At 42.0% G+C, this 72089-nt stretch overlaps 2 protein-coding genes across 4 annotated transcripts in view; both read right to left on the bottom strand.

Moving 5' to 3' along the window:
- The window catches only part of LOC139277587 (proto-oncogene tyrosine-protein kinase Src), a 178249-nt gene extending 176574 nt beyond the window's left edge, over positions 1-1675 (bottom strand). The window contains exon 1 of the mRNA XM_070896262.1: positions 1185-1675. The gene's annotated coding sequence lies outside the window, so the exon portion shown is untranslated. The remainder of the gene's footprint in view (positions 1-1184) is intronic.
- An 18094-nt stretch (positions 1676-19769) lies between these two features.
- manbal (mannosidase beta like) lies at positions 19770-66650 on the bottom strand. 3 transcript variants are annotated; one of them, XM_070895089.1, is made up of 4 exons: positions 66562-66647; positions 55962-56047; positions 52529-52763; positions 19770-22852 (listed from the first exon to the last, which is right to left on the bottom strand). In XM_070895089.1, exons 3-4 carry the CDS (start codon positions 52676-52678, stop codon positions 22745-22747), a joined length of 258 nt encoding a protein of 85 aa, XP_070751190.1. In that variant the 5' UTR covers positions 52679-52763; positions 55962-56047; positions 66562-66647; the 3' UTR covers positions 19770-22744. The 3 variants fall into 3 exon arrangements, with proteins under 3 accessions (XP_070751190.1, XP_070751188.1, XP_070751191.1); XM_070895087.1 differs by lacking the exon at positions 55962-56047 and having other exon boundaries at positions 66562-66650; XM_070895090.1 differs by lacking the exon at positions 55962-56047 and having other exon boundaries at positions 66586-66644.
- Positions 66651-72089: the final 5439 nt, after the last annotated feature.

Here is a 72089-nt window from a genome sequence, read left to right as displayed (position 1 = left end):
TCCTAAACGGTGCTATATAAATGCAAGTCTTTCTTTTAATCCAGCCTCAATTATCCACGTATGAGTAAATGTGATTTCTTAACAAGCAGTCAACCTCGTCCAGAGAAACCACTTCAAAAGCCAACTGATTATTAGTGAGTGTCTGACCTCACAGGATGACGAAATTCATCCCCTTTAATTTAGAGGCTATCTACAATTGTTTGAACAAACATTTCTACAATACTTAAGCATGAATCATGTGCAGATGATCTTCCATATGGAACCACTGAGGTAGACTGGTTTATCTTTGTTGCTGTGTACATTGGATACAGCCCGTCGCGCTGGGATACTGGGAGTGCCTGTCCATATACGTCATTGCTTCGACGGTGCAAATGTGTTTCTCCAAAATGAACCAGAGTCATTAAACTGGATTATATTGATTTGCCCCTTTCTGGCTATAGTATGTGTGTGTGTGTCTGTATATATACATATTTCTCTGTGCCATTGCTGCTACGAGTAATAAATACCATTTAAAGTCAAGATTACAAGCAGGCAGTACCGGAGCGTGCATTTCATAAATACACACGCACGTTGCAACATATCTTCACAATAGTGTTAACTAAAAGATAAATTCGGGAATATTGCTGAAAGTTGACAGTTCAAGTGGGAGATCTGGGTGTTTAAGGGCTCCTGTCCTAATACCTTGCGATGCAATGTCTTCCCTCCAGTCACCTCTGTGAGCCTACTTTATTAACTGTAGAGGCTCGGTTACTTGGGAGTGAGCAAAACCGGCAGTTTTGTTTTTACAGCCGGGAAATAAAAGGGGACCCGACAGAAGGGGATGTCGGCCCGGCCTCTTTCGTTTTCAGTCGAACGACATTCTGATGCAGCCAAACGAAAGTCCAAAATGCAAGAAATGAAGGAAACTTTACAGCTCCCCGACATGTTGAAAAGAAACAAAACACGTTCTGCTTTTGCTAGGATCGAAACAGATTAGCAACCTTAAAAAAAAGGAAGGGAGGGTAAATGAAAACGGGGTTTATTTCCCTTGACTTTAAATTCAATCAGGCAGAAAGACATTCATTGCGATTCACAGGCTGAGCGGTGCCCCGCGGGTCTGTCCAGCCGATCAGTTTCACCGCCAGTGGCTGTGATTTTGGTGGGTTTCAAGTCCTGATCAATTTCAACCGGCACAATGGGCTTACCTTTGCCTCTGCCCCTAAAAGCTGCTCTCTTTACACGTGTCGCCACTCCAAGCCACTGACCGAAACGCTCATTGAGACAGCCAGGAGGTTAGGATGGGTTCACAAATCAGTCGCCATGCTCCCCCCTGGGTGGGGGTGAGAACCCTCTCGGCAAACGCTCCTTCCAATCCTCAGCCGCTTGTCAGTCCACAACCGCTGCCCCGGTTACACCACAATCCTCACTTTTAACGACTGATTGTTCTTGGGCACCCGGCGTCAATAAATGCCGGATCTGCGCGACGGCATGGCAGTCACCACCACCTGAAAACTACTCTTGTACAGCGCCAGCATTTGCAAGTCTGTCGATCCGGGGGGAGGGAGGGTGCAGTAATTGGCGAGTGTTGCTCCGGAAACGCTTTAGAGCAGAAACCACCTTTTTGATGCTGGAAATTAAAGCAAACAGCTCCACTCGTGGCTGAGACGAAATCCACTAGAATTCGGGACATGGTAAAAGCGTCATAACCATATCGTAAAGCACGGAGACAATGTGTGGGTTGTTTTCTTTGTGCCTTGGTCTGATTCCTTCTGTATCCATTTTTGGTCAGGTTCCCTCTATTGCATTGGTTACCGCTTGCTACGTGTGCCCCATTCCTATGCACACTTTTTCCCCTTCTTAGTTTATCCCTTCCGTTCTTTCCCCCTTTTTTGCTATATAAGTCCCCCTTTCCTTATTTGTTCCTTAATTTCTTACACTGCCTTTATTTCCTCCTATTTTCCATATCGCTGTATTATCTCCGTTTTCCTCATTCCAAACATTCCTCATTCAATAAAAGGCCAGATTGTAATGTTCCACGGTTACATTTCATCAATGCACATCTCGGATTTGAAGTCAACTGTGTAAAAAAATACCGATTGTTATTTGGTATGTAGTTATTCAAGCCAACACCGTGAAGATTTAAATGAGCACTGTAAATGTTACATGCTAACAAGGCAGAAAACAAAGACATGACTTGGATCTATATAACGCCTTTCATGACCCCAGGACGTCCCAAAGCACTTTACCAACAATGAAGTACTTTTGTAACTGTATTTATTGTTGAAATGTAAGGGAAATCTGCACACAGCAAGCTCCCACAAACAGCAATGAGATAATGGTGTTTGAGTGATGTTGGAGGAGTGATAAATATTGACCAGGACAATGGGGAGAACACCCCTATTCTTCTTCGAAATAGTGCCATAGGGTCATTTACATCCACCTGAGAGGGCTGGCTGGGCCTCAAAAGAAAGAATGACTTGCATTTATATAGCACCTTTCATGACCACTGTACATCCCAAATTGCCTTACAACCAATGAAGTACTTTTTGAAGTGTAGTCACCATTGTAATGTACTTACGTTGTAATGTAATTTAATGTCTCAGCCTAAAATCAGCATCTCTGACAGTGCAGCATTCCCTCAGTATTGCACTGGACGGTCAGCCTAGATTATGCGTTCAAGTCCCTGGAGTGGAGCTTGAACCTACAACCTTCTGACTCAGGCGAGAGTGCCACTGAGCCCCGACTGACATTAGATCAATGCTCTTTGACCCTGTATTCTGGCTATTAATTACCAGGTACCCAAGAGTAAAGAAGAGATGTCAACTGCATCATGACGCCAGTCACACACTCCTGAAATTGACCCCTCTCTGACAATATTTTATTCTGGATGTTTTTGATCATCTGTAACAGGTGGCCCATACAGGCACTTTTCGGAAAGAATGTGAATACTGAGCAGTACCAATAGAATAGCATACAAATTATGTTCTACTCCGAACAATATAGGCTTTCAGTAATAATCATATTTAGTAAACAGAGGGTATTCCAGTCATCAATCTGGTGGTTAACATATTAGCACAGTGATTTTTTTTTTAACAGCTTAATACACAATGGAATAATATAAAATTATTAGGCCACTAAGTCCAAACTAGCCTATCCCTTTATCGTACAACAGCCTCATCTACCTACCTCTTCATCATAGTCACTCAATCCCGTCTCTCTCCCTCTCTCAAAATGCTTCCAATGAACTCTTCAGCCTGACTGCTTTAATGGCTTTCTAGAAGTCTGTTATTCTCTGGGTGAAAACATTCTACCTGACTTCTCTTACTCATAACTCCTCATTTTTAACTTCTGTCCCAAGTTAGTACAAGAGTCCTCATCAAATCTGTGGATTCTGAAGTTAACAACAGATGATTGCAGATAGTGGGTGAAACCATCTTGAAGAAATTGGACAATACAAAAGGAAAGAGATCTGGAAATAATGAGGTCCAAAGTAATTCCCGTATGATTGAACATACTGAAAATATAAATATTGATAGAGAGTAGATGCTGAATATACACGATTCATTACTTTTATGTCTTTTTCCCATCCTCGGTGCTGCATAAAAATTCTTTCAGGCATTTCACGATCACTTCCTTAGTTTTTTAGTAGACTTCAGTCTTACTGTTGACTCATTATCTGTTTTAACAGACTTCCAACGTATAATAGCATTCCTTTGTGAAGAGATTTCAATTGATGATAAATAACCTTGATATGTTATCTTATTATAACTGTACTGCTGGATATAGTCTTCATATTAGTGTCAGTGATTACTGGTCCTAGATATGATATTGATAAATGTATGTTGCATCATCTCATGGAATCAATTTTAATAATTGTCACCATTTTAGTTTCTAAGCGTGTTCTGAGTTCTGATTTGGACTTTAAATGGTTTTCTGTCTCTAATTCTCTTAAGGGAAGTTCTAGTCTTAATCGTCAATATATTGCCAAGACAGTCATTAGACGAGTACAATATACAAACAGTTTTTCCAATATAAATAGACTTTGAATTAAGATTTGAAATTTTAGCACACTACATGATATAATTTGTTCTTTACATAGTATATAACACTTAAGAAAAATATCACTATATTTATTGCATCATATAATGTGGAAAATGTAATTCTAAAATACTTCATTGTTTTATAGCAGGGTATCAATATTGGATACTTTCAACAAAGATACCCTGCTGTCCTTTCTAAAGAGATTGTGGCCATCAGACAATATATAGTTATTGTCCCAAAGCATACCAGCTATTTTAAATGGTTATGCAAGAACAATGTATTAATAAACAGTGTTATTTTTCATGCTTTCAAACTCAATAGAAGTTTAATCTAGCACAAAGTGCAGTTAAATAAAATGAAACCATAATATTGCATGAGCTTACAAAACACTCATTGACAAGCAAATTCTTCCTTTGTCAGTGCTGAAGTTCCATTAATGCCTGCTTAACTCTAATAAGATGATGTTCTGATAAAAAAAATTACTTTGTTGATGCCCAGGAGTTATTATTAAGATTGACTATCCTATTCTGCACTAAAAAATAATTACATTTTAAAATACAAAATGTGCCAGGAAATCTAACACCTTAGCAGAAAAGTAATACAAAACTTTTGAGACAATAACTATATATTGTCTGATGTCCAGGATCTCTTTAGACTAGAATTTCCTATGGCTTACCGCCCGGTTTCTGGGCAGTATTGGCCATTGTGGGCGGTAATCAGGTGGGCGAGAATTTCCTTACCTGAGTTACGCGGCAGTTTCAAGGTATCACTGGGGAACGGACCATCCTCAGATCGCCCTGGTGCGATATTTGGCTGAGGCTGTAGGTAAATTTTAAAAAACTGTCCACGAGGATCAGCGGAGCTGGGCAGTAGGTGAGTAGCTCTTCAAGAAAAAGGATAGTACCGGTAATTGTTTTTTTACTAATTATTTTTAAAATGTGTTGTGGTGATTTCATTTTAAAGTGTCTTGGGAATGTTTCTTTGATTTGTTTAGTTGATGTTTTTTGAAAATTATTTTTTATTATTTTTCGAGTGTTTGGCCCAACCCGCAGCCAATAAATTTTTATTGATTTTTTTTATTTTTCGCCCATTTTGTTTACGAACTGCCCAATCGACCCTAAATTACACTTTTTCGCCCAGAAGGGAGTACAAGGCCCATATTTTTCGCGTGGTGGATTTTTTTATTTTTGGAGGGGAGGTGTGGGGGGGAGGGGGGTAGAAGTTTTCGCCGGCGATAAGCTTCCCAATCTTAGTGGTCTTTTGGGCAGCGATCAGGCACTGGCAGGTTGATAGGAAATTCATAATTAAATAAACGAGCTTTGACAAGTGACGCATTAATGAAGGGTCGAGCAAGACTCTATATGCAGCCATAAAGTGACCTGGGTTAGCTAATACTATCCTATTCAATAATCTGCCACTACATTTCGCCATTATAATGTGCATGTTGGGAAGTAATATCAATGTGCATTACTAATACACCTTCAATATGTGAAAAGCAATTTAAAAACATTTTGTGATATGAAGTTGGCCTGAATTTATGAAGAAATCTGATTTGATTGAGAACAGCTTGAAGATCTGAAATACTATCTCATCCGTCCATTTTCCAAAAATCACATTTGTTGTCACATGACATTTACTATTAACATTAATGTTATAAAGTGGAAAGACATTAAGCATTATAAGGAGCTGTGGGATATGATTTACAGCTTGAGTACGTTGATTGTCTGGATAACTCACCAGTGAAGACATTTTGAATGAGTTATGGGAAGTATCATGAATAATATATAGCTCCTCATCTGTGATTTGCGTATGCCATGTGTTAAGTAAATACTCATAATAAAAAACGAAGATGTAAATTTTCATTTCAAATCATAGAATGATACAGCACAGAAATAAGGCCATTCAGTCCATCATGCCTGTGCCAGCTCTTTGAAAGAGCTATCTATTTAGTCCCACTTCCCTGCCCTTTTCCCATCGCACTGCAAAATTTTCCCTTTCAAGCATTTATCCAATTCTCTTTTGAAAGTTACTATTTTATCTGCCTCCACCACCTTTTCAGGCAATAAATTGCATCCCAATTGATACAGACTGTGAAGTAAATTCTCCAATGCCACTTGGGAGATATTTTTCCACAGTGCTATTTAATTGCCATCTATATGAAATTAAACAAATATATAATGGAGGAGGCATCATCAGGTTGGTACAATGTATGAAACTTCATCACATTGGTGCATTCACACTGCAAGTTTAGCATTGGCATATACCATTGATTTCAATGGAACGAAAATCAGGCAGGTTCTATAAAGGGCATGCAACCTGCCCTGTCAGATCAGTGCCCAGGCAGTGAAGATCTGTGGAGCGTAAATTGGCTGTCAAGGCCTTGCCTGACTCTGAAGGGAAGTGAAGTGAAATAAGATTATCTCTTCTGGTGGGAGTGCAGTGGAAAAGCCGCAAATTAAGGACCCGAGTACACAGGGTCGTGACCTTCCAGGGGAGTATCTCTCTGCACCAAACGAGGCCAGTGACATGGTGGGTGGTGTGGCATGTGGCAGTGACTCCTGGGCCAAGAGTTACCGTGTCCCGCCTGACTGGACAGCAACAGGTCGGTACTCCAGGTGGAATCAGGCAAAGCAGTCCATCCAGTGTTGAAAGGAAGCCCACCTGGATGCCTGAAGATTTTTTTGGACCCCCCTTTAGAAAGGGGACACTTGTGTATTTTTTTCTGGAAGCATCCCCTCTGGATCTCACTGGAATATTTAAATTGGGTAACTTCCACTGACCCTGACAATTTGGCAAGGTTAATGCCGGGCATGTTCCAGAACATTATGCAGCGATCTGGGGCCATTGATGTTTGGCCTCAGTATCTATGTGTAGAAATGCAGCCAATGTCATCAAAAGGTTCACACTAAATAACGTGTTCTTTAAGAAAAGTGCGAGGAAGAATAATAGAATATACTGCTTATGTCATCATTAAGCCCTTTTAATCTACCAGTAAATCAAGTAACCGATTATTTTACATTATATATTCTGTTTGCATGTAAGTAAATCACAGTAATGACTGGGATCTAAATTGAGATTCAATCCAATTGCTATGGATTCACACTAAAACTGATGCTCATAGAATCCTACAGCACAGAAGGAGGTCATTAACAACTTGCTGGGTAAGGCCATTTCTTCTCCTCTCCCCTCTTGTTCTTTTGCCAATTATCTTAAATCTGTGCCTACTGGTTACCGACCGTCCTGCCTATTTATTCTATTAAAACCCTTCATAATTTTGAACACTTCTATTAAATCTCCCCTTAACCTTCTCTGCCCCAAGTAGAACAACCTCAGCATCTCTGCACAAAACTGAGTATTTTCATGGTCAATAAATAACTGATAAAAAATTGTAACAGTTCTTCCTCAAATTATTTTATGAGATATGCAGGATTTTGTACATTTGCATTTAAAAATAAAAGCACCATAAACAGACTTTTCTAATCTAAGAAATAACACAAGGAGACCATTACACATACATTTAAAGACTTTTGTAAAGCATTGCATCATATTAATTTATTGATTCATTTGAGTTACAATTTTAGTTTCCATTGGTGCAATCCCAGATACAATGACAGCTCAAAAAGCTTCTGTACCAATGGAAGCAGCAGGGGTGATTGGCATGTTTATCCAGCTTTTTTCCTTACGATTCATTTTTGCAGACAGAGAAAACAAATATTTTATTAAGTTTATTTACGCAGGTAGGATAGAGTGCTATTTCCTGTGTGGTGCTGGCTATTTTGAAAGTCCACTTCACAATTGGACAAACCTATCAAATGGTAATTCCAATATATATATTGTTGAAGGTTGGGATTAAGTGGATTCCACAGAGATAACAGTCAATTTATGCTTGCTTCTGTATTTTTTTGATTGGCTGTAATGATAACCTGCTTCTTGGGGCTTCAAATCCACAAGAAGCAAATACAGCCGCTGTAAGTCAACATCGCAGAAATAAACACAATTAAGAAAACCTTTGAAATGCTGACCTTCAGTTAAAACACTCACAAGCAGCTGTCATGTTTGCTTCTCACTACAGAGAGTATTTTAGTATGAACAGTCTGGCTTCCCAGAGGTTGTTTCAGAAGTCCCATAGTAAATTACCAATCCACCCAGGAATCTATTACTGTATTACCTTCCATGCCACCTGGGGCCAAAAATGTGAACATCCCTTTCACGTTACAAACACCTAAGAGAAAGATACCAGTTGCACGATTAAACATAAGAAATAGGAGCAGGAGTAAGCCATACGGCCCCTCGAGCCTGCTCTGCCATTTAATGCGATCATGGCTGATCCGATCATGGACTCGGGTCCACTTCCCTGCCTGCTCCCCATAACCCCTTATTCCCTTATCAGTTAAGAAACTCTCTATCTCTGTCTTCAATTTATTCAATGACCCAGCTTCCACAGCTCTCTGAGGCAGCGAATTCCACAGATTTACAACCCCCTGAGAGAAGACATTCCTCATCATCTCAGTTTTAAATGGGTGGCCCCTTATAGTATAGTAGAGATTGAGTTTCAGATGCAGCTATAAACAGACACCGTCTTCCTCCCTTTTGACAAGTGCCAGATGAATCATGTGCTGTTTACATTCTGTTGATTGTTACATTTTGGAGTTGTTTCTGCCGTCTCACTCCAGGGGTTGATTTTAACTGTACCCACCAAATGGGAAACGGGCACAATGGGTCGTCTGCATGTTTTACACCCCTTGCAATTTTCCTCATCACAATGGAAAGGAAGATTGGGTGAGGTGTAAAATGTCCAACTGACCTGCTTCCACCCATTTCCCGCCAGTGGAAACAGTTAAAATGAACCTCTATAATTATATGAGATGATTCTGCCATTCATACTCTATCTAGACTAACATTTTCTAACTTCTGCCATTACCATCTCAAGTTGGCCCATCATCCCCTTTGTCTCTCATATCTCTCCTGTTTTCCACCCTATCACAGACCTTCCCTTTTGTTCTTTCCTCCTCTCCCCCTTTCAGTGCTCCTTTAAAATCTATTCAATTCAAACATTCGCCAGTTCTGACGAAGGGTCATCGACCTGAAACGTTAACTCTGTTTCTCTCTCCACAGATGCTGCCTGACCCGCTGAGACTTCCAGCATTTCTGTTTTTATTTCAGATTCCAGCATCCGCAGTATTTTGCTTTTGTAAAATTAACCTCTAAATGTTTTTAATTCTGTATTTTAGATTGTTACAGATTTGGGAAGCAGCCGACCGGGATTTCTGGACCAATCTGTTTTGAGTGATGTTCGTGAGGGAAAAATATTGACCAGGACTCCGGAAGAACTCCCCAGCTCTTCTTCGAATACATCCATATGATTTTTATATGTCCACCTCAGTTTAACATCTCATCCATAAGATGGCACCTCTGACATTGCAGCACTCCTTCAGTACTGCACTGAGGTGCCAGCCTAGATTATAGGATAAATGGTTCATTCTCGGGTTGGCAATCAGTAACTAGTGGGGTGCAGCAGGAATCAGTGCTGGGACCCCAACTATTTACAATCTTCTTAACGACTTGGAAGAAGGGACTGAGTGTAACGTAGCCGAGTTTGCTGACGATACAAAGATGGGAGGAAAAGCAGTGTGTGAGGAGGACACAAAAAATCTGCAAAAGGACATAGACAGGCCAAATGAGTGGGCAAAAATTTGGCAGATGGAGTATAATGTTGGAAAGTGTGAGGTCATGCACTTTGGCAGAAAAAAAATCAAAGAGCAAGTTATTATTTAAATGGAGAAAGATTGCAAAGTGCCGCAGTACAGCGGGACCTGGGGGTACTTGTGCATGAAACACAAAAGGATAGTATGCAGGTATAGTAAGTGATCAGGAAGGCCAATGGTATCTTGGCCTTTATTGCAAAGGGGATGGAGTATAAAAGCAGGGAATTCTTGCTACAGCTATACAAGGTATTGGTGAGGCCACACCTGGAATACTGCGTGCAGTTTTGGTTTCCATATTTATAAAAGGATATAGTTGCTTTGGAGGCAGTTCAGAGAAGTTTCACTAGGTTGATTCCCGGGATGAGGGGGTTGACTTATGAGGAAAGGTTGAGTAGGTTGGGCCTCTACTCATCGGAGTTCAGAAGAATGAGAGGTGATCTTATTGAAACGTATAAGATTATGAGGGGGCTTGACAAGGTGGATGCAGAGAAGATGTTTCCACTGATGGGGGAGACTAGAACTAGGGGGCATGATCTTAGAATAAGGGGCCGCCCATTTAAAACAAAGATGAGGAGGAATTTCTTCTCTCAGAGGGTTGTAAATCTGTGGAATTCGCTGCCTCAGAGAGCTGTGGAAGCTGGGACATTGAATAAATTTAAGACAGAAACAGACAGTTTCTTAAACGATAAGGGGATAAGGGATTATGGGAAGCGGGCAGGTAAATGGAGCTGACCCATTGATCAGATCAGCCATTGATCTTACTGAATGACGGAGCAGGCTCGAGGGGCCGTATGGCCTACTCCTGTTCCTATTTCTTATGTTCATATTATGTGCTTAAGTCTCTGGAGTGGGGACTTGAACCCATGATCTTCTGGCTCAGAGGTAAGAGCATTAACACTGAGGATAATAAACAGAACAAACTTTCCATTAATTATTTTAGCTAATGGAACTATTTTGTGCCTCTGCAAGATCTCGCTTCAATCTTCAATAAATGGTAAAGCATCAGACCTTGTTAAGTGAATTTAATTAACCAAAGATGAATAAATGAATAAAGACAGTAATGTATAATCAGAGAAATCCAATCTAGCTCAAAATGAAAGCAATAACTTGCATTTATATCGTGCCTTTAATGTAGTAAAACATCCACAGGTGTTTCACAGGAGTGTTATCTAACAAAATTTGACATGGAGCCACATAACGAGATAGAAGGTGACCAAAAGCTAGGTCAAAGAGGTAGGCTTTGAGGAGCATTTTAAAGGAGAGAGATAGGCAGAGAGGTGGAGAGGTATACCGAAGGAATTCTAGAGCTTAGGATCCAGACTGAAGGCATGGGCACCGAGAGTGGAGCGATTAAAATCAGGGATGTGCACGAGGCCAGAATTGGAGGAGTGCAGAGAGCTCGGAGGGTTGTAGGACTGAAGGAGATTATTGAGATAGGGAGGGGTGAGGCAATGGAGGGATTTGAAAACAAGGATGAGAATTTTAAAATTGAGGCGTTGCTGGACTGGGAACCAATGTAGGTCAGCGAGCACAGGAGTGATAGGCGAGCGAGACTTGGTGCGAGTTAGGACAAAGGCAGCGGCATTTTGGACGAGCTCAAGTTTAGAGGGTGCAAGGCTAGCCGTGTGAAGATTGGAATTTACAAGTGTAGAGGTAATAAAGGCATTGATGAGAGTTCCAGCAGCAGGTGAGTTAAGGCAGGGGTGGAGATGCGCAATGTTACAGAGGTGGAAGTAGGCGGTATTGATGATGGAGCAGATATGTGGTCGGAAGCTCATCTCGGGATCAATTAGGACAAGGTTGCAAATGGTCTGGTTCAGCATCAGAGAGTTGCCAGGGAGTGGGTTGGAGTTTGTGTTGGAGACCGAAGCCAATTACTTTGGTCTTCCAAATAGTTAGTTGGATTAAAGTTCTGCTCAGTCAATTCTTGATGTCAGACGTGCAGCGTATCAAATCAGAGATAATGGAGGAGATGAGAGTGGTGATAATGAGGTAGAGCTGGGTGTTGTCAGCGTACATGTGGAACCTGATGCGTTTTCTAATTATATCGCAGAGGGGCAACACGCAAATGAGAAAAAGGAGGGGGCCAAGGATAGGGCCCGGGGGGACACCAAAGGTTGTGGAGCGAAAGCGGGAAGAGAAGCCATTGCAGATGATTTTCTGGCTACGACTGGGTAGATAAGAATGGAATGATGTGAAGGTAGTCCCACCCAGCTAGGATGCTGGAGGAGGATGGTATGGTCAACCATGTCAAACGTAGCAGATGGGTCAAGAAGGGATAGCTTACCACTGTCAAAGGATGTCATAAAATGTCACAAACTAATGCTAAGTTAGTCTTTTGTAATACCTTTTAAAAAAGGCAGCATTTCCTTTTTGTCTTGGATTTCTTACTCGTGTGAAATTTGCGCTAGTATGAACTATATCTCTTGGAAGTTCCAAATAACTATTCCTTTACTATTCTCACAAACAGTTCCTGAGACTTCTTAGGTTCCAATAACTGCCAACCATATCCAAAAACAACTGAACAAGTCAGAGTCTGTATCTGCACAAACATAGTGAGGCTCCTCCCTCAAACGTTGCAACCGAAGAAACCTGGAACATTCGCAACAAGTTAAAGTTGGGACATGATTCTTACAGTAGCCAGTTTTTTATATATAGATATAATATATAAACTCCTTATAACCAATGATTGAATTAAAAAAATCTCTGCAAAGCTAAAAAAGTTCAGATCATCTTCTTCTTTTGTCAAAATTACCTCCCACGTCTGAAGGAGTGTACTGCACAACTTGCAGATTCCTGCACCTTGATTATATTGGTGGGCAAGAATCAGGGGTGCGAAGGGAAATGTGGGCTGGAATCTCCAGAAATTGAAGATTAATCCCCAGGACACTGCTGCGAGCAAACCCTGGAGAATAATCACAGGGGCATTAAAAAAAAAGTTGCCCTTTTTAATTTTTTTTTGAAGACTTATTTATTTGTCATAAAAATATTGGAGATGGGAAGAAAAGCAGTTTGACTAACGTCAAGAATCATCCAATCAGGCAATGAAGAATCTGTTCACTTTCCAATTGATGTGGGAAGGCTGTGTGCCGCGAGGATGGACGTGTTGGTCGACCAATGGGGACGTGGCGGTTGTAGGCAGGAATACGTCCAACATGCAGTGAACCCTTGCAGGCCCCGACACCCGCCTGGGAGTGAAGTCACCGCTGGTAGATGGGAGTCAAAATCCGTGCCTGGTCAGGCCGCCACTGAGGACTCTTGCTCCTTCCGGTCCACAAGGAACCTTTAAAAAGTTTTTTAAAACCCGTACTTACTTTCTTTGCCTCCTGTGGTCAGGATCCTGGCTTTAGCTGATGGGTTTGAGGCCGTGCGGGCCTTAATCTGGCCTGCAGTTAAAATGGCGTGCACGTCCCGATGACTTAATCGGGACACGACTTCACCATTGCAATTAGGCCCCCTGTCCTCTGAGGAGGACAGCCTTCCTGTGCTAATTAAAATGGTGGGCCGGGGGAGGGGGTGGGTGAGTGTTTGTTAAAATGCACCCCCAATCCGCCATTACAACATTCCCCCCAAGGGGGGGTTTAAATACCTGCTCTGGTTTCTAGAGCCCTGTGCCACACCAAGTGATGCATTCATCAGCAGAGCTGATCTGACTCATTCTTTTCATAATGGTCAGTCATAAGATGAAACTAATATTCCAGGACACAGTACAGTTTAATGTAGCTACTATCAGATTATAAATTAGAGACAAGAGTCGTAATTTAGGAGTAAAATATCCAGTACAAATGTTGAGCAGCAATTCCACCAGCAACACTGTGTATCCATATAGGGAAGTTGGTGAGAAAGCAAATAAAGACCCTCTGCTCAAAAGATTGAGGTGCCAGCAGGTTCTGATGGCAAAGTGCCTTTTACAAAGGGAACGCCTGTGTATTGCAAGCTGTGAACTGATTTAGTGCTTTCGGTACCTGGATCTGACAGTTGGAATATTTGGGAAGTGGCTGGTGTCAAAAAAGATGGAGGCTACAATTACCAGGAGCTCTTAACATCTACAAACAATTATTATCAATTTCATGGGCTTTTGATGCTTGGATTAATCTACAACAATATCAGCCTGAATTTCTATTGCTGCAGCACTATTATGAATTAAAACGGTTTGCAAAATAAAAGAGAATGATTCAACAGACTCATTGTTATCACAAATGCTCAGAACCCTAAGAAACAAAGGAAGTTACTTCAACCAAAAATAACTGAGCTACCAGGAGTTAATGCAGCTGTGAATCATTTATTTCCACAGTTCGCGGAAATGTTGGTAACATAAAAGCTGAACAGATGCAGGTGGACTGATGTGCAGAGAAAGAAACAGCATTTGACTCTAGCGGTAGGAAAAAGGTCACATATTTAGAAGGCAGCACTAACAATAGGTACAATGCCCAGCAAAAGGTAAGAGCCTTTAAAAATCATTGGCGCAAAATTAATTAAGAATAATATATAACCTTAGTTGAGGGGGTGGAGGGAGCCAGTATATTCATTTTACAGGCTATCATAACAATGATTATATATTTAATCAAATCATGGTGTGCAGTTATCAAGAATGCTTGCCTCGTTCATAAATATTGCTACAGGCGCATTGGTTTAATTTACTGTCAAACAAAAACAAGTTTTTCATCACACAATAGGAGATGTCTTAAACTTAGAATGACCAGTTAGTGTGCAGGATTGATGAGCAGTCAAGGCAGAATGGAATACAAAGACAGATGTTTGGTATTATCATGATATACAACCAATATACCTTTACAGTTCTCACAAATGATCAAATGAAAAATTGAAAATACTGGTTAAACCTATTTGGCCACAGCAAGAAACTGACCATTGATCGTAGATAGCAAGAGGAGTGGACTCAAATGAAAGATAAGCTTGCAATTGCCTGAGAGACGAATTATAATGTCATTTCCCAGACGGGAAGAGAACAGTTTTTCTGGAGATGGAGGGAAAAGTACCTGACTGCAAAGTAAAGTAATGGAAACAGTGGCCAAATGTCAACAGCAAATTGAAAACTCTCCAAGCTCCATAAGAATCAATTTGGGCTGAATTTTCTTGAGCTTTTAGGCCTTCTCAATTTATCAACTGAGGGTTAGTTCAGACCACCCTAATCACACAAAGGCGAGTGTAGAACCTATGCTTCTGCCCTGGCTATTATCAACTAAATTAGCACCCACCAACGAATGTTCTGGTATGTATGCCTCAGTAACACAGAGTTCAGTGCATTTATCCAACAAATTAATTGGGGGAGCTCTTAAAATATTCTGATGGAGACTCACCGTGTTTTCTGATTGTTATTTTTAAAGCTTAATCTCAAGAGTTGCTTTTGGGAAAACTAGAATTCTTCGACGGCATCTGCGGAGTCTGATCATTCAAGCCTCTATCACATTTTCAGTAGCGGGGGCATCGACAGAGGACTGCAGCAGCAATTTGATCATGAGCAATGCTATATATGTTACAAAATATCTTATCCCTGACAGAGCGAAGGGTGTGGAGCAATAGCCATAGCAATCTGGATAGTTCGCTTGTTTTTTAGTTATTCATTCATAGCATTTTGGCGTCACTGGCAAGACCAGCATTTATTGCTCATATCTAATTTCCCTTGAAAAGGTGGTGGTGAGTTGCCTTCTTGAATCGCTCCAGTTCGTGTGGTGAAGGTACTCCCACAGTGCTGTTAGGGAGGGAGTTCCAAGATTTTGACCCAGCGACAATAAAGGAATGGGGATATATTTCCAAGTCAGGATGGTGTGTAACTTGGAGGGAAACTTGCAGGTGATGGTGTTCCCATGCATCTGGTGCCTTTGTCCTTCTAGATGGTAGAGGTCGTGGGTTTGGGAGGTGCTGCCGAAGAAGCCTTGGCGAGTTGCTGCAGTGCATCTTGTAGATGGTACACACTGCACTCATGGTGCACCGGTGGTGGAGGGAGTGGATGGGGTGCCAATCAAGCGGGCTGCTTTGTCCTGAATGGTTTTGAGCTTCTTGAGTGTTGTTGGAGCTGCACTCATCCAGGCAAATGGAGTATTCCATCACACTCCTGACTTGTAGATGGTAGAAACTCAGTGCACCTAAAAATAGATGCATCAAAATTTAGCAAAATGTCTTGCAAATACTCACTTCCCCAAGTATCCCAAATGTTTAGATTCCTTTTTAAGAAAAATTGAAGATTTGCACAAATAGTGAAGGTAATTACTTCACCTGATGCTGAAACACTTTTGCCGAGGCTACAGGTGAGAACTGTTGAAGCAGCTGGAGTATTAGAAACTAGAGATATTTGAAAAAACATATGGTTATGCGACTAAACCTGTGACACAAAGAATGCTGTGTTTACATGATTGTGTTAGAATTGGAGACAAAAGTCTCCTCAGACTTAGAAGTGCAAATGTTTTGGTTTCCTACAGATGGTATAGCATTCTGTACTATATACAATCTTCCCATTACTAAGCGATTATCTGTTGTTTTTAAGTTAAGACTTAAACCTTGTTTATGTATTTTATGTATACTGCTAAGGTAGGGACTGAAGTTAGTTTAACAGAACTGCTTGTGAAGTAAACACAATTTCAGAATGAATCAGTTTCTGAGGTCATAAAGACAGGTTAGAAACGATTGAAGTGTTACATAGTTCTGGCCTGGGCCTCATGATTGAAAGGGTACAGGGCTAGGCCTTGTATTAATGGTACCCATGAGGATAGGGACCAGGGAGATTCCAAAGGACTCTGAGAAAGTATAAACAGAAAAGACATAGGGACAAGATCATAAGTCATCTTTAGGGAGGACTTTGACACAAGAATCAAGACAAAAAACTTGACGAACCTCAAAAGCTAAAAAATCTTGTCAATATCCCATTTCAGGCCCACCCCTAAAAATTGAATAAAAGTAACCTCCGAAGAGCTTGTCCTCAGATGGAGGAGGAGAGAGCGATAGGCTCTAGATGAAAGGAAGAGAAGCCTCTCAGAGAACTGCTCACATTGGCCAACCATCTGTCCAATCAGATTGGTATAAGCTTCTTGTCACAGTCAAATGTTTTTGCTGTAAAACAACTGTTATATATTCCATCTTAAACTCTGATTAAACATAATATATCCACCATATTGGTTTGCACTCGAACTGGATTAATTAAACTGACCAGAGATAACCGCAAATAGGTTATTTCTAACAGGAGAAACTGTGGCAGCTATTTAACAAAATTAATCATATTTTGCAAGAGGCTCTGCGTAGCCAAAGACATGCCAATGAAGGCATCCTGTAAAAGACACTTGCTTGACCAATGGCTTGCTCCTTCTTTAGTGGCAAGGATTATTTTGTCCTGTTGCGCATTCGGCTCAGTATTGCCGAGAATTGGCACTTCTGCCAAGCCCAAGGAACCTGCCTCAAAAGCCACTGGAGCACCAGTCAGATATGTCAGTGGCCTGATCAGTTGTGCAGAACAGGTGTCTGGCAGATGTCGGACAAATCCAGAACCAGCAGGCAGAGCAGACTTGTGGCTATTGATGGTGGCTGCAAGAGCTCTGGTGGACTTCTTCCAAACTCTTTGCTCTGTCAAGTGCAGAATGCTACTCCACACAAGCATTTTATTGGAACACTCCTGAGAATTCTTCTTGATGGACTCAATTCCTTGTCTGGTCTGTGGAGGTGCTCCTGTACCTTCTGTACACCAATATACATTTAAACAATGGAAGCAAATATTTTTTTCTGGAATTTATAGGACTGCTGCTACTAATGAAATAACCAAACAAAAGGTATGGCTTAAAACAGTTAGAGAAGGGTAGAGTACTTCAGCAATAGTACAGTGGTGGATAATGGACAGAAAATCTAGCTTCATATCCCCAGGTGATTATTTTTTGTCGCTTAGTAAGTTGACACAAAATACAGTAACTGCACTTGCAGGGTGAATAAAATATAACTTTTCCATTTAATGTCATTCATTCCAGTAGTTTATTTTACATAATTGAAACCAGATGGGAAACAAACTAGCAAAATAAAAATGCTGAAATCATTCCTTGCAATGTTAATTCATTGCTTGGTAACATTTAATTTGAGCACAACCTTTCTTCAACTTTATCTAGTCAAGAGGAGACAAGATCACGTTTTAAAAATAAGTTCCCATACGATATTTTGTATTTCCAAAGATTTAATATTTTGTTACAAAATACTAAATTCAAGTCAGCCTGCTACCATTCATACCATGCAACATCTCATTATTTCATACAGATTCATCAATTAACTTATTTGCAAATGCATCTTTCAGCTTCTCTATTGACAACTTGAAAGGAGAAAGCCAAGAGTAATAAAATAAAGCATGATGAAAATGTAATTAAAAATCTATCCTGAAGCATGTATTTCTCAAAATATAGCATAAGTATGTATTTTATGGTGCAGATTTACTACCACTTTTGCATAGATATGAAACAATTTTGAGTGTGCATCAATGCAAAAGTGGAAGTATAGCTTGGGAGTCAGATCAGGACCCAACTACCAAGTGCACTAAAGCCTTTCCAGCGGGCCAATTAACACAGGCTTGAATTTGTGCCAGGTGCAATATAATCTCAGCTGTTGTTTTATAAACTTATTTTCATTTGGAGAAAGAAATCATTTTGCCTGTTTTCACAGAACTTCTCGACTCCTGTGTGGCCCGCAGTCTGCAATATTACTTAGATCTGCAGATTAAGTACCACGGTGCATAGATACCAATTTGAGACTGCTAGCTACAATATAACTGCAACCTTAAGCTCCTGGTCCAAATGCTCTAGATGGGATGGGAAACATTCTCATACAATTCATATTAATTTTCATATATAGTTACATTTGGCTATTGTTGTCTGCAATAAAGCACATTTTGTACCTCAAATAGCTTTGTGCAACATTTTAAGCTAAATTCTAGCAACACAAACCAAATGTTTCCATTATTAATATAAAGAGAATATCCTATAATAAAGAAGACTTACATTTATATAGCGCCTTTCACGACCACCGGATGTCCCAAAGTACTTTACAGCCAATGAAGTAATTTTGAAGTGTAGTCACTGTTGCGCACAGCAAGCTCCCACATTCAGCATTGTGACAATGACCAAAAAAAGTCTGTTTTAGTGATAAATATTGGCTAGGACACTGGGTATAACTTCCCTGCTCTTCTTCGAAATAGTGCAAGGGGATCTTTTACATCCACCTAAGAGAGCAGATGGGGCCTCGGTTTAACGTCTCATCCGAAAGACGGCACCTCCGACAGTGCAGTGCAGTGCTTCCTCAGTGCTGCACTGGAGTGTCAGCTCAGATTTTTGTGCTCAAGTCTCTGGAGTGGGACTTGAACCCACAACCTTTTGCCTCAGAGGCGAGAGTGTTACCCACTGAGCCACTGGCTGACACTGGCAATGTTGAATGAAAACTGCAGTAAAATTTGGACTGACATTTCAGAAGTCTGTATAATGTGCTGGTGACAATGACAAATAATGGGGCTAAAATTGCGGCCTCGCCGGATCTGTATGAAGTGCGCAGGGGTCTGGTGAGGTCTCACAAAAGCCGGTTCTCGGGGCGCAAAGCGCATGCGCCGAAAACCAGCTTTTCCGATCTGTCAAAATTTCTCTAGACAGATCCCCCACATCTACCACAGAAAGTTGTTGAGGCCAATTCACTAAATATATTCAAAAAGGAGTTAGATGTAGTCCTTAGGGGGATCAAGGGGTATGGCGAGAAAGCAGGAATGGGGTACTGAAGTTGCATGTTCAGCCATGAACTCATTGAATGGCGGTGCAGGCTCGAAGGGCTGAATGGCCTACTCCTGCACCTATTTTCTATGTTTCTATGTTTCTATCCCCGGAGAAAGACATTCACACAGCCGACATTGGGCTATTTGCCCAACACATGCCCAGCGATGTCCCTCAAACTTTTATGCCTGGTAAAAGCAGGCGCATAGCTTACTTTTACCAGCATAAGAGTTTAAAAACATATAAAAATTAAATTTAAATACTGTTGCGTGAATGTTTTCTCAGAGGAATCACTCAACGCTCAGAGTCGGTTCCAACGCCAATGCGGCCTTTATTTTCGCATGCGGGGAGGAAGCCTCAGGACTGGATCCAGGCACTTCTCTCCAACGAATAAAGAAACTCATCGATATTTATATGTTTTACAATAGTTCTTTACAGTTACTCAGCCCACTTCGGCTGGACACAATCCAATCATATCAATTATAGATTACATATAGGTTTCTTTAACCCAATAGAATTCTCCTGATATCTCAGGGGCTGTATGTTCGTTTTTTGTCAGCTCGGGCTGATTAATGACCTCGTTATGTGAGGCAGGTTCCCCCCTTATCTCTGTTCCTCGGGGCTCAGCTGTGTGAAGTCACTGATTATACCAGTGTACTATAATGGTTCGTTATAATTATCTTGTATCCAAGGCATTCCTGGCAGTGGGCCTCACTAGGTCATTGCTCAGTCAGCCTCAGTCAGTAGTTCATTACTTGACTAACTGAGTACCCATCATGCTTGGGCAGCCATTTTATATGTGGCCACTTTAAACCTATATGAGTTTAGATATATTCAGCAGGTGCCTAATGCCTAGTGTTTTGATGTATTCAGCAGGTGCCTAATGCCTACAACAAATACATGTTTTTATAGCAAATACTCTGTTCAATAAGATAAGTTTATTTTTAACACAACAGGTGTGACGTCCAAAATCCAGAAACCTCGGGACCGAGGCCATTCTGGATTTCTGAACGTCTTTGCCTGGACCTAGGAAGGCAGGTAGGGGAGGTCGGTTGGGCCGCCGGAGGTCGGGTCGGTCGGGCCGGGGATTGTTGGTTGGGCTGAGGCTGGGGGAAGTCGGTCGGGTCGAGGATGGGGGAGATCAGGCGGGCTAAGGCTGGGGAAGGTCGGGCGGCCGGAGGTCAGGCTGAGGCCGGGTGGCCGGAGGTCGGGCCGAGGCGGGGACGGGCGGCCAGATCGATGTGAGGTCGGGTGGCTGGAGGTTGGGTCGAGGCCGGGGGAGGTAGGGCAGCCAGAGATCGGGTCGAGGCCGGGGGAGGTCGGTCGAGCCGAGCCGAGGGAGGTTGTGCCGGATGAAGGCGAGGTCGGGTGGCTGGAGGTCGGGCTGAGGCGAGGTCGGGTGGCCAGAGGTCAGGCCGAGGCCGGAGGAGGTCGGGCCAAGGAGAGGTCGGGCGAGTCCAGATTTCAGAACATTTTCCGGTTTCCGGATGACCCCGCCACGGATCGGCTCAGTGTCCGGATTCCGGAACTCTGGATTTTGGATGTCGCACTTGTACTAAAATACATTAAAAAAATTCCAAAATATATTTCTTCTAAAACATTTAATTTTAAATGTGAGGTGTTTTACATATTTATTATGTTGTGTTTGGGTGTTTTACTCATCGATAGTAATGAGAACACACACAAATGGAGTTTCCATTATTATCAATGAGAATACTACTTTGTGATTTGTTGTCCAGGGCCACGTGACTCCAGCTTGGACTTGCGTACCTCGAAGACAGGTCCCCATGCACTGCGCAGCGAATCGAGGCCTCCAACCGGGATCCTACGTTTCTCCGGGATAACGGGTAGATTCGTAGATTTGTTTCGGGTCGGAGGCGTTTGTACAAAGGAAGCCTCCGACCGCAATTTTAGGCCCATTAGTTACAATACACTGAATTGCTGGAAATAATATTTTTTATTCCAAAAGCAACCATGTGTCTTCATATAATGAATGAACCAGTTCATTAGATCAGTAAATTAATTCCACTGCAAATAGAGTAAACATTAGAGACAGAGAAATTCTTCATTTTATTAGTTTCCAGAAAATGCAAAGAAAAGCTCTCCAGTTGCATTGTGATGACATCTGAAAATTTCCATACAGAATGTGTTTGAAGCAGTTATAATTTATGATCTTAATATGAACAATTGTGCAATGTACTTCTGCCAAAAAATAAATGGGAAATTTCAAACACAATATGAAAATGTAAATGCAACAAGAAACAAAGTATCCAATAGGTTTCTGCCTTTAAAGGCTTAGTCAGGAGGCTTTTTTTTTAAAAAGGGGGAAGGAAAGAGTGATATTTCAACCGATTTAGTTTTATAGATCAAAACAGAAAACACAGAATATGTTAGCAGGATGGAAGATTCTGGTAGATAAAGTTCAGCCAATATATTTTTCTTCTCCTTCTGAACACGGGTCTCAAATGCTGCTGGGCTGCTTAATGCATGTTTGCAAACTAATTTCAAGGCATTTTATGCTACGGTAGCACAACTAACTCCAGACATGTCAGTCTCACTCAGCCAGAGGCACCACAAGATAAAATTCTCAATTCTACTAGCAGCAGAGACCCAGGCCCTGAATCCCCAGAAAAAAAATGGCCATTTGCATTGCTTCCCGGGAGGTGGGGGTGGGGAGGTTCTATGTGTCGCCTAAAGTTACACAGGAGATCGAGAGCCCCCATGGAATTTCATGGTCCCAGTTTCTTGAGCCTCCATGCCTTCATAATAAAAATGCTGAGTTATATCTAGTGCATTCGGGCGCACGGTGCCATGATGTGCTCTTTGATCCCTGAATATAGTGGAAGACATAACATTGATAGACACACATGCGCAGTGGCTAAAAAGTGTTACAGCCACTTCTGCCTATTTACTATTCAGGAAGCGTTTAAAACAAAGAGCAGCTCCACTGTAGTCTGTAAGAGCTGCATGTAAGTTGCTCTCCTGAGACCAGAGTCCACAGCAATATAAAAGAACTGTTAGTTGTACTCAAAGAATCATGTATAGCTATTTTCAGTGAAGTGTAGGCATGAAGTGACTAAGCTGGTTACAAATTGGTAACCTTTCAAATTTCTAGAGGAAACACGAGAGATGGGGCAGCAACATTAAGGCTGTAGTTTAGTGAAAGACCATTGTACAAATCATACACATAAACAGCATTGAATAAAAAAAAGTAACACATTTTCCGGAACAATGAATACAAAACCAGAACCACCACAGGAACATCCACGTTCTTCCAGTCGCTTATCTCTTTTTCTTGCTCTCTTTCTTTGCTTTCTTGCCTGATGAAGGAGTCGTAGGTTTCTGCTTCTTCGTGATGTCTGAAGGCTTCGACTCAGATTGGTCCCATTCCTGATGAGGTTAAAGTTTGGATGAAAACAAAAGTATTTTGAGAAGTAATGTAAAAATGACCGTTCTTAGTTTCAACTTTCTAATATTTGGCATATTCTAATACTGGGAAAACTATCAGCATAAGCATTTAAGAGGGGCCCAATGCAAAGACCTTTTATGCACATCAGCAATTATTAACAATAATGCAAGCACATGGAGAACAGATACCATTTTCCAATTTTTAAAGCAATACTCCATGCTCACACTTTATAAAAAGTACCTCACTACAAGTGCATTCTGTACCCTTTTTTTTTACAACTTTAAGATCCATTTTGCTGATGGTCTCCTCACTGGGGCATTTTCAGAAATCAGACTGACCACTGGATCTCAAAAGCAAGAGGCACAGTGAAAACTGTAGCACTTTGTACTTTCTATTTCCCTTGCTCCCCTCACACACACTGTACAGCAGAACTCTACCAAATAAATGTGTAGGTGCAGTATTTATGGGTTCAAATTTGGCCCCTGCTGTTTTTCGGCGCACTCACCCTACTTGCTCTGCTTTTCTAGGAGAAGTGCGCTGGAAAAAAATCCTCCCGACTTTGCATGCTGTCCGGCCTCTCCCAGGTCCTCGCATAGTGTGGCCAGTCGATTCGGGGGCAGAGCTGGGGCCCAGCACCAAACATAGTGCCAGCAGCTCTCCACATACGCATTGGAGTGTGCGCGCATGCGCAGTAGCTCCTCGCTCCTCGCCCCCCCCACCCCCAGTGTCTGTGTGCATCCTGCCTCTAGCCCAGGCCCAAGTGGCCTCCCGCACAGGCCGGCCAGCTGCCTTCCCGGGCTGAAGATTGACAGTCTGGCTTCAGGTTGGGGCGGGGGGGGGGGGGGGGGGGGGGCGGGGGGGGAACCACACAGGCTGAATAGAAGACCACAACAAGCAGGTTGGTGCGGGGCCCAAGCCGAGGTGGCGGGGATGGGGGTGGGGGGGAAATTCCAAACCGCAGGGTGGGTTCGATCACTGACCCCATGGGGGTAGGGGGTTCTGATCCCGTGGGCAGTCCGATCGCCGACCTCTAGGGAAGATCTGATCCCCAGACATGTCCGATCTTTGACCCCAGGTGTTGTTCTGATCCTGGAAGGTCTGATCCCCGACCCCGGAGGTAGGGTTGTTTGTACGGGGTGGACTGATGGTGGATGAACTTAGGCAGCTGGGAGAACATAAGAACATAAGAATTACGAGCAGGAGGTACTTCTATTTTTTATTTGGATATTTTGAAAAAATTATGTAAATATGTTTTGTCTCTTTATTTCTTTTATTTTTGTAGTTTAAGCTTCCATGAATGCTTTTGTTGTATATAAATTAACTTTGCGAAGTTTGTCATATGATGTCCTGTATAGTTGTTTGATCCTATTCACATTCTTTAGTCAAATCATTAAGTTCTGCTGGCCTCCGATGTACCTACCTGCGCTGATTTCTTAACTCTCCGCAAGAGTTTTCACAAGTAGCCACATATGCTGGCCTAAGTTAGCTTGGAGTAACTATTAGCTGGCCAAAATGGCCTAAATGGCCAAAATGGGCGTAGGTGGCTGGTAACGCCACTTTTTGAAAAAAAAACTAAACTACAAAAATCCTAACTCACTTGCACTGGCGCAAATTGAATGTGAAAAATGTGGATTTTTAAGATACTCCAGAAAAATCAAGTTGCTCCAAAAAATACGGAGCAACTCCTGGCCAACTTTGAGCCCTATATACCCTTTTCATGTTTATACTTCAAATCTGCTATAGGAATTAAGTAAAGTGGTACCCAACTATATTTCTTTATGTAGTTAAAATTGCCCTCTATTTTCCAGAATGGTTATAGTTTCATGAACTAGAACTAGCGTAAAATGACAATACCAAAATATGTTCATTTTGAACACAAAGATTGAACTTACATTTATATAGCACCTCCGTAGTGTGTCTTTATGTCGTAATACTTTATGTCCAATGAGCTACTTTTGAAGTGTAGTTACCGTTCTGTCGGCAAATACAAGCAGCCAGTGCGAGGTTCGGCAATATTAGTGGCAGGAACAAAAAACAATTTTGCTGGCCCCACAGAGGATGTTAATGCTCGATTCTAAATCAGATGAATTTCAAGGCATGCTGCCACCCATAGAATAGCACCCCCCATTCCCATGAGGCATCGTATTTGTCATGTATCCAGACATGTTTACTGCTTGTACTATTACATATATAGGTCACCAGAGGGCACTACTATGGGAAACTTGTACACCAGCTGTATGGTCACTTGGGTCTTCCACCAGAGGACACTGCAGTGGGAGATTTGTAGGTTACCTGTACAGGTGTGCCAGGCCTAGTATAAAAGACAGGCCCACCATGTGTGATCATCACTCTGGAATTATATTAAATGGACTAAGGACACTACAGTTCAAGTGCAATATTTTGCCTCGTGGAGTCATTATCAGAGCATCTAAAGACATAACAGTATTCAGGGCAGGAAATGTGATTACGGAACATAGGAATTGCTTGGCAAAAAAAGACCAAGATCATCTAGTTCACCTTCTACCATCCTAGTAGTTGCATGATAAACAATAATGGAGTTGTTGACCAATTGTGGTGGTCAATCTCTGTCAATTAGTCTGTAACAGACTCGGACATGAGGCGAGGAAAAGCCCCAGTGGGGAGAGCTTTGGGAACCACAGTTCCAAAGTCACCTGCTCCTCCTGAGCACGCTTCACGTACCACATGCCATGTCTCAAATTACACGCATACTACATCCCAAAATATTATTTTCAGAAAGAATTCTACCTAATTTACATTTGAATGAATCAACACTATCTGCTTCCACAGTGCCCCAAACGAGCTTGTTCTGTAGATTTACCCCTCACTCATGTTTCCCCAGATTAGTTTGGAATTTCATCATCATCATAGGCAGTCCCTCAAATGAGGATGACTTGCTTCCATGAGTTTACAAGTGTTTCAATGAAAGATCTGATGTTCCAGTCCTGAACTCCAATTGAGAGGGTGGAAGATGCCTGTGCGTGAATTTTTTTAACATGTGGTGACCGTTGCACGCCAGCCAGCACACGGGCTTGACAAGAGCCAGGCCTTTATCCAGAATCAAGACAACTGGAGACCTGGCTCTGCTGCATGGATCTAGTAAGCACACATCTCACAGTGTTTTGGAATTTACCCCCGCATTCAAGCGCAGGTTGTGTCCTTTGATTCCGGACAAGGTGAAATAGATGGTCTACATTATCTAGTCCCTTGCGATTCCTAACAGCAGAAGTAAATCACCTCGCAACTTCTGAGATCTCGTCACATTTACATAATCACTCATCATAATCCAATCAGTTCATCCCCTCAAATCATTGTGATTACCCTCTTCCATACCCTTCCAGTAGCTGCAATATCCTTTTTTGCACTGCAGTGACCAGAACTCCACACAGTATTCTAAGTGCAGTTGCATCAATGATTTATAAAGTGGCAGGATTACCATAATATGTTGCCTTAATATTGACCTTTCCATACACCAAACATCTGATTTGCTTTACTCACTGCCACTGAGCATTATTGCCATAGCTTCAATTTATCAATCATGACCCCCAGATCATTTTCATTTTCCACGCACATTATTTTCTTTCCATTTAAGTAATAGCCCCTCCTGGATTTTTTGTCCCCCCTCTCCTCCCTTATTTAGCCCTTTTGCAGCCTGTATCACATCAGCTGTCAACCCCTCCCCCACACCAATCCCACTTTCAGTGGCCCACTCCAGCCCTCATTCTTCTTTTTCTCTTACTAGAACAAAAAGCTTTTTAAAAAAAATTATCCTCCACTTCTCTTGGCATATTCAATTAAAAAAAAATGCTATTCTGATGTGTTTTTTTTTTACACACCTGGCATACCTTTTGGTACTGAATCTGTAATTTAATGCTACTTTCCTTCATGGCTTTAAATTCCTTTTCTTCTTCGAGTTGCTTGACCAAGCAGGTGAGCCTTTAAGCTTGGTACTGCAAGGTACACATTGGTCCATTGCATTCGGAATCACCTCCTTGAAGGGACTTCATAGTTCATCCACTCCCCTAGCCATATTCAAACCTGCCATTCTGACCAAGACTTCTCAAGTGCAGAAAGTTGGTCCTCTTAAAATCTAACTTTTGTTTGTGTTTTTAGAACCTATCCAATCCTTCCAATGTCAAATATGATCACATTATCATTTATACTTAAAGTCTCACCCACTTTTGTGTTGAAGATTTGATCATCCCTATTACTAACCAAATCCAGGATGTTTTATCCACTCACTGGCTCTTAGGCCATAAAGCAATCTTCCATTAACTAGAAGTTCCTCCCTTGTATTAAAGTCCCTTACTAGTGGCCTTCCTCATTTCATTCCAGAGTTTCCAATCAAGGCTTTCATCCTAGCTTGGGTGTCTATAGCATACCCCCAGTACCGCGGAGATAGTGGACAAAATATTTAAAAGGTGTAAGGTTACAGGACATGAAACATTAACTGACGAGATGAAATATTTGGCTTTTTTCATCATACTGTTTTGAATACAGTTTTCTTGCCAGTAATAGGTTTCTTGCATTAAATCAAAGAGCTAGAAAGTAAAGTTTGTATTTTTGGATTACAATTAAAAAGGACCAGAATTACTTGGGACACCTGCTTTAACTAGTTGTCGTATTTTGCTCCAAACTAATAAAGCTCATATGACATTTTTTAAACAGAACTATTGCTTATAATATTTTCAAATTGAGAAGCTGTAATAACATAGAGTGACTCCTGCCAAAGAACTGTAATACTTAATATCATGCAACTGTTCCCCTGGATACAAGATCAGAAGCTCTACCATAAAAAAGGGAAATAAAACACAACTACATTTTGATGAGGAATCTTACATAAACAATGACTTTATACTTTTCTGTGGTAGGTTGTAAGCGCAGAAAAAATTGACATCATCATGAACCGAGTAGGAATATAACAAGCCCAATCGATTATATTCTAGACAATTCGAGGAATTTTATAAAACTCAAACGATTTTGTTCTCTTAATACATTTAAGCTCAGAAAGTACTGTGAGATATTAATAGGAAAAACACTTAACATGTTTGTATGATATTCCCCTGTCTGTTGCTTTAATGGAAACGTTAACCTATTAAAATATCTACACTAAAGTAACAGAGGATCATACGAGTGCATTATGCATTCATCCATTAATATTGTCAGTAGCAATTTCTAGTATTTACATTTTTCACCTACATGCTTAAAAATTGATTTAGAATCAATTTAGAGGATCAATTGTGTGCCATTCGATAAGACAACATACATTAGACTATAGTTTAAAAAAACAAAAAATACTTGAAACAATCAGGTCAGGGAGCATCAGTAGAGAGAGAAAAATGTAGGGTTAACATTTCAGGTCAATGACCTTTTCTCAGAACACATTAGACTTTGTTGAATGATATTAGGATGGAAATAAATCTAGAGTTCTGCTCAACCGGTTAAGATTTAAAACCAAGGAAATGTTCCACTATCTAACTTCATAAATTCAACAGATGACATATTTGACGAGCATAATAAAATATATTTTGTATAAAAAGCAGAAGGGTCGCTGTAATTAATGGACAGGAGCTGATGTAGGGGCTAAGTGGTAAAACCAAAATCTTTTTATTGATCCTTTTTCATGAGACCATGTACTCTTTGTAATGTATGCACTTGTGAGTATGCACACAGGTTTGTGGAGCTGTTGCATTGTGAGTGGCTTAGCTAATCATGTGATGTTCACAAGACTCAATAAAACCCCAGTCAGTTGGGTCTCGGTCATCCACGATGAGGTATGCAATTGCGAGCCTAGTGGATGAATTGGTAATGTGTAGTGTAATTGTTAATAAACCAACTAGTTCTTGATAGCAATGTGTTGCTATGAATTCTTAAGCAAAGAACCCATGAAGCAAATACATTACAACTTTGATTTATGATTTGGGCAATAGAAGTTTCCTTGAAGAGTGCAACATTTTGGGACTTTTACCAATATGCCTGGGAGGAAATGTGCTTTAACTTGTTACAATATTGCTACGAAGTTAGATTCAGCATCCACTCTAAATGGCTTGTGTACTTCTGGGCTGGTTCCCAGGACAAGATACCAGGCAGTACAGATATCAAAATGTTTACTTTCATAGGTCATATTACTTTTGAGACAATGGAGTTCATTAATTTCTTGCCATTATCAAGTGGGGGAAGGAGGTCATTACATTCCAAGTTGGTAACTTTGATTGGAAGCTTGGCAAAACAATCATTGACACAGAGAGCTCATGGAGGGTCAGAGCAATAGCTTGACTTCTCTCTCACTCTTTCTCTCCCCCATTGATTGTGTCTTTGCCTTTCTCAGACTTTCAAAGAGATTCCTCTTTCTAATCATGGAGTGTGAAACTCCAGGCTGGGACATGAGCGTACGTAGCCCATCATAGAAGTAAAATAACAATCACGTTAATTATTTAATAATGTGAGGAGTGGTAGGGAATGGATTAAATCTCATTCTGAAAATTGTATTTTGTTCATTCATATATTAATGTAAAATAAGCAACGGTTTTCAATCAGCCTCATCTCACTAGAGTATTTTTCACTCTACCTTCTGAAAAGAGAGAACACACATGGTAGCATATATGAGTCGTCGTATTGAGTGCAGACAAAGTACTTGACCGAGGGGTCACAGGATCTGCTTACAGGGCTGACCAGTGACACTGAACCGAAGAGAATATCTATTTTAAACTCACAAAATTTTTAACACATTGCTTTTGTTGTGCAGCATGAAAATAAGGCAATTGTGATATTCAACATTATTTTCTTGTCCTCACCTGGAGTATTTGCCAAAGCAAAAAAAACTCAGCAGCTATTAAAGTAACTCAAGTACAAGGCATTCCTTATGCGAACTGCCACATCAGGTTCCCCTTTAATACTGGTCATGTGGAGAAGTTCAGAAAACTGATCCCTTGAAAACACAATTTGTTTTGACAAAGTGATAAACAGGTGCTAGTCTGTGTTAACAGGTTCTTTTCACAGTAGGGTGAGTGAAAGGAATTAGTTTGCTCATTCTTTTGGCTTTCTCCTGTTCATACTTTGCATGTCCTTGCTGGCCCCCAGTGTATAGGTTTGCATATCCTCACCTTCACAATCAAATCCCTCCATGGTGTCATAGGTTTATGTCCCTGCCTGCACAGCCCACACTTCCAGTTGTAGATTATCACTTATTCCTGCAATCTGTGCTCCAACATCAGAGGGTGATCGTTCAACAATTTGCACATCCAGCAATTTTATAGTGAACACTGCAAGATACTTAACATAGAAGACAGATGCAGGGGTTGCTGTAGTTAGTAGGGATGACTAGAAGCATAACTGAAAAGATATATTTGACTGTTACACAAATGCAAGATGCAGCAGACATAAGTGACTTTTCTCCTGGGCATTTTTGTAATTTTACTGGAAAGCACTAGAAAACAATGAAGACTTTATATTTGGTTATATGATGACCACTGGATGAGATATGAGAGAGGAGCTAATGTGGAGCAGAAGATCAGAAAGGAGCCAACACCTTCCAGAGGAGAGGGGAGAAGCATTACATACGAAAATTGACAAGAAAAACAAACTGTATATCGAAACGGTCAAATTTCAAAATGTACGTGGAAGATTTGCATCATGATTTATGCAATAAATTAACAGCACGTTTATGTGGAAAGTTGAACAAATGAGCCTAATCTCTTAATTCTGGAGCCTAAAAGTAGAGGATAACAGTGGCTAGATGCTCATGAATGTCCATCAGTTGCAATGCATTTTTAAGAGGAAAACCAAAATATATCCATTACCATGTTCAATGTTGAGGAAAAAATGATATAAATAAGGGCAGCCATTGTGGAAATCGTATTGCAGGTTTATAAATTACCTCAGACTCATCACTATTTCTTCAACAGTTTACAAATATAATAATTTTGCCTCATTATTATTCACTGTCTCAATGTTTTATTTCTTTTACTCCCTTCCACTCCTGAGACTTTCGACTCTGATTGGCTGTAAAGCGCTTTGAGACGTCCGGTGGTCGTGAAAGACGCGAAATAAATCTAAGTCTTTCATTTTATTATTGTCAAGAATAAAATAAATAATCTTTTTTCTGCTCAAACACATCCAAATCATAACTGGATTGGAATGAAAAGCAGCCGGAAAGCTTCAAGTTGGTTTTCACTCCTCCACCTTCGTCATAACGACACAGTCTGCCAAAAAACTGACAAATTTTTCTTCACAAGTCAGCTGTAACTGGAAATGGTTTCTCAGCTGGACATGTTGTACTTCTATCTCTGTGATCACAGCACATGGAGAGAAATATTTAACAAAAATAAACTTTAATCTTATTGCAACTCCATTTTAATAAACTAATCACGGCTTGGTAAGTGGCCATCAGCTGTAACTAGTACTTAAGGTGGAATTAGAGGAAATCAATCTTAAATGGGAAACTTTGTTCAAACAAAACAGAACTTCTCTCTCACAGCCCGACTAGAAAAGGCCAAGAATCAGATTTTCATTTTGGTGTACGAGGTGGCATAATAACCAATTGAACAGAAGAAACATAAGAAATAGGAGCAGAATTAGGCCATTTGGCCCCTCGAGCCTGCTCCGCCATTCAATATGATGGCTGATCTGATCATGGACTCAGCTCCACTTCCCTGCCCGCTCCCCATAGCCCTTTATTCCCTTATCGCACAAAAATCTATTTCCACCTTAAATATATTCAATGACCCAGCCTCCACAGCTCTCTGGGGCAGAGAATTCCATAGATTTTCAACCGTCTAAGAGAATAAATTTCTCCTCATCTCAGCTTTAAATGGGCAATCCCTTATTCTAAAAATCTGTCTCCTAGTTTTAGTTTCCCCGATGAATGGAAATATCCTTTCTGCATCCACCTTGTCGAGCCCCCTCATTATCTTATAAGTTTCAATAAGATCACATCTCATTCTTCTGAACGCCAATGTGTATAGGCCCAACCTACTCAACCTATCCTCATAAGTCAACCCCCTCATCTCCGGAATCAACCTAGTGAACCTTCTCTGAACAGCCTCCAATCCTTCCTTAAATATGGAGACCAAAACTGTACGCAGTACTCCATGTGTGGCCTCACTAATACCCTGTACAGTTGTAGCAGGATTTCTCTGCTTTTATACTCTATCCCCCTTGCAATAAAGTGCAACTGCAGATAACTGTAACAAGGACAAATGGTTCAGGAAATTGACTGCCGAGGTTACAGAAAGCACAGGGAAACTTGAATAAATTATTCTTGGGCACTAAATTCCGCACAGCCTAATGCATGTTCCAGCAACTTTAATTCAGGCAGTAATAATTAACTCTGTTCTTATATTCTCGTAGACAAGGGGGAAAGAGTTCCTGGTAATGTCAGTAAATGGAGTTTGACAAGCTGCTAAAGTGTTGTCTGAAGCTTTGACAGTTGCAATTTATGCAAACCTTTTGGATTGTTTAGATGCAGCCTTTGCTTCGGAAAAAGACATGTAGATTTAGATAAAATGCAGTTACATTATGATACAAGGCAACAACAATTTGTATTTATATAGCGCCTTTAATGTAGTAAAACGTTCCACGGCGCTTCATAGAAATGTGATAAGTCAAAAAATTTGACACCGAACCACAAAAGAAGAAATTACTGCAAATGACCAAAAGCTTGGTCAAAAAAGTAGGTTTTAAAGAGGAGAGAGGTTTAAGGAGGGAGTATCAGAGCTTAGGGCCTAGGCAGCTGAATGCACAGGCACCAATTGTTGAGCGATTATATTCATGGATGCTCAAAGGTTCAGAATTTGAGGAGTGCAAATATCTCCAGGGGTGGGGGGGGGGGGCCGTTGTGAGGCTTAAGGAGATTACAGAGATAGGGAGGGGCGAGGCTATGGAGCGATTTGTAAACAAGGATGAGAATTTTGAAATTGAGGAATTGAGGCATGGCTTAACCGGGAGCCAATTTAGGTCAGCAGGCACAGGGGCGATGGATAAGCGGGACTTGATGCGAGTTAGGACATGGACAGCCGAGTTTTGGATTACCTCTAGTTTACGTAGGTTCAGTCCAACATTCTGGGGAGGGTGGACTTTGGCACGGATTAGATTCAGCTCATTAATTCCCTTGGTCTGCCTTTGGACTGAACTAAACCCAGGAGCAACAAGTGAACTTTCCCTTCATCATGACGAACAATACTGTATGGAAAATAAAATTCTTGTAAAACATTAACTTTGCTGACAGCGATAAGTAATTCCTCGCTTTAATAATGATGTGCACCCTCCTAGCATCTTCTACTGGTGGCTTTGCCCAGGGAAGGGATTATGCGAACTCTGCAGGCCCTTTGAAGGCCTCCACTGGGCCAGCAGGGCTAAGGGGTGCCATGGCTCAACTATTCACTGAAACGGAGTGCCGGGCTCCATTATCACAGCCCAGAAAGTAGCGACGAACGGCTCGACTGGTAAAAAGGGGGAGGGAATAAAAGATGGCGGGTTCGAGACTTGAGGCTGGTGCAGGCATTGCCCATGGCGGCCTCACGGGACGCAGCGGGGTGGAAAGGGGTCGCTGTGCACGGTGATTAAGTCATCGCCGGAGGTTTGGCGGCCCGGGGCGCTACCAGCGGGGACACGGCGTTAATGCACTGGCGCCTCCGGTAACTTCTGCGCAATTCCGCGGGAGCCGGTAGTGCCCACCCGGGCGGAAACATTTTCGTGCCCCGTTAGCGCACCTCCCCTCCCCTCCCCCCCACCCCAGAGGTACACAACAGGGGAATTTCAGCCCCCAAATGTTTGCAACTGACGAGACCTTACATGTACTCTAACTGGATTGCTCTGCAAAAGAGCTGGCGGAATGGCTTTGTTCTGTGTTGTACTATTCTATGATTTATGGAGTGGAGGTGGGTGGGCAACATTGCAATCCTCTCTCAGTGGCATTTTCTTCTCAGTGCTGAGGTTACAGAAGAAACACAAACAGACATTGAAAATCTGGAGATGAAGGGACAAGCACATGCTTTCTACTTAGAAGTAGGTGAGTGATTTTGTTTTCCAGTTTACTAAAGCTAGAAAGAAGTGGAATTCTCCAGGAGAATTGGTGCTGCTTCTGATGACAGTCAAACTTTACACCAACAAGAATAGTAAAAATTAACAGCAGGTATTCAACCTTTCTTGTTTTGAATGAGGTTTGGTGGTAGCTCTCTAGAATTATGATCTAAGATAGTTGACAGGCCAGTGTACAAAGTGATGAAGAACACAAATGATTGATTCATATACATGCCTGTACCAGAATTGGGAGCGAGGTGGAGAAAGAATGCCTGCGAGCGCTGGTCTGACTCTCAGCACATTAACTCAGGATCTTTCCTGGACACCTCTGGGTTATGGCAAGAGTAGAAAAGCCCAGCTCTCATTGAGACAAGAATCCACCCTTGTGCTTTGACGATTATTGGTGCACAAATCAAAGAAAATTGGGTCAATTGTTAAATACATTGACCAGAATGAAACTGAGCCAAGTTGCAGATTTGATCTTTGATAAGCTAAGTGTCAGCGAGGGCTGCAGTGGAAAAGGCATTAAACGGGGCTATGAAATGGAGGGGGGAAATGAAACAACATTCCCAGTACTCATTGGATCCACTGATCCCTACTGGAAGATTCCTGTGCAGAGACCAGATCAGATCTAGCTGTGATGCTCTTTATCGTTGAATAGTCTCCTGAGTCTTAGTCATGTGAAAAATGAACATCGGAAGACAAGCCACATTTCAAGTCAGGAAGGAAGGGGGGCCGGGGGGTGCAGTGAGAAGTGGACAGAGCAAAGATAAGAGAGAATAAAATTGGGGCAAAGTGATACGTGCGACATATTAATTGATTAAGGAACACAAGATAGCTGCCACACTACAAACTCAGTGGGCAGAAACTAAATATTTAGAGCATCACAACCAGCATTATCCCTGTCTGGAGAAAACTACAAGTAGGATCTAACACACCACTGATATCCTACACACCAGTGAGGTGCAGATTTGTAGATTTAAAATGCACATGACCTGCAGTATGCATTAATGCAGATAATTCATTCGGTCAAGTGAAAGGTTCAGATTTAGGTCAAGTGAAAAATTCAAATTTATGACTCACCATACAAGTACTGCATGGTCATTGCAGGAATCACAAATTGCTGCAATCATTTTTTTTTTATCCACAACACATCTGACTAACTTCGTACGGCAACCATATAATAACGATGCCCATTTTCTGACTACTTTGTGTTCTTTCATTAACTTTGCTGTCAGAATTGCAATAACATTTCTACATGGTAATAATAAAGACTTACTTTTTAAACTTATTCCAATTCTGTGAATGAAGAATGATTCGATTCCATGCCTTTTAAAAAATCTTTCTTTGTGTTAAACATCAGACAGTGTAGTTATTTTTTGCATATCTGGGCAATTCTAAATATGTTTAAGATGATTAGTAGCCACCTGGTTAAACCATTATTGCAAAAACAGTGCTGAAATGGTTTTGCATGGACAGTTAAATAGCTCCCCACTGAGGAGGGGAGGTACACATGGGGTAAACATAGAAACATAGAAAATAGGTGCAGGAGGAGGCCATTCGGCCTTTCAAGCCTGCACCACCATTCAATATGATCATGGCTGATCATGCAACTTCAGTACCCCACTCCTGCCTTTTCTCCATGCCCCCTGATCCCTTTAGCCATAAGGGCCACATCTAACTCCCTTTTGAATATATCCAATGAACTGGCCTCAACAACTTTCTGTGGTAGAGAATTCCACAGGTTCACAATTGTCTGGGTGAAAAAGTTTCTCCTCATCTCAGTCCTATATGGCTTATCCCTTATCCTTAGACTCTGACCCCTGGTTCTGGACTTCCCCAACATCGGGAACATTCTTCCTGCATCTAACCTGTCTAATCCCGTCAGAATTGTATATGCTTCTATGAGGTCCCCTCTCATTCTTCTAAATTCCAGTGAATATAAGCCTAGTCAATCCAGTCTTTCTTCATATGTCAGTCCTGCCATCCTGGGAATTAGTCTGGTGAACCTTTGCTGCACTCCCTCAATAGCAAGAATATCCTTCCTCAGATTAGGAGACCAAAACTGCACACAATACTCAAAGTGTGGTCTCACCAAGGCCCTGTACAACTGCAGCAAGACCACCCTGCTCCTATACTCAAATCCTCTCGCTATGAAGGCCAACATGCCATTTGCTTTCTTAACTGCCTGCTGTACCTACATGCCAACCTTCAATGACTGATGTACCATGACACTCAGGTCTCGTTGTACCTCCCCTTTTACTAATCTGTCACCATTCAGATAATATTCTGCCTTCCTGTTTTTGCCACCAAAGTGGATAACCTCACACTTATCCACATTATACTGCATCTGCCATGCATTTGCCCACTCACCTAACCTGTCCAAGTCCCCCTGCAGCCTCCTAGCATCCTCCTCACAGCTCACGCTGCCACCCAGCTTAGTGTCATCTGCAAACTTGGAGATATTACATTCAATTCCTTCGTCTAAATCATTAATATATATTGTACAAAGCTGTTACAACATGAGGGAAATTTCTATGCAGTTGAATGGAAACTGTAATAAACTGTAAGAAAGGACCATTCCATTTTATGAACAGGTTTATGCATAAAAGCATCCTATTGATTGCCAGCATTTCCCTCGACGTTACGCAGCCTGCCTTCACTGGATCACAATTTAATATGGAAGACTCTACTGCACCCTGGTGTCACAGTAGGAAAATGCAGCTGCAAGGCATTCAAATGAATGCTACAGAATTCAGACACATGAATCAATGGGATGCAGCTGCAGTCATCGTCTGGATGCTAACTGCAGAACTTTAATGAAAAGCACAGCCTTCTCTATTCAGAACTATTACGTGCCAATGATTATTAATCCATGGAAGCACGTCTCTTCTAGTTACAGCAGTTCACAAATGAATGGCAATGATGAATAGCTGTGAAGAAAGACATGATTCATCACATTGCAACGCAGCTCTTCATATGCTTTGCATTGAGTGGAAGCCCCCAACAAAACCAATGGCACCGAGTGCACTCAAATACTTTTACTGCCCAATACAAAGCGATTCATCAAAAGTAAAAAAAATGACACTTAATGTGGCGGACTGGATTTTCCAGTTAATGTCTCTGCAGTGTTATTGCCAATATTACTGAGCATTTTGATGCATGGGTAGCTGTATAACAAAGCTACCACAGGTCTTCTGTTTCTTCCAGTCCTTGGTGCCAAGCGCAGTTTTGAACTATTTATAAGCCGACGGGCCGGTTGCGCGAGAGCGCCAGAGCATTGAGCGGCTGTGCAGCCTAAAGGGAACATCGAATAGCATCTGTTTCAGCTGTTTGAGGGGTAAATGGTGCCCAGGACACTGGAGAGAACTCCGCTGCTTATCTAAAAATCGCCTCGGTTTAACGCCTCATCCGAAAGAAGTGGAAGATTTTTGATACAAATGCAGTTGGTAAGCAGCCATCCTCCTCCAACCATTCCTCGGAAATACATCCATCAACCTCTGACCTGCACTGCTGAACAGAAATGTTTGCAGAGATGGAGTTCTGCACTAAATTTAAGTCCCTCTTGGAGAAGATTTTTCAGTCATGTTGCTTTTCGGCCTTACATTAATCCCATTATCCTGTTTTCTCTCCACACTTTTTTATATTCTTAAGTGTCTATCCAGCACCTATTGAATATTGTAATTAATTTAACATTGATCATCACTTGTGATAAAGCCTCTGTGTGTCAAGGAATTTAATTTTACCCTTTATGTAGAGACCGTGGCCTCTTGACTTGAATTGACTGCTGATGGAAATAATCTACTTTTACCTGGCCTATTCCTTTGGTCATTTTGAACACCTCTATGAAATCCACCCTTGATCTCCACTGTGAGAATAAAGCATTAGTTGCTCTAGTTTCCGCCTATAATTCATAACCCTCACCTCAGGACACTTACATCCCTCGTAAAGTGTGGACCCTACTGCAAAAGTTTTCCAAATATGACCTAACCATCATTTTCTAGTCATTATACTTATGTAGTCAATCCCGCAGATAGAAAAGTTGCATGTTTCTTTTATTGGCTTTTTAAAAAAAATAACCTGTCCACATACCACTTAAGGATTTGCACAAATAAATAATTTTGCTTCTCCATTGCTTTGAGGAATTTACTATTTCTATTCTGCATTTTTGTTCTCACATTTTTCTACATTAATCCACATCTGGAACTTATCTCTCCATTTCCGTAACTTGGATTCTGTAGTCTCCTGCATTCTTCCTGGTAGTTTGCTATTCTTTCCAGTTTGGTATCATCAGCAAACTTTCCACCATTTCCAACATTTTCTTTATGCCTTGATCCAACGCAAATCCAATAAAGGTTACAAGAGAAAGAAGAAAAAAAAAAGAAACACACAAAAGTAACTCAAGTACCATTACGCCAGGTGCTACCATCGACCAATCTGAAAAAATCCATTTACCATAACCCTTTGTCATCTTTCATCTATACCACCATTTGTCCTTTTATGTCACGGGCCCTAATCAAAGGTGCAGAATAAGTATATTCCATTGAAAAAGGAAACTACTAATAGTTTTAGGATAATAAAAACAGAAAATGCTGAAAATACTCAACAGGTCAGGCAGCATCTGTGGAGAGAGAAACAGAGTTAATGTTTCAGGTCGATGACCCTTCGTCAGAACTTATTTCAGATTCCAGCATCCGCAGTATTTTGCTTTTGCATTACCTGTAGTAGTTTTAAGATGCATGGATAAACCAAGACAGCCTATAATGACCATAACAAGAGATTCACTTGGATGCTTCCTGACATATGAGGAAATACAAATATAAAGGGCCAGATTTTCGCCTGGTTTGCGACCGGGTTTTTGCCGCGATTTGACCCTCTGCAGTGGAAACCCGGTCGCCGGGATCCTCAGGCACCTGTTTACGGTGGCGGTTCCAAGTACCGCCGGGGAGAGGCGCGCCGACGTGCAATGATGCAGATTGCGTTTGACTCGGACTTTCGGCACTCTCCCGACCCATACGCCGTGCCCAGAATACCGACAGGTCAAACCTTTCGGTGCAGCCCTGCCAGCAGCGGGAAGTATAAAAACCTGCAAAAAAGGCAAGTTAAAGTTTTTATTTTTAAATTATTTTTCAGCGCTATGGTAGCTAAGGGTTTTGTGAATGTTTTTTGGAATTTTTTCCCCCCCTCCCAAGGTCGCTCTCGCAATGCTCCTAGCCCCGGTCTAAAGTTGCTGAAACGCGCGGTTTGTGCCATGAATCGTCATACAACGCCTCTTTTGCCACCTGGCGCAGACGCAAAGGCCGAAAGTACGGCCTAAAAATGGTAGCACCGTGAAAACTGTAATTTTGGCGTAAAACTACCATTTTCGCCTAGCCCTGACTTGAAAAATTGGGTCCTTTTTCATTAGAATAATGCCGAATGAAGAAACTCTTGGATTTATATAGCGCCTTTCACGACCATCTCAAAGTGCTTTACAGCCAAAGTACCTTTTGCAGTGTAGTCACTGTTGTAATGCAGATTACGAGACAATATAATAGAAGTTTTTCAACAACATGACGGGATAGATAGAAGCAGATGGCTTCCTGTAGTTGAGGGATCAAGAATGAGGGGCTACGAATACAAGATTAAAGGAATGAGACTTAGAGCAGAGGTTAGGAGAGAGGAGCCACTGGAATTCACTTCCAGGGCTAGTGATTGAGGCAGAAACAATGTCAACATTCAAAACTACACTGGATAGGTAGATGAAGGAAAATGGGTTGAAGGAATATGAGAACGGGGTTGGTAAATGGGATTAAAACTATTTGCTCATCCAGAGGATAAATGCCGACATATACTGGTTTCTGTGTTGTAATTTCTACATAATCCTCTGAACCAATTTATTATCTGACACTAGATCAAATGCTTTCTGAAAGATCATATAAACTGTTTCATATTTGATTGGCTCGGGATTGTAAAGGTTCACTATTGGTTATCACCATCATCATAGGCAGTCCCTCGAAATCAAAGAAGACTTGCTTCTACTATAAAAATGGGTTCTTGGGTGACTGAACAGTCCAGTACGAGAATTGCAGTCTCTATCACAGGTGGGACAGACAATCGTTGAGGGAAAGGGTGGGTGGGACTGGTTTGTCGCACGCTCCTTCCGCTTGGTTTCTGCATGTTCTTGGCGATGAGACTCGAGGTGCTCAGCGCCCTCCCGGATGCTCTTCCTCCACTTAGGGCGGTCTTTGGCCAGGGACTCCCAGGTGTCAGTGGGGATGTTGCATAATGGAGCTTGTATCAACAGCCCCCCAAGTTAATTTTACAATAATTCAATTCCCCTCCCTCAATCACACACCTCTGAAAACTTTATTACCATCACATTCTCTGAAGTTATGTCTGATGGGAAGGGAGCAAATTTATATGTATTTGCAAAATAAACCATTCAAAGGATGCGAAAAGAGGCTTTAAGTACATTTTCTGTAGGACAGCAACTGAGATACGAATTGTTACGGAGGAAAAATGGATCAAGAATGGGTTCGGTGGCTTTGATATGTGCCAGTGAATACAGAGGATAATCACATGTCTTTCACAACATTAATGAGAGTCAGATACAAGTCCCTCGAGGGCGGATGCAAGTTCCAATTGAATTTATTATGGCATACTGCTCCTTTAAAGCACGCTGCAGTGTCAGACAAAAGGGCTCAGTGGAACAACTAGATAAGCTAGGGTTCTTCAGCTTCATCCGGATATATCACACGGGGGAACCATATAAAATAATGAGATAGAGAAAGTAAACCCAGGACAATACTTTCCGACATGCTAAGACAGCAGGGCAAGTTCATGGTTGTGAAAGGGAAATTTTGGACAGATGTCAGAAATATTTTTAATTTTTTATACAGGAGGGTGAACCACAATTGCAACAGTGTGCCAGGGCACTTTAAGCAACAACTTGATTCTGTAATGTGAAAACAGTATGGTTGGTATTCTGCAAGGATGGGTTGAAAGACCTTCTTAATCTAAACCTACCTTTAAAGCAGTGGTGTCATCGAAACAGTATTTGAGGGCATATGAATTGTTTTGAACAACGTGAAGCCATTTTTCTTCCTCTCTTCTCTCTGCCGTGCCGTGCGGCCCCCCCCTCCCCCCTCAGTGTGCGTCTCTGTTCTCTTTGGCTAACCCGTACAGGATTTACCAAATCTTCCTGCCTTAGAGAGGGAAATGCAGTCGACCATGAAGGCGGGGGGGAGGGGGGGGGGGGGAGGGGAACAAAGAGGGAGGGTGGAGGGGGATATAACTATTGCTCAACACGTATTTACTTTGTCCAGTAAATTAAATCAAATGTAGCCTCCTATTACATTGTTGTCTACACTGCAAGATTACAAACACTGCACAAAGCATCATGGATAACAATTAATGTGGTGAATAAAAAAAATCCACTTAACACAAAGGAACATCAGATCACAGAATTATTTTACTGCACAGGAGGCTCCTCAGTCCCTCACTCCGGCACGGGCTGTCAAACAGCTATCTATTTAGTCATCTTGACCTGCTCTTTCCCCATACACTTTAATTGTTTCCCTTTTTATTTAAAGAAATTACCTACATCCCTTTTAAAAGCAATTATGGATACTGCTGCCACCACTGTTTCTAGGAGGGCATTCTATGTCCTGCATAAATGTTTTTATTTCCAACTTGCTCTTCTTCTGGTGATAAATTTATGTCCTACAGTTATCGACTCACCAGCCAGGTTTACCTTATCAAAACGCCACCACTTTAAACATCTTTGTCAGTTCTCCAGTGAAAAGAGTTCCAGTTTCAGCAATCTATCTCATAATTTAAAGCCCCTCATTCCAGGTAACGGCTGAGTAAATCTCTTCTGCACACACTCAATGTCACTGATAACCATCCATCCTAAGGTAGGATACTCATAATGTTCTAACTGTGATCTACACCATTATTTGCAGAAGTTTAGCATTAACTCTTTGCTCTAGGATCCAGTTTGCTGGAGTTAAACCGAGAAAAGAAATCAGAGGCTGACAAAAATGGAACAATGGGAAATGAGAGCTGTTCTTTTATGGAATGGTAGAGAATGTGTACTAACAATAGCCGCAACTGAATCTTGTGATTTAATTCATTGGGAAAATACTTCCCAGCTCAGTAATTCCAGCAGGTAAGACATAAGAACATAAGAAATAGGAGCAGGAGTAGGCCATTCGGCCCATCAAGCCTGCTCCGCCATTCAATAAAATCATGGCTAATCTTCTACCTCAACTCCACTTTCCTGCAGTATCCCCATATCCCTTGATTCCCTTAATATCCAAAAATCCATCGATCTCTGTCTTGAATATACTCAATGACTGAGCCACCACAGCCCTCTGGGGTAGAGAATTCCAAAGATTCATCACCCTCCGAGTAAAGACATTTCTCCTCATCTCAGTCCTAAATGGCCGGCCAGGACATGTATAACATGCTAAAAACTTAGCTGAAAGGCACATACTTGTGTGAAAAAAAACCCAACTTGAATCACAGCTGTGAGCATATGTTTCAACAGACAGAAATACAAGTTAAAACAGACGGACACATATACTGATCTGCTGTGGACTACTTGGAAACCAATTATATCCTACGGAAGTGACATGCCATTATGGTTTTGTTATAACATGCCTATTACTGTGTGCTGTTGGTCAATTAAGTGAGAAGTTTCAGTGAATTTGCTGCTGCAACGCTCAATATAAATGTGCGGTACCGTCAATTAGTCCAGATTTAAATGCCCCTCTAATTTCCCAAGCTATCTAATGTCGCTTGTGAGTAAGAATCTATTTTAACCCATTTTTACCATAAATTCGCAATTAATTTTGAAGTTATGAGATGGCTGAAAATCAATTTCTTCCCAAATTTGAAGGAAGTATCCTTTCAAAGATACATCACATCGAAGACGCACCACAGTCCATTCGGGACAAAGTGAAGAAGTTTTGCCTGACAGGATTCTTCCCGTCTGAATCCATATTGGCTTCTATTTAATGTTATCGGACAGGTAATCCTCGTGTTTACTCCTGATAATTGATTCCATTAGTTTACCAGGTATTGAAGTAAGACCAGTAGGTCTTTAGTTGCTTTTTGAAAATGGGCATCAGGATAGCAATCTACTGGTAGCTCACCAGCATTCATCGACTCCCTCATAATGACAGGCAATGCTTTACAAATCTCCTCTCTTGGTCCTCTCTTATACCAGCAGGCCAGATTTGAAATATTTGGATTTAACAATTTAATTCTTTAGTTAAACAATCAAAAATGCTTTATCTGGCATCTTCGATCACTGGCAAGGGAGAGAAAAAATAATCAACGAATTCTCTGAGGGACTTCGAGCTGTTGAAACACTTGAGGCAGGTACTCTTCAGAGATACACTGTACAACAGAATGATGGCACTTAGAGCTTACCTGCTAACCTTTCATGCAGCACTTGATGAGATACCTCGATCAGAAAAGTGTTTAGATAAGTTTCCCTACATAGAAAATATCCTTCTCTTAAAGCAATGAGACAAAGAGGGAAAGCTAACTGGTACCAATAGTGCTTAAAGTGGAATGGGTTAGGAGAGGGTACTTTCCCCCATGTGTTCTCCTTCTTAGGCAGTCCCTCGGAGTCGAGGATGACTTGCTTCCACACTAAAAATGAGTTCTCATGTGACTGATGAGACCAATGCGGGACCAATATTATCTGTCATAGGTGGGAGTTGTGTACAGACCTCCAAACAGTAGTAGTGATGTTGGGGAGGGCATCAAACAGGAAATTAGGGGTGCATGCAATAAAGGTGCAGCAGTTATCATGGGTGACTTTAATATGCATATAGATTGGGCTAACCAAACTGGAAACAATACGGTGGAGGAGGATTTCCTGGAGTGCATAAGGGATGGTTTTCTAGACCAATATGTCGGGGAACCAACTGGGGGGAGGCCATCTTAGACTGGGTGTTGTGTAATGAGAGAGGATTAATTAGCAATCTCGCTGTGCGAGGCCCCTTGGGGAAGAGTGACCATAATATGGTGGAATTCTACATTAGGATGGGGAATGAAACAGTTAATTCAGAAACCATGGTCCAGAACTTAAAGAAGGGTAACTTTGAAGGTATGAGGCGTGAATTGGCTAGGATAGATTGGTGAATGATACTTAAGGGGTTGACAGTGGATGGGCAATGGCAGACATTTAGAGACCGCATGGATGAACTACAACAATTGTACATCCCTGTCTGGCGTAAAAATAAAAGAAGGAAGGTGGCTCAACCGTGGCTATCAAGGGAAATCAGGGATAGTATTAAAGCCAAGGAAGTGCCATACAAATTGACCAGAAATAGCAGCGAACCCAGGGACTGGGAGAAATTTAGAACTCAGCAGAGGAGGACAAAGGGTTTGATTAGGGCAGGGAAAATGGAGTACGAGAAGAAGCTTGCAGGGAACATTAAGGCGGACTGCAAAAGCTTCTATAGCTATGTAAAGAGAAAAAGACTTGTAAAGACAAATGTAGGTCCCCTGCAGTCAGAATCAGGGGAAGTCATAACTGAGAACAAAGAAATGGCAGACCAATTGAACAAGTACTTTGGTTCAGTATTCACTAAGGAGGACACAAATAACCTTCCGGATATAAAAGGGGTCAAAGGGTCTAGTAAGAAGGAGGAACTGAGGGAAATCCTTATTAGTCGAGAAATTGTGTTGGGGAAATTGATGGGATTGAAGGCCGATAAATCCCCAGGGCCTGATGGACTGCATCCCAGAGTACTTAAGGAGGTGGCCTTGGAAATAGCGGATGCATTGACAGTCATTTTCCAACATTCCATAGACTCTGGATCAGTTCCTATGGAGTGGAGGGTAGCCAATGTAACCCCACTTTTTAAAAAAGGAGGGAGAGAGAAAACAGGGAATTATAGACCAGTCAGCCTGACATCGGTAGTGGGCAAAATGATGGAATCAATTATTAAGGATGCCATAGCAGGGCATTTGGAAAGAGGTGACATGATAGGTCCAAGTCAGCATGGATTTGTGAAAGGGAAATCATGCTTGACAAATCTTCTGGAATTTTTTGAGGATGTTTCCAGTAGAGTGGACAAGGGGGAACCAGCTGATGTGGTGTATTTAGACTTTCAGAAGGCTTTCGACAAGGTCCCACACAAGAGATTAATGTGCAAAGTTAAAGCACATGAGATTGGGGGTAGTGTGCTGACGTGGATTGAGAATTGGTTGGCAGACAGGAAGCAAAGAGTAGGAGTAAATGGGTACTTTTCAGAATGGCAGGCGGTGACTAGTGGGGTACCGCAAGGTTCTGTGCTGGGGCCCCAGCTGTTTACATTGTACATTAATGATTTGGACAAGGGGATTAAATATAGTATCTCCAAATTTGCGGATGACACTAGGTTGGGTGGCAGTGTGAGCTGCGAGGAGGATGCTATGAGGCTGCAGAGTGACTTGGATAGGTTAGATGAGTGGGCAAATGCATGGCAGATGAAGTATAATGTGGATAAATGTGAGGTTATCCACTTTGGTGGTAAAAACAGAGAGACAGACTATTATCTGAATGGTGACAGATTAGGAAAAGGGGAGGTGCAATGAGACCTGGGTGTCATGGTACATCAGTCATTGAAGGTTGGCATGCAGTTACAGCAGGCGGTTAAGAAAGCAAATGGCATGTTGGCCTTCATAGTGAGGGGATTTGAGTACAGGGGCAGGGAGGTGTTGCTACAGTTGTACAGGGCCTTGGTGAGGCCACACCTGGAGTATTGTGTACAGTTTTGGTCTCCTAACTTGAGGAAGGACATTCTTGCTATTGAGGAAGTGCAGCGAAGGTTCACCAGACTGATTCCCAGGATGGTGGGACTGACCTATCAAGAAAGACTGGATCAACTGGGCTTGTATTCACTGGAGTTCAGAAGAATGAGAGGGGACCTCATAGAAACGTTTAAAATTCTGACGGGTTTAGACAGGTTAGATGCAGGAAGAATGTTCCCAATGTTGGAGAAGTCCAGAACCAGGGGTCACAGTCTAAGGATAAGGGGTAAGCCATTTAGGACCGAGATGAGGAGAAACTTCTTCACCCAGAGAGTGGTGAACCTGTGGAATTCTCTACCACAGAAAGTTATTGAGACCAATTCACTAAATATATTCAAAAGGGAGTTAGCTGAAGTCCTTACTACTCGGGGGATCAAGGGGTATGGCGAGAAAGCAGGAAGGGAGTACTGAAGTTGCATGTTCAGCCATGAATTCATTGAATGGCGGTGCAGGCTCGAAGGGCCGAATGGCCTACTCCTACACCTATTTTCTATGTTTCTATGTAGCGCAGACCCTTCTGATTCACTCTTATGTAAAAAGATAATGAGTAACAAGTAACAAGGGATAAAGCAGTCAAGGGATATTACAAGCCATCACTATCTGATGTACTAAATTACCCAATATTGTATTCAACAGAACTGAAATATCCTCAATCTTCAAATACTCTAGTATAAACGTTGACATAAAAACTTTTATGACACTGCAAATATCTGTTTGGCAAATAGATTTTGTAACTTAGTTCTGTCCCAAACACAAGCAAATATTGAATTCAGGTATCATATTCATAAAACAAAGTACGATTTTTTTTTGTCAATATTCAATTTGAAATATTTATCTTTCCTTACAATATCAGGTACAGGGGAGATGCACTAATTTAAAACCATTCAATTCACATGTGTGGAATGCATCCACAGTATCTCATCTAGTTTGTGGTGAGTTAGTTCATTATAGCCAGGACAGCAACATGGGCACTACAATTAACTTCAGTGTTCCTGGGCGAAAAAGTGAAGAGATAAAATGGCAAAGAAACTGCTCCTGATCACTACTCAGTGACCAATGCTGGATGTGCATATGTACAGAATCAGAGGAGGACAAGAGCAGACCCAATTGTGACAGCCTGCTCGGTTGAGTATCCAATGACACTTAGCAGTTAGCATTGCGTGTGAAAGATAGCCACTTGAGTAATGCATCAGTGTGCTGCAGCCACTCGTGGAACTGAACCAAACATAACTCACTGCTGTTAAGTGAGGAGAGGCAAGGGTGAAACAAAGAGGAACATTTAAAATGAATGAGGATTTTGGAATGTATTAGCAGTAAAATGCAGTGTGCATTTTATAAATTCATATGGGCTTTTATAATCTGCACATTTGACCAATATCCTGAAATTTATGTTGCATTACCTTTTTTCATGAGGTACAGTCGCCACCATTTACACTGTGTACGCTGATGGTGGGCAGCTGCCTATATCGGGTCTTGCTATTTACACTGACATCAATTACAAAGGCGCCTCTTATAACACATTTAAAAACCCTGGCTATTTTGGGCAATTCAAAGTGCGATTAAGTATCGTCGTCTATTCACCTGAGGAGCGGAGTGCCTCAGCACTGCAGTGTCAACTCTTTGTATCTGGGTTTAATTGCCCATCTGAGACTTTTGCCAGCGGCACAGCACCAATGATTAGCAGTCGTTCTCTCTGGCGCTCAGAGGCCTTCTATAGGAACTAGGTCAGACGTTAGGTCGCTCTCTGTGGTCAGCCTGTTTCAGTCTAACTTACAGCAGCTTACCAGCGGTGTCCTTTAATCTATTGGCGGACAAAGTAATGAACCTAGACCAGATTTAGGTTCAAAAAGTAAATCTCTTTTAAACGTTTAGACAGTTTATTTTGACACTTCGCACTTTTAACATCCGCTACTTAGTGAGTAAGTCGAGCTCACGTTAATGTAGCCGCTATAAGCAGTGGGGACTATTTAATTATAGGACTGGATATGGAAATAATGTGCTGTGGTCATTTTAATGCAGCAGCACAAGGTTTTCTCTCGGTGCACATGTAAATTTCTTTGCCTGGTGTTCCATTTCTCCCATTTTCATTTTTGCTCTCCAGGCAATGAAGGCACTGATCCTCGCTGGGATACAGCTTCACAATGCCTGCCATCAATGGGTACCTCACACAAATGCCATTGTTCATGTAAGAATCCAGATAATGAGCGCTGCAGACAATTTGACTGCTGCGCACTAATCCTGCCCTCACTCAGTGTCCTCAGTTACGCAGTCACTGAATAGCAATCGAACAGTCCAATTTTCACCTCCTTACCTGTGGCGTGAGATCAACAGAGCTGGGATTTCATCTGTATGGTTTAGCTACTTACTGACTCTGTCCGTTGATTAAAATGAAGAACTTTCTAACCATTTACCAGTTCTAGAAAATTCTGCTCCGAGACTAGCCAGGATATATCGGAGCTCACTCAAATTGACTGGCAAGGTGTAAACTCGAATCATAGAATGGTTGCAGCACAAGAAGCGGCCATTCGGCCCATCGAGCCCACGCCAGTTCTCTGCAAGAGCACTTCAGCTAATGCCACTCCTTCGCCCTTTCCCCATAGTCCTGCAATTTTTTTCCCATGTACTTATCTAAATCCCTTTTGAAAGCCACGATTGAGTCTGCCTCCACCACCCCTTCAGACAGTGCATTCCAGATCCTAACCACTCGCTGCGTAAAAAGGTTTTCCTGATGTCGCTTTTCGTTCTTTTGCCAATGGCCTTAAATCTGTATCCTCTGGTTCTCCACCCTTCTGCCAATGGGGACAGTTTCTCTCTGTCTAGACACCTCATGATTTTGAACAACTCTATCAAATCTCCTCTCAACCTTCTCTGCTCCAAGGAGAACAATCTCAGCTTCTCCAGTCTATCCACGCAACTGAAGTCCCTCAACCCTGGAACTATTCTTGTAAATCTTTTCTACCTTCTCGAAAGTCTTCACATCCTTCCTAAGGTGCAGTTGTGGCCAAACCAGTGTTTTATACAGATTTATCTTAACTTCCTTGCTTATGTACTCTATACCTCTATTCATGAACCCGTACACTTTTTTTTTTTAAACTGCTTTCTCAATCTGCCCTGCCACCTTCAACGATTTGTGCACATTTATCCCCAGGTCTCTCCGTCCATGCGCCCCCTTTAGGATTGTACCCTTTAGTTTATAAAATAATTTACCTACATGCAAGTAATACACATTTATTTTTATTTACCTCAATCTGACTATTTTGAGGTTTCTTTCCTACTGTGTGTCATCCTTTGAAGCTTGTTACTCTCCCCTGCTGCATTCATTAACTTCTCCCTTGTTTGAACAATTCACCATATTCCTTTCTAGGTTTAATTTCCTCAGATTCATCATTAACTTTTAGGCCAACTATTTTTTTAAATTCTACTCACAAAGCAGGAAGCCATTTTATTAAAAAAATGTTTCTCCTGCATCACCAATTCTATGGATCCTGCTTTTTGTGGAACGGTTGATAAATAGGGTTTGAATGTTTCCACGTGTAATAAGACTCCTTGCTCAGTTGCAAATAGATGTACTTGACACAGGACAAGGGCCCATTTTTCCTCACGGACAAACTTTTTCTCAATGCAGAAATGCATCCTACCAAGTGGCTTAGCAGAGAATTGATTTTTCTCGTCATGTGCATGGCTGGTAGATTTAATTACAAGTTACTAAACGGATGCTTGAAAAGGGGCCTGTGATCACAGGGGTCCAAGTACATTTATGTTCGCGTACAATATTCTAAGAACTGAAAGTGGAATGTTTCTTAACTGGCAGTCAGCAAAATGAATTCATTACTTTCATCTCCAGCTGTTACTATGTGGAAACTCAAACTGTTTTCATCATGCCCAGATGATTATTGGTTGAGAAGAACTCAATCTTATTCAAATACATACTGAAAATAACACTTTTGGTAAATGTGTGCCAAATTGTAAGTAAATGGTTTAAACGTTTTTGAATATACCACAGGAGGAAACGCCTTCCTTAAATATTCTCTAAAGAATTGTTGCGTTCATCCAACATTTTATTGCCAGAAACACTACTCCAAAAGCTGTCCTGATTGGTTTGGTTTGTTTCTCTGCCTTCGGGCCCACTAAAGCACAGAATGGAATAAGTTGCCTCCCACGATTCTGCTTTCCCCCAGTGAACAGTTCAGGTACAGCCCTCTTCCCAGGCCTATGTATGACTGACCACTAATCATGAAAGCAGGCCACAGAGACACTTCCTCCTTACCGGGGAAGCAGAGTGGAGAGTTTCCGCTGGATTACCACCCAAAAACAAGTTGTCTTGAGGAAGAGAATCAAAGAGAATGGGGAAGGAAGACCTTCTGATGAATCCCTGCCCCTACAAATCGATTGCCAAAATCGTCCTCTGTCCCCATTAATGCTTGGCCCACAGCGTGAAAGGGTGGGGGGCTCAGGACTCCAGACGATTTTCTTCCATTGCTGATGGAGGGGAGGACAAGAAAAAAGGAGGGCATAGTCGGACTGCAGCACCAAAAGGAGGAAGGATTATTATGGCTGGGAGCTAAGACAGTTGGGCAACACTCCTTCTTCCAACCCCTCCAAGTGCCTGTCGCTTGACTACTAGGCTAATTCGGGGCCAACTTAAAATCTCTTGCTGAGTCATTTAAGGGGCTTCTGTCCCCTTTAAGATGGGCCCTGTCCACTTCACATACTGCAGTGAAGTATTAGTCGGGAAATTGTGTTGGGGAAATTGATGGGATTGAAGGCCGATAAATCCCCAGGGCCTGATGGACTGCATCCCAGAGTACTTAAGGAGGTGGCCTTGGAAATAGCGGATGCATTGACAGTCATTTTCCAACATTCCATTGACTCTGGATCAGTTCCTATCGAGTGGAGGGTTGCCAATGTAACCCTACTTTTTAAAAAAGGAGGGAGAGAGAAAACAGGGAATTATAGACCGGTCAGTCTGACATCAGTAGTGGGTAAGATGATGGAATCAATTACTAAGGATGTCATAGCAGCGCATTTGGAAAGAGGTGACATGATAGGTCCAAGTCAGCATGGATTTGTGAAAGGGAAATCATGCTTGACAAATCTTCTGGAATTTTTTGAGGATGTTTCCAGTAGAGTGGACAAGGGAGAACCAGTTGATGTGGTATATTTGGACTTTCAGGAGGCTTTCAGCAAGGTTCCACACAAGAGATTAATGTGCAAAGTTAAAGCACATGGGATTGGGGGTAGTGTGCTGACATGGATTGAGAACTGGTTGTCAGACAGGAAGCAAAGAGTAGGAGTAAATGGGTACTTTTCAGAATGGCAGGCGGTGACTAGTGGGGTACCGCAAGGTTCTGTGCTGGGGCCCCAGCTGTTTACATTGTACATTAATGATTTAGACGAGGGGATTAAATGTAGTATCTCCAAATTTGCGGATGACACTAAGTTGGGTGGCAGTGTGAGCTGCGAGGAGGATGCTATGAGGCTGCAGAGCGACTTGGATAGGTTAGGTGAGTGGGCAAATGCATGGCAGATGAAGTATAATTTGGATAAATGTGAGGTTATCCACTTTGGTGGTAAAAACAGAGAGACAGATTATCTGAATGGTGACAGATTAGGAAAAGGGGAGGTGCAACGAGACCTGGGTGTCATGGTACATCAGTCATTGAAGGTTGGCATGCAGGTACAGCAGGCGGTTAAGAAAGCAAATGGCACGTTGGCCTTCATAGCGAGGGGATTTGAGTACAGGGGCAGGGAGGTGTTGCTACAGTTGTACAGGGCCTTGGTGAGGCCACACATGGAGTATTGTGTACAGTTCTGGTCTCCTAACCTGAGGAAGGACATTCTTGCTATTGAGGGAGTGCAGCGAAGGTTCACCAGACTGATTCCCAGGATGACGGGACTGACCTATCAAAAAAGACTGGATCAACTGGGCTTGTATTCACTGGAGTTCAGAAGAATGAGAGGGGACCTCATAGAAACGTTTAAAATTCTGATGGGTTTAGACAGGTTGCATGCAGGAAGAATGTTGCCAATGTTGGGGAAGTCCAGAACCAGGGGTCACAGTCTAAGGATAAGGGGTAAGCCATTTAGGACCGAGATGAGGAGAAACTTCTTCACCCAGAGAGTGGTGAACCTGTGGAATTCTCTACCACAGAAAGTTGTTGAGGCCAATTCACTAAATATATTGAAAAAGGAGTTAGATGTAGTTCTTACTACTCAGGGGATCAAGGGATATGGCGAGAAAGCAGGAATGGGGTACTGAAGTTGCATGTTCAGCCATGAACTCATTGAATGGCAGTGCAGGTTAGAAGGGCCGAATGGCCTAATCCTGCACCTATTTTCTATGTTTCTATAAATGCCTCACTCCAGCACCACACTACAGCAGTGGTGGGCTCCCACTGAAGAATGGAAATACCACTGGCACTCTGCTCTACCTTCCCAGGAAAATTGATCACGGTCACAGAAGGGTTAGACCGGCGGGCAGATAACCCACCATGACTTACTTCTGGCAGCACCCCACCCTTAAGGAAACTATTCAACCCTCTGTCACCTTCTCACAATGACACTGATGAAATCTACTTGATCCCCATGTGGTAAATCAGGAATGGGTATGTTGGACATTTAAAGTTATAGGGATTTTTAAATTGAAGACACAAGATAAGAAAACTTCATGGTAAAGCCATTGCGTGAATCTCGATCCAGAGTATTGCAGCAACAAGTACAGACAATAATGCAGACAATAATGGCTCCCTCCCTCCCTCCCTCCCTCCAAATCAGGAGCATCGTCTTTTTCAGATGAGAAACAAAGTGAGTGAGTGAGTTCTTACTGGCTCTGATGATTTTGATGAAGGCAACAAGATAGACAATATGCAGACAATCTGGAAAATTGCCCCCAGGAACAAGCCATAACGCAGGACGTTGTCAAAAAAGGTTGGTTCTGGTATTTCTGGAGGAGACAGATCAAACTCTGTAGCCATTCTTCTGCTGTAGTTGCTGAATTACAGCCTGGACACCCGTCAAGAGTTTTCCAATATTTTGGTCTTATTCTGTCACGATACGTATCTACGGGGGGAAAGTCAGAAAATAGATAGCTAATTGATAAATGGCTAATAAATGTGATCCAACATTATTTATAGAATCTACAATTAATCAGTATTCATTTAAAATTAAATGATTCAGTCTCCTCAGAGTCAGAAGGTTTTGGATTTAAGTCCCACTCCAAGGACTTGAGCACAAAATCTAGACTGACACTCTAGTGCAGTGCTGAGGGAGTGCTGCGCTGTCGGAGGTGCCATCTTTCAGATGAGACGTTAAACCGAGTCCACGTTGCCTTCCCAGGTGGACGTACAAGATCCCATGGTACTCTTTCGAAGAAGAGCAGGGGAGTTATCCCCGGTGTCCTGGCCAATATTTATCCCTCAATCAACATAGCAAAAACAGAATATCTGGTACTTATAACATTGCTGTTTGTGGGAGCTTGCTTGTGTGCAAATTGGCTGCCACATTTCCTACATTACAACAGTGACTACACTCCAAAAGTACATCACTGGCTGTAAAGCACTTTGCGACGTCTGGTGGTCGTGATAGGCGCTATATAAATTCAAGTCTTTTTTTATATACTGCTCTCAGTCAGTGTATACATTTTCAAACTGGGATCGCTGGACCTCAATGGAGTTCCAAGTTCAATCGACTTCTGAGTGCCTGTCACCAGATTCAATTTTTTTCCTATCATCTTACTAGCACATTATTTTTGCTACTCTATGTTAATAAAACACATTTTATGCAATTACACTAATCTCCTTAAATCGACATTGACTTTTAAATCTTAGGACAGGGGTATATGGGAGTGCATAAATATTCACAGGGAATCCCCAAGAGTGTGGTAATGTTTACAAAAAAATAAACAGTATTAATTTCAAGATTTCTTTCTCATCAATGTCCATGGATACGTTAGGGGTATCTGTCTAAATGGACAGAGAAGCATTGGTAGCACACGTCCATCTTTCCGATATGGACTCCAATCTGGCAGTGTGCATTCAGAAAATCACCCATCTTGTTTACTGTACTTTGATATCTGAGAAAACACATCATCGTTTGATTCAAACAGAAAACTCCAATACAACAAACTTTTTTCTGTCATAGAAAATCCTTCATCCATCTGGAAATGTTTCAAAACTCAAGAGTGCAGTTAAGTAATGAGCCCTGCAGGTCAGTCATTTTTTTGTACACCAAGAACTTGTACGAGAACATGTTTGGAGAAGTTGTTTTGCATTAGCTTTAGTAGCAACTTTAATGGTCAGTTGACGCACAAGTAGAATTGGAAAAATGTTAATAGGTCCTTATTCAAACATTACATTCTTTAACAAACTGCATCAGACTGAACACCAAGGCAAATTGACCTAAATGTAATTATTTGGGGTTTATTCAGAAAGACCTGAAATGGCTCAACGACTGAGCATCCACAGCCTTCTGGGGTAGAGAATTCCAAAGATTCACAAACCTCGAGTGATGAAATTTCTTCTCATCTCAATCCAAATGGCTGGCCCTTTTTCCTGAGACTATGCTCTCCTAGTTCTAGACTCTCCAGCCAGGGGAAACGGCCACTCAGCATCTACCCTGTCAAGCCCTTAAATGCATCTATACTATTCACCTCAACTACTCCCTATGGTAGTGAGTTCCACATTCTCACCACTCTCTGGGTAAAGAAGTTTCTTCTGAATTCCCTATTTGACTTCTTGGTGGCTATCTTATATTGATGGCCTCTAGTTTTGCTCTTCCCCACAAGTGGAAACATTCTTTCGGTGTCTGCGCTATCAAAACCTTTCAGAATTTTAAAGCCCTCTATTAGATCATCCCTCAGCTTTCTTTTTTCAACAGAAGAGAGACCTAGCTTGTTTATCCTTTCCTGATAGGTATAACCTTACAGTTCTGATATCATCCTTGTGAATCTTTTCTCTGTCCTCGTCAGTCCCTCTATATCCTTTTTATAATATGGCAACCAGAAATGTACACAGTACCCCATGTGTGGTCTAACCAAGTTTAATACAAGTTTAGCATTACTTCTCTACTTTTCAATTCTATACCTCTAGAAATAAACCAGTGTTTGGTTTCCTTTGTTATGGCCTGACAGTTATTAACCTGCATCGCTACTTTTAGTGAATTGTGTATTTTTATTTCCCGATCCCTTTGCTCATCTACCCCATTTAGATTCCTATTTTCCAATAATATGTGACCTTATTTTTCTTACCAAAATGTAATAGTTCACACTTATCTGTGTTGAAATTCATTTGTCAATTATATGCCCATCCTGTAAGTTAATTAATGTCTTGTAATTTGTTACAGTCCTCCTCCGTATTGACTATTGCCCCCCCCACCCCAAATTAGTGTCATCTGCAAATTTAGAAATTGTGCTTTTGATTTGAAAGTCTAAATCATGAACGTAACTTGTGAACAACAGTGGTCCCAGCACGGATCCTCGTGGGACCCCCCCCCCACCGCCTCTGTGAATAGTTACCCATTACCCCCACTCTCTGCTTTCTGTCTTGCTGCCAGCCAATGATCCATTCTGCTACTTGGCCCCTGGGATTACTCCAAACCCATTTTGATGCTCTCCCACACCCATTAATATTTTTCCTCTTCAACTATTTAATCTAATTTCTTCTTAAAATGTCACAATTGATTCAATGATTAATAGCTAATAGCCACTTCAAACACACACTTTATAATGTGGTATCCAAAACTGCACACAGTTTTCCAATGCTGCCAAACCAACAGTTCATTACTCTGTATTCACTGGCCTACATATAGAAATCCAATTTTTCCTATTTTGTTTTTTTCCATCTGCAGTCTTGCTTTTAAAGAGCTGTGTAACTGCTCTGATAGATCGCTCTGTTCTTGCTTTCTGTTCTGTTCTCAGTACCCGTAAAGTGAACTATCGGAACTATTCTTGAAGTGATGTTTTACAAACTAATGGAACCTATTATACAGGAACCTAGAGATTCGAGGGCAACTCTGAACTGGCAAATGCCCATTCCCTGCCCTTCCTATACAATCGGTCAGAAGTTGGTGACCTGACACACCTGGGTCAGTCTTGCATTGTATGAGTCCGTTTCATTTTTCCATAAAAAGTCACACCCATGCAGTAATATGGCAAGTTAAATTCTAAAGTTTGGATGAATTATATATCAAAAGCTTGCTGCATGATGCACAGCATTGTACACTGAAGGGTTTTATGATTAATCTTGAAATAATATTACACACCTATTAGCTTCCAGGTTTTAAAATCATAATTGTTTTACACGTGTGCCAAAAGAAACTAACTTCCTGTGCGTCAATTTGTCTGTCACCTGGGTAAAAAAAAAACAAAGGTTTGGTGACATTAGACACATCAAAATTAAAGATCTTGGGCCCGAGTTTGGTGAACCACAAATTCTGCCCGTTTTTCAACGGCCCCCGGGCAGTGCATCATTTTTTACCGCCCGGTACCGCTGGGGCCAAGTGGGCAGGAGTTTCATCCCACTTTTCTTGGCAGTAGCGAGAGCGGAGTGCAGCGGTCGGGGGCTGAGTGCAGTGGGCAAGGGCTGGTGGACCAGGCCTTCCGACTCGGGAATCTTCGGCACTCGAGCTGCGAGCACACCCGCGCGACTGTCAAGCTCCGACCCCCGAGAGGCACCAACTAGGTCAGAGATCGCTGTGGAGGGGGAGGGGGGGGTTGGAGAGAGGGGAGAGGAGGAGAGGGGTAAGAGGGGGAGGGGGGTGAGAGAGGCCGGGGGGGGGGGGGGTGAGAGAGGCCGGGGGAGGGGGGGTGGGGGGCAGGTGAGAAAGACCGGGGGAGGGATGAGAGAGGCCGGGAGGGGGGAGGGGGTGAGAGAAGCGGGGGGGGGCAGGTGAGAAAGACCGGGGGAGGGATGAGAGAGGCCGGGAGGGGGGAGGGGGTGAGAGAGGCCGGGGGGGGGCGTGGGGGGCAGGTGAGAAAGACCGGGGGAGGGATGAGAGAGGCCGGGAGGGGGGAGGGGGTGAGAGAGGCCGGGGGGGGGCGTGGGGGGCAGGTGAGAAAGACCGGGGGAGGGATGAGAGAGGCCGGGAGGGGGTGAGAGAAGCGGGGGGGGGGGGGGGGGGGGAAGCCAGAGGGTGAGGGAAGCTAATAAAATGATTATATTTCATTAACAAAGGAGAAAATAAGGCTTTATTAGAGCATTATATTATTGCCTAAAACTAGAAAATACGACAGTCCATTTAAAAATACATTAAACTGTGGAGAACTATAAAGATCTGTGTAAATATCAAACAAATCGGTCAGCTCTGTGTACATACCGCCCACTTAAGATCCACTTAAAACCACCTTCTCCAGGATGGTATGCAGTTCTGGCACTATGTCGGCGATATTTCATGAAACTTGCACTTTTGGGCGGTATTTGGGAGGTCTACATGGGCGGGCAGTGTGCATACCGCCCGGTGGTATGTCACTCATGAAACTTCCGCCGGGCAGTATGTCGACGATATTTGGACTTTCAAAAGGCTTTTGACAAGGTCCCACACAGGACATTAGTGGGCAAAATTAAGGCACACGGTATTGGGGATAATGTATTGACGTGGATAGAGAACTGGTTGGCAGACAGGAAGCAAAGAGTGGGAATAAATGGGTCCTTTTCAGTATGGCAGGCAGTGACTAGTGGGGTGCCGCAGGGTTCAGTGCTGGGACCCCAGCTATTTACAATATACATTAATGATTCAGACGAAGGAATTGAATGTAATATCTCCAAGTTTGCAGATGACACTAAGCTGTGTGGCAGCGCGAGCTGCGAGGAGGATGCTAGGAGGCTGCAGGGGGACTTGGACAGGTTAGTTGAATATACTGCATCTGTCATGCATTTGCCCAATGTGGATAAGTGTGAGGTTATCCACTTTGGTGGCAAAAACAGGAAGGCAGATTATCTGAATGGTGACAGATTAGTAAAAGGGGAGGTGCAGAGAGACCTGGGTGTCATGGTACATCAGTCATTGAAGGTAGGCATGCAGGTACAGCAGGCGGTGAAGAAAGCAAATGGCATGCTGGCCTTTATAGCGAGGGGATTTGAGTACAGGGGCAGGGAGGTCTTACTGAAGTTGTACAGGGCCTTGGTGAGACCATACCTCGAGTATTGTGTGCAGTTTTGGTCTCCTAATCTGAGGAAGGACATTCTTGCTATTGAGGGAGTGCAGCGAAGGTTCACCAGACTGATTCCCGGGATGGCAGGACTGACATATGAAGAAAGACTGGATCGACTAGGCTTATATTCACTGGAATTTAGAAGAATGAGAGGGGATCTCATAGTAACATATAAAATTCTGACGGGATTGGACAGGTTAGATGCAGGAAAAATGTTCCCGATGTTGGGGGAAGTCCAGAACCAAGGGTCACAGTCTAAGGATAAAGGATAAGCCATTTAGGACCATGATGAGGAGAAACTTCTTCACTCAGAGAATTGTGAACCTGTGGAATTCTCTACCACAGAAAGTTGTTGAGGCCAGTTCGTTAGATATATTCAAAAGGGAGTTAGATGTGGCTAAAGGGATCAAGGGGTTTTGGAGAGAAAGCAGGAATGGGGTTCTGAGGTTGCATGATCAGCCATGATCATATTGAATAGTGGTGCAGGCTCGAAGGGTCGAATGGCCTACCCCTGCATCTATTTTCTATGTTTCTTTGTACCTGTTTTTTGACGAAACTTGTATTTTTGGGCAGTAAGCGGGCAGTCGTAGGCAGTATGTGGATGAAATTCAGGCCCCTTATCTGATCTAGAAGAGAGCCACTTCCATATTTCTGGGTAGGCTGATGTTGACATTTGCATTAAAAAACGAGAAAATCAGCCAGTTTCCTGGTCCTGATTGCTACTTAGTGATTCTGCTCTCCACTTCTACCTTGCTAGAAAGTGCTCCACTCGTCAATTTTGACACGTTTAAACACGTTTATCACAGCGTATTATCCTGTTCTGGAGTGGTCAAAAGACAGGTTACCTCAGCTTTGGCATTGTATTTCTTAGTCTATAACTGATTTTAAGAACTTTTCCCCCTTCTCCTCCTGAAACTGCCAACGGCTCAAATACCATTCTGCAGCAATCTGGGCCCTCCAATTCCTTGCCACGTAGCCATTCTTTATTCACGAACCCAAATAGCATCAGCAGGCTAAGCTGAGCAAGTTCAGCATCATAGCCAAGCTGTTCTCAGCCAACACCCACACACTTTCTAGCATTACACCAGAGTCTAATCAGGAAGGGGAACGCTGACTGACTTTTCCTCTCCCTAGCCACTACAATTGGAGTGCTCTAACTTTGCCCTGACCGAGATTAGCCAACTCAACAGAGAGTAAGGATTGAACTAGGGCTTTCTGGCCTGTACTGCTTAGTGCATCAGCAGGCAATGCCATTCTGTGACTGAAGTTTCATCGATTATTATATGAGTGAAAATCACAGCAACAAAGTTTCTTCCTCGCAGTAGCCTCATGAACCTTAGCTCCTGTGGTGAGACACTGTGTCAGGAGTTTGCAACATAGTCAAGGCACCTACTGATCTCCTAAGCGCTGGGAACCTACTGATCTAGAATAATCAACTGTAATCACCTTATAAAGAATTTAGCATCGAGGGCTACCCAAAGACCAGGACCACCAGGGTAGCACATTATTATTAAGGTGGAAGCATGAGAGTTGAAGTCATGAAAACAGTGGAGCGGCAGAGAAATTGTTCAGAGACAACTGAAATAAGCACTTGGAGCATAGCTTATGTACTAACAGTTTAAAAAACAAATTGCCCAGCAGCACTTGTAAAGTTGCACGTCTCTGTTATGTCTCTCTTCGGAGTCAACATAGAAAGGAGACAGTCATTCCACCCAGCGGGGATAGGGTCAAACAATAAAATCTTGTAGTTTAATTCATTGAATTCCCAATTTACTTTTATGATTTTGGGAGACTGAATGTACAAATATTGCAAACTGGCCATCGTGTATCTTGTCTCAAGTCATTTATTCTGTAACCAAATCTAAATACGGTTGTACAAATAACACCAGTTACAGCCTTCATTTTTGATGCCAATAGATAAGCCAAATAAGTCATCATAGTCAGACTTCAAAATGAATTTCTCTTTTGAGAAATCTTTCAGATTCACAATGTTTCTATGAAATTAATATGAAACAGTCTTAAAAGTGATTGATGCTGCACTTTTGTAGAGCTTTTGATTAAAATATCCTTTAGGGAACTGTGGCTATTGCTGCATAGAAGCTAAGCAGCAGCAGATGAACAGATTTGCCTGCCAAGACATTAAGCAAGAGCTGTGAAGCAATAGAAAATTCAAAATGGCAATAGTGAATTATTTGTATTCCTTTAACTGTATGATCTGTGTGATACTACTTTTCATTTGTAAATTGTGATCACTTGCAAGCCTACAGACAAAACAACATGATTACGAAAGACCAGAATGAACAGTTCCTAGCCAAATGTCACATCATGTCTCTTAATATATAAATAGCCTGAAGTGACATGGAAACAAGAACATTTTGTCAAAAAAGTGGAACTAAGTGTTAATAAAAAAGGAAAGAATGGCTAACTCAATTGGATTAGAACTAGAGGCATCCTATAAAGAAAGGGTGCAATCTCCATCACTGCCCCAAAGTGAACTGTAAACTGTCTTGGATTTCAGCATTGGAGAAAATGGGAAGACTTCGCAAACGAATAATACGTGAACAATAGCAAAATACTGCAGATGCTGGAATCCAAAAGATTTGAATTTGTGCATTGCTTTGCATGGAAGTTCAAGCCCAGCATATTTAAAACGTTTCCTTTATGTCAGTTTCTCCACTTGCAGATTTTATACTTTTATTAGTTCTTTTATTTCAAAACATTGTTGAGAGAAAGAAAATAAAACAAAAATCAGGGGAAAGCTGAAATCCCAGGAAAGGGAACTGCTGGAATATCAATAGAAGCATCAAGGTGAAATATAAACTCAGAAATGAGATAGACACCAAGAAAACAAACATTTAAGAAAACAAGGCAAGATTTAAATAACTGCAATGCAATGTTTGCCTCAGAGATTTTGATACCAAAATTCAAGATGGTTGCACACTTTGTCACCTTTTGCCACACAGTGCTGCCATGTTGTTCTAGAAGTGCCTTGGGGATGTTTTACTACGTTAAAGGTGCTATATCATTGCAAGTTGTTGTATAATGAAGCATCAACTCCATTGCCTCAGGAGGTTCCCAAGAATCACTTCAGGAAGATGGATTCAGACTGCAGCAAAAGGGCTGTGTCCAGTAGTTCCAGTCCAGGCTTAAGCCAGGCAATACCCTTGTTTACACTGCTTGGGTGAAGCTTGAAATCTGCTGCCCAACAGATGGCTCTACACATGTGTTTACATTCAAGCACTGAGCTCCACATACAGTAAATGGAAGCAGTTTGTTTAAAAAGTACTCCTGGGTACTTTTTCCATACAACTTCAGCATCAAACTAAAGTGGAGCCAGACTACTGCATGTGGGAAGGAGTCTCACTCTGCTTTGCTCCACAGTCAGATCAGCCCATAACTCCAGATTTACTGTACAATTTTAGGATTGGTATGAAGCAGAAAAGCTAAATGGTAGCATACATATACTCGAAGGCTATTAACACAGGCAGCAGTGTCACCATTGGCAAACAACAAGGCTACCACAGGGCAACATTTTTCATGTCCACGGACAAGCCAATTGCTCAGGCCGCCCGTTCAGCCCAACAATTTGGTTTCTGTATTGCTGGTCTATATGGACTGTGCCCAACAGCAGAGCAGGCCGGCTACCAGCAGACCAAAAGCTGCTCTTTTGCACATGTACAGTTGTTTCTCTGCTGTCACCAGTGCAGCAACAGCAAGAAGCCCATCCCATGTCACTAATGGTGAACTCATATCAATGGGAGCCCAAGTGCTTTGTAGAAAGACTCCACAAACATCCACAGGTTGTGATAGAAATTGGTTTTGGAGACAACTCAGTTCCCATTCAATATACTGCATGGATATAGAAAAAAATAGTACTGATTAGACAATTGCACCAAAGGCTGCATTTACACTACTAGTGGTTCGAAACCACTAGCATTCCTTCCAGCTTCACTCAGGCTGCCCAGGAGAGAGCACTATGCACAAGTACTTCCAAACTTGCGCAAAACTCTTCTTAGCAGCTAAATTTTAAACCTTTAGATAGTACCGATGGCAGGATATGCATTTTTTTTAATGAATTGCCGGTAGTTTTAATAAGCAAATATAACTCCATTATTTAAGGATGGTGAGAGAGAAACCAGGAAATGATCGACCTTTTAGTCTAACATCTGCTAGTTATTGGAATCTATAATTAATGACTGAGCACTTAAAGAAATTTGAGTCAATTAGAGAGAGCCAACATGGTAGGCCATGTCTAACAAACCTATTTGAATGTTTTAAGGAAGTAACTGAAGTAGTAGATATGGATGCAGTTTATATGGACTTCCAGAAGACATTTAATAATATTCCACATAAAATACTGTTAGCTAAAGTTAAAGCTTGTGGAATTGAAAGAAGATTATTGATCTGGTTAGGAAATTGGTTATGTGGTAGAAGACTGAGAGTAGGGATAATGGGTATGTACTTGAATTGGAAGGAAGTGATTAGTGGTTTCCCATATGGATCTGTGCTGAGGGATCAACTATTCACTATATTTATTAATGACTTAGATAACACAATAGAGAGCTGTATATTCAAGTTTGCCGATGACACAAAGAATGGTGGCATTGTAAGCAGTGTAGATGGGAGCATAAAATTACAAGGAGACATTGATAGATTCAGTGGGTGAAAGTGTAGCAGATAGATTACAATGCAAGCAAGTGTGACGTCATCCATTTTGGAACAAAAAAAGATAGATCCAAATATTATTTAAATGGTGAAAAGCTAAGAATAGTGGAGATTCAAAAAGATTTATGGTCCATGTACACAGATCACTAAAATGTCATAGTCAGGTGCAAAAAAAATCAAAAAGGTTAATGGAATGTTATAAGAACATAAGAATATAAGAATTAGGAACAGGAGTAGGCCATCTAGCCCCTCGAGCCTGCTCCGCCATTCAACAAGATCATGGCTGATCTGGCAGTGGACTCAGCTCCACTTACCCGCCCGCTCCCCATAACCCTTAATTCCCTTATTGGTTAAAAATCTATCGATCTGTGATTTGAATACATTCAATGAGCTAGCCTCAACTGCTTCCTTGGGCAGAGAATTCCACAGATTCACAACCCTCTGGGAGAAGAAATTCCTTCTCAACTCGGGTTTAAATTGGCTCCCCCATATTTTGAGGCTGTGCCCCCTAGTTCTAGTCTCCCCGACCAGTGGAAGCAACCTCTCTGCCTCGATCTTGTCTATCCCTTTCATTATTTTAAATGTTTCTATAAGATCACCCCTCATCCTTCTGAACTCCAACGAGTAAAGACCCAGTCTGCTCAATCTATCATCATAAGGTAACCCTCTCATCTCCGGAATCAGCCTAGTGAATCGTCTCTGTACCCCCTCCAAAGCTAGTATATCCTTCCTTAAGTAAGGTGACCAAAACTGCACTCAGTACTCCAGGTGCGGCCTCACCAATACCCTGTACAGTTGCAGCAGGACCTCCCTGCTTTTGTACTCCATCTCTCTTGCAATGAAGGCCAACATTCTATTCACCTTCCTGATTACCTGCTGCACTTGCAAACTAACTTTTTGGGATTCATGCACAAGGACCCCCAGGTTCCTCTGCACCGCAGCATGTTGTAATTTCTCTCCATTCAAATAATATTCCCTTTTACTGTTTTTTTGTCCCAAGGTGAATGACCTCACATTTTTCGACATTGTATTCCATCTGCCAAACCTTAGCCCATTCGCTTAACCTATCTAAATCTCTTTGCAGCCTCTCTGTGTCCTCTACACAACCCGCTTTCCCACTAATCTTTGTGTCATCTGCAAATTTTGTTACACTACACTCTGTCCCCTCTTCCAGGTCATCTATGTATATTGTAAACAGTTGTGGTCCCAGCACCGATCCCTGTGGCACACCACTAACCACCGATTTCCAACCCGAAAAGGACCCATTTATCCCGACTCTCTGCTTTCTGTTAGCAAGCCAATTCTCTATCCATGCTAATACATTTCCTCTGACTCCGCGTACCTTTATCTTCTGCAGTAACCTTTTGTGTGGCACCTTATCGAATGCCTTTGGAAATCTAAATACACCACATCCATTGGTACACCTCTATCCACCATGCTCGTTATATCCTCAAAGAATTCCAGTAAATTAGTTAAACATGATTTCCTCTTCATGAATCCATGTTGCGTCTGCTTGATTGCACTATTCCTATCTCGATGTCCTGCTATTTCTTCCTTAATGATAGCTTCAAGCATTTTCCCCACTACAGATGTTAACATGAGGGCTAGCATATAAAGGGGCGAAAGTTTTGCTACAGCTGGTTAGACCACATCTGGAGTACTGTATACAGTTCTGGGCACCGCAGCTTAGGAAGGAGATACTGGCCTTGGAAGGAGTGCAGCACAGATTCACCAGAATGATACCAGAGCTCCAAGGATTAGATTGCCCAAGGATTAGATTACATAAACTAGGCCTGTATTACCTGGAATATAGAAGGTCAAGGGGTAATTTAATTGAGGATTTTGAAAGAAATTGATAGAGAAACTTTTTCCACTGGTGGGGGAGTCCAAGACAAGGGAACATAACCAGCTGCCTGTGTGCAACATGCCTGTCCTCCAGCTAACACACACTGTTCCAGCAGTGTCCAATCTTCAGCCCCCCTAACCCCAGTACTCTGGCAACAAAGTCCAGGCAAGTAACCCTATTCGTGCTTATTTTTGTTATTTGCTGGTTTGCCCTGTCTGAACTTGGTGGACACAGAGGTTTGCTGATACTTCATTTGTGGATGAGTCCTAAATCACTGTTAATATCAGTAATTTCAGATACGTGCCAATTGAAAGAACAAAAGTAGTTTGTAGCAGAGGAGATTGCCATTTGGCCTATCATGTCTGTGATGGCTCTTTGCTATGACAATCTAAAACTAATCCCATTGCCATACTCACTCCCCATAGCCTGCATCTTACAATAATTCAAATATGTATTTAATTTTCCCTTAAAAGATGCAGTGATGGTTGCCTCAGCCAGTCCCTCCGGCTGTGACTCAGTGGGTAGCACTCTCGCCTGAGTCAGAAGGTTGTGGGTTCAAGCCCCACTCAAAATACTTGAGCATAAAAATCTAGGCTGACACTCCAGTGCAGTGCTGAGGGAGCACTGCACTGTTGGAGGTGCCGTCTTTTGGAGGAGACGTTAAATCGAGACGTGCCTGCTCTCTCAGGTGGATGTAAAAGATCCCATAGCACTATTTTGAAGAGGAGCTGGGGAGTTATCCCCGGTGTTCTGCCCAATATTTATCCCTCAATCAACATAACAAAAGTATTATCTGGTCATTATCACATTGCTGTTTGTAGGAGCTTGCTGTGCATAAATTGGTTGCCGCGCTTCCTACATTGCAACACTTTGAAAAAAAAGTACTTAACTGGCTGTAAAGTGCTTTGGGACCGGTGGCTGTGAAAGGCACTATATAAATGCAAAAGTATTCCATGCTCTGAAAGTTTCCTTGTATAAAGACATTTCTCCTAACTTCTCTCCGCTCATTCTTCATGACAATTTCATATTGATGCCCTTTTACTCACTCCTCAATCAGAATAATCTCTCCCTATTCACTCAATCATTGCATGACAACAGTGACCACACTTCAAAGGTACTTCATTGGTGCTCCCTCAGCACTGCACTGGAGTGTCAGCCTAGATTTTTGTGCTCAAGTCTTTGGAGTGGGGCTTAAACCCACAACCTTCTGACTCAGGCGAGAGTACTATCCACTGAGTCACAGCCGGAGGGACTGGCTGAGGCAACCATCACTGTATCTTTTAAGGGAAAATTAAATACATATTTGAATTATTGTAAGATGCAGGCTATGGGGAATGAGTATGGCAATGGGATTAGTTTTAGATTGTCATAGCAAAGAGCCAGCGCAGACATGATAGGCCAAATGGCCGTCTCCTGTGCTACAAACTACTTTTGTTCTTTCAATTGGCACGTATCTGAAATTACTGATATTAACAGTGATTTAGGACTCATCCACAAATGAAATATCAGCAAACCTCTATGTCCACCAAGTTGAGACAGGGCAAACCAGCAAATAACAAATATAAGCATGAATAGGATTACCTTGCCTGGGTTTTGTTGCCAGATTACTGGCTGTGAAACACTTTGAGACAGCCGGTGGTCGTGAAAGGCGTTATATAAACCCAAGTCTTTCTTTTCAATTCATAATTTGTTTTTAAATCCTCTAGCAAGTCCCCTCGTGGACTTTTCAACCCCAGTATAAATAGTCTTAGTATCTCAAGTCTCTAAGCCACATTTGATCATTCGTAGCATCATTCCTGTGAATCCAAATACTCTCTGTGGCGTTAATGCCCTTTCTATCGACAGGGAGGGTCACAAAATAACACACAATCCTCTCTCTAACTGTAGCCTCACCATTGTCTCGAAAACATGAATTTAAACTGTATATTCGGCCGAAAGCTTGGGGTACCCTTACATTACCCATTTATAAAACGGAACATGGCCAATATTTCGCAGCCTGTCGGAGCCGCGGCCCACTCCCTGCCTGTTCCGAGACTGTAACAAAGTGACGGGAATAGGCAACAATGCCTCGCCGCCAGCCCCGGGCCTGGGCCGGTGTGCAGGACACGGAGCTCCGGGGGAGCCTCAGACAAAGGAGCAGCACACGGAGCCGGGTTCTGTTAGTCCGACAGAGAGAGAGACACTGCGGGCGGATGGGTTACCTTTCACCAGCCTGTTCCACACACCATTCTCCACTCCACCTTCCCCAGGAAGCTGGGGCTCATTCGGCCTCTCGCCAGCCGGAAGCAACGCCTCCCCTCGCCTTTGCCAGCCCTGCTCTGCTCTGCACTCACTGCCTGCTTGGTGCTTAAACGCACCCAGCGCTCAGAGATACTGACCCTCGACTTTCGCACACCAAGGAATGGCAAAAAGAACCAGAGGCCACATCAGGAAACATTTTCTCTACACAGCCAGTTGTTGTGATCTGGAATGCACAGCCTGAAAGGGTGGAAGAGGATTCAGCAGTAACAGCCAAAAGAGAATTGAATCAATACTTGAAGGGAGAAACATTACAGGGTTATATAGAAAGAGCAGGGGAATGGGATTAATTGGATGCTCTATCATAGAGCCAGCACTGGCACAATGGCTTCTTTCTGTGCGTGTACCATTCTATGATTCCATGAAATAAATTATGTTCTCTTACTGTCTTACACATTTTATATATCTCACTTTGTTCGATCCTAGTTGCCCGCAGTGTTTTTACACTAAAAGGTTAGAGTGCAGCTCGCTGGGTACCGCAATAAAACTCGAGTCCCATAAATCTATCCACTGGGAGATTTGATTTTGAAGTTTTACAACGCGTGTTTTAGCCATAAAATTACTTTGAAAGTTTTAATCAAGTTTTATTTTCAAAGTCAAAAGGTTACTTCCTCGTCCTGGATGATGTTTAGACTTGCTGAGGGGCAGATTTCTCCCCTGTTACCAAGTACTGTTCGTATACGTCAAGAAAGGGGTAATGGGTACATTTAGTATTATCTATGTTCCTGGCCCCAAAAAAATAACTGATGATGTTAAGAATATGAAGAGAAGTGTATGATGTAGGTCGGACTTATCACAGCAATTACAATGATCTCTGTAACATCTATAAAGGCTTATTGCATTTTCCATATTACTTTAACATTACTTATTGCTGCAATGCTGAAATATTTGCCCCGTCTGTTCCCTGCTTTGATTACTTAACAGATACAAAATGAAACCAATTTTCTGTCGTGTGTACAACTGAGACAGGCCAAATATAATTTAACCATCTGCGCCCAAATGTTCATTATAAGCAGGAACAACCTGCTGTGCTCAGTACCTTACCTCTGAACGTGGGAGAGATTGTGCGGTTAAACATCGTTAAACCATCAGACGCAGCTGAGAGATGAGTAAGAAGTGATATTACGGTGGGTTCAGAAGCTGCGGATATTGAAATTGCTTTCTATTCATGCAAGAACATTGTCGTCTTGGAACTTGCTGTTTAACATTTGCAGAGGATTATGGAAACTTTTCAGAAAGCAGATTGTGAGCAGATCCTACCAACAGCGGTAAACAAAGGGGCGCACAATGAGTCTGTGCTTCGAGAATGACTCGTAAAAATAACTCTTTCCAAACATTCCAAACTATTATCAAACTCTACACCAAATCCATCATCACCGTTACCCCGGCTGAGGATGCATTTTGAAAGCATCTGGGCAGTTCATTGACTCTCCTGGGAACTTTTAAATCTTAGCTGAGATTTACTTCATGTTAATGTGAAGAGTCCATTCTTGCTGCATCTTAGTGCCAGTCAAGATCAGTCTGTAGTGCATTAAATGCTATTGTTATAGAGCAACTACAAATCTGATACTGGTATCTGTCACTACAATGTTCCGTTGGTCAGCCCTGATACTGCAGGCCAAACTCAGTCTGGCACTATGGTGTAGTGACGTTGGAGAGCTCTGTGCATGCATGTCGATATATAGAGTTCCACTCCCCTAGTTGGTAATCTTTAATGGCGAACAAAGAGTGTGAGAATGTTTCTGCCTTCTAATGTTAAACGTTTTTGAAGTTCCCAGCAGGTGCAGCGCATTGCCTACTCAATTTTAAAATGCATGTTCGCTCGAGTCATAGGGTGTGAATTCAAAGCATTTTCGTTGGCCTCTTGGAGGTATTTTCACACCCTTTGTCTTTAACATATCAAACTCAAAATCCTCATTTAAAAATTCCTCCACCCTACATCTGCAACCTCCTTTGGCCCTGCATGCCAGCCTATATCCTTTGGTCTTAAGACTATAGTCTCTTTACATTTGCCCTCCCTCTGTTGCACTATTGGTGGGAGAGCTTTCTGCTGGCTAGGCCCACTCTGGGACTCTCTCCCTACACCTCCCCCTCCCACCCACTATGCTTTGCTACTTCTTTCCCTGCCCATAAAAACACCCTCAAAAGCTATATTTTTAGTCATCATCGCTGCAAACTTTACTTGTCAACAACTGTTTCTCCTCTGTGAAGCACATTGGCACATGTTCTATATTAAAGGTACTACATAAATGAAGATTAATTATTGTAGTGCTGAACTCAATTGCTTTATGTGTGAGAGAGTTTCACACTTAACTTATACTTTGTGTGAAGAAGTGTTTCATAACTTCGCACCTGAATGATCTGGCTTTGATTTTAAGGTTATGTTCCCTTGTCCTGCAGCAGCAGAAAAAATAATTCACTCTATCTACCCTGTTAGTTAGCCAATCCTCTTCCCATTCTAATATATTACCTCTTAACCTTCTATATTCCAAGTTTAGTTTATGTAATCTCTCCTCATAATTTAACCCTTGGAGCCCTAGTAACATTCTGATGAATCTGTGTTGCGCTCCTTCCGAGGCCAATATATCCTTGCTAAGGTGTGGTGCCCAGCATTTGAACAAAAGTTACAGTGCTAGATTCTTGAATCGATGTACTCTTGTAATAACTTTACATCACCATAAAAGTGATAGTATGAAAAGCAAAATTCGGTCAGGCAGAGTCAGCATGGATTTATGAAGGGGAAATCATGTTTGACAAATTTGATGGAATTATTTAAGGATGGAACAAACAGGATGGATAAAGGGGAATCAGTGGATGTGGTGTATTTGGACTTGCAGAAGGCACTTGACAAGGTGCCACATAAAAGGTTACTGCACAATATAAAAGTTCACGGGGGGGTTGGGGTAATATATTAGCATGGGAAGAGGATTGGCTAACTAACAGAAAACAGAGAGTTGGGATAAATGGTTCATTCTCTGGTTGGCAACCAGTAACTAGTGGGGTGTCGCAGGGATCAGTGCTGGGACCCCAACTATTTACCACCTATATTAATGACTTGGAGGAAGGGACTGAGTGTAACGTAGCCAAATTTGCTGATGATACAAAGATGGGAGGAAAAGCAATGTGTGAGGTGGACACAAAAAATCTGCAAAAGGATATAGACAGTCTAAGTGAATGGGCAAAAATCTGACAGATGGAGTATAATGTTGGAAAGTGTGAGGTCATGCACTTTGGCAGAAAAAATCAAAGAACAAGTTATTATTTAAATGGAGAAAGATTGCAAAGTGCTGCAGTACAGCAGGACCTGGGGGTACTTGTGCATGAAACACAAAAGGATAGTATGCAGGTACAGCAAGTGATCAGGAAGGCCAATGGAATCTTGGCGTTTATTGCAAAGTGGATGGAGTGTAAAAGCAGGGAAGCCTTGCTACAGCTATAAAGGGCATTGGTGAGGCCACACCTGGAATATTGCTTGCAGTTTTGGTTTCCATATTTACGAAACAATATACTTGCTTTGGAGGCACTTAGCTTTTCTATGTCCTTTTGCAGATTTTTTGTGTCCACCTCACACATTGCTTTTCCTCCCATCTTTGTATCATCAGCAAATTTGGCTACGTTACACTCAGTCCCTTCCTCCAAGTCATTAATATAGATTGTAAATAGTTGGGGTCCCAGCACTGATCCCTGCGGCACCCCACTAGTTATTGGTTGCCAACCAGAGAATGAACCATTTATCCCAACTCTTTGTTTTCTGTTAGTTAGCCAATCCTCTTCCCATGCTAATATATTACCCCCAACCCCGTGAACTTTTATCTTGTGCAGTAACCTTTTATGTGGCACCTTGTCAAGTGCCTTCTGGAAGTCCAAAAACACCACATCCACTGATTCCCTTTTATCCAACCTGTTCATTACATCCTCAAATAATTCCATCAAATTTGTCAAACAAGGTTCACTAGGTTGATTCCGGAGATGAGGGGGTTGACTTATGAGGAAAGGTTGAGTAGTTTGGGCCTCTACTCATTGGAATTCAGAAGAATGTGAAGTGATCTTATCGAAACGTATAAGATTATGAGGGGTCTTCACAAAGTGGATGCAGAGAGGATGTTTCCACTGATGGGGGAGACTAGAACTAGAGTGCGTGATCTTAGAATAAGGGATCACCCATTTAAAACTGAGATGAGGAGAAATTTCTTCTCTCAGAGGGTTGTAAATCTGTGGAATTCGCTGCTTCAGAGAGCTGTGGAAACTGGGACATTGAATAAATTTAAGACAGAAATAGACAGTTTCTTAATTGATAGGGGGATAAGTGGTTATGGGGAGCAGGCAGGGAAGTGGAACTGAATCCAGATCAAATCAGCCATGATCTTATTGAATGGCAGAGCAGGCTCGAGGGGCCGTATTGCCTACTCCTGTTCCTAATTCTTATGCTCTTATGTTATGTTCCTATAACTACACTCAACCTACACTAGCTGGTAGCAATACAGTGGAGGAGGATTTCCTGGAGTGTATAAGGGATGGTTTTCTGGACCAATATGTCGAGGAACCAACTAGAGAGCTGGCCATCCTAGACTGGGTGTTGTGTAATGAGAGAAGATTAGTTAGCAATCTTGTTGTGCGAGGCCCCTTGGGGAAGAGTGACCATAATATGGTAGAATTCTTCATTAAGATGGAGAGTGACATAATTAATTCAGAGACTAGAGTCCTGAACTTAAAGAAAGGTAACTTCGATGGTATGAGACGTGAATTGGCTAGGATAGACTGGTGAATGATACTTAAAGGGTTGATGGTGGATAGGCAATGGCAGACATTTAAAGATCACATGGATGAACTTCAACAATTGTACATCCCTCTCTGGCGTAAAAATAAAATGGGGAAGGTGGCTCAATCGTGGCTAACAAGGGAAATTAGGGATAGTGTTAAATCCAAGGAAGAGGCATATAAATTGGTCAGAAAAAGCAGCAAACCTGAGGACTGGGAGAAAGTTAGAATTCAGCAGAGGAGGACAAAAGGTTTAATTAGGAGGGGGAAAATAGAGTATGAGAGTAAGCTTGCAGGGAACATAAAAACTGATTGCAAAAGCTTCTATAGATATGTGAAGAGAAAAAGATTAGTGAAGACAAATGTAGGTTACTTGCAGTCAGAATCAGGTGAATTTATAATGGGGAACAAAGAAATGGCAGACCAATTGAACAAATACTTTCATTCTGTCTTCACTAAGAAAGACACAAATAACTTCCGGAAATACTAGAAGACCGCGGGTCTAGCGAGAAGGAGGAACTGAAGGAAATTCTTATTAGTCAGGAAATTGTGTTAGGGAAATTGATGGGATTGATGGCCGATAAGTCCCCGGGGCCTGACAGTCTGCATCCCAGAGTATTAAGGAAGTGGCCCTAGAAATAGTGGATGCATCGGTGGTCATTTTCCAACATTC

The sequence above is a fragment of the Pristiophorus japonicus genome, chromosome 12 (assembly GCF_044704955.1).
Source record: "Pristiophorus japonicus isolate sPriJap1 chromosome 12, sPriJap1.hap1, whole genome shotgun sequence".
Classification (NCBI taxonomy): domain Eukaryota; kingdom Metazoa; phylum Chordata; class Chondrichthyes; family Pristiophoridae; genus Pristiophorus; species Pristiophorus japonicus.
This window is presented reverse-complemented; position numbering and strand designations above follow the sequence as displayed.

Excerpts from the sequence above, each read along its gene's own strand:
- manbal (XM_070895087.1), bottom strand. The coding sequence starts at position 52,678 with ATGGCTACAGAGTTTGATCTGTCTCCTCCAGAAATACCAGAACCAACC. Across the intron at positions 22,853-52,528 it reads CATCAAAATCATCAGAGCCA|GAATGGGACCAATCTGAGTC; the intron begins GTAAGAACTCAC and ends TAACCTCATCAG.